The sequence below is a fragment of the Pagrus major genome, chromosome 12 (genome assembly GCF_040436345.1).
Source record: "Pagrus major chromosome 12, Pma_NU_1.0".
Classification (NCBI taxonomy): domain Eukaryota; kingdom Metazoa; phylum Chordata; class Actinopteri; order Spariformes; family Sparidae; genus Pagrus; species Pagrus major.
The window spans coordinates 24,845,856-24,906,560 of record NC_133226.1 but is presented as its reverse complement, the minus strand read 5'-3'; the positions used below and the strand labels follow the sequence as shown (position 1 = coordinate 24,906,560).

The 60,705-nt window shown below is 40.5% G+C and overlaps 4 protein-coding genes across 5 annotated transcripts; 1 reads left to right on the top strand and 3 right to left on the bottom strand.

Moving 5' to 3' along the window:
• Positions 1-9,788: 9,788 nt before the first annotated feature.
• On the bottom strand, positions 9,789-16,767 carry dnajc21 (DnaJ heat shock protein family (Hsp40) member C21). 2 transcript variants are annotated; one of them, XM_073477378.1, is made up of 12 exons: positions 16,343-16,767; positions 15,222-15,315; positions 14,776-14,899; positions 13,959-14,090; positions 13,551-13,855; positions 13,315-13,457; positions 13,012-13,105; positions 12,367-12,540; positions 12,230-12,278; positions 11,954-12,108; positions 10,968-11,055; positions 9,789-10,816 (listed from the first exon to the last, which is right to left on the bottom strand). In XM_073477378.1, exons 1-12 carry the CDS (start codon positions 16,437-16,439, stop codon positions 10,655-10,657), a joined length of 1,617 nt encoding a protein of 538 aa, XP_073333479.1. In that variant the 5' UTR covers positions 16,440-16,767; the 3' UTR covers positions 9,789-10,654. The 2 variants fall into 2 exon arrangements, with proteins under 2 accessions (XP_073333479.1, XP_073333480.1); XM_073477379.1 differs by having other exon boundaries at positions 10,968-11,058; positions 16,343-16,757.
• An 800-nt stretch (positions 16,768-17,567) lies between these two features.
• bxdc2 (brix domain containing 2) lies at positions 17,568-20,677 on the top strand. Its single transcript, XM_073478579.1, has 10 exons — positions 17,568-17,747; positions 17,956-18,067; positions 18,201-18,244; positions 18,328-18,398; positions 18,487-18,536; positions 18,631-18,704; positions 19,112-19,162; positions 19,557-19,658; positions 19,812-19,940; positions 20,053-20,677. The coding sequence occupies exons 1-10, from the start codon at positions 17,598-17,600 to the stop codon at positions 20,293-20,295; spliced, it is 1,026 nt and encodes a 341-aa protein (XP_073334680.1). The 5' UTR covers positions 17,568-17,597; the 3' UTR covers positions 20,296-20,677.
• On the bottom strand, positions 20,598-23,413 carry rad1 (RAD1 homolog (S. pombe)). Its single transcript, XM_073478580.1, has 7 exons — positions 23,365-23,413; positions 22,862-23,063; positions 22,646-22,754; positions 22,362-22,519; positions 22,110-22,210; positions 21,845-21,943; positions 20,598-21,523 (listed from the first exon to the last, which is right to left on the bottom strand). Exons 2-7 carry the CDS (start codon positions 23,054-23,056, stop codon positions 21,346-21,348), a joined length of 840 nt encoding a protein of 279 aa, XP_073334681.1. The 5' UTR covers positions 23,057-23,063; positions 23,365-23,413; the 3' UTR covers positions 20,598-21,345.
• A 4,375-nt stretch (positions 23,414-27,788) lies between these two features.
• On the bottom strand, positions 27,789-42,262 carry aif1l (allograft inflammatory factor 1-like). The gene is made up of 6 exons (XM_073478283.1): positions 42,154-42,262; positions 41,882-41,943; positions 39,551-39,617; positions 34,986-35,027; positions 34,210-34,372; positions 27,789-29,803 (listed from the first exon to the last, which is right to left on the bottom strand). The coding sequence occupies exons 1-6, from the start codon at positions 42,176-42,178 to the stop codon at positions 29,716-29,718; spliced, it is 447 nt and encodes a 148-aa protein (XP_073334384.1). The 5' UTR covers positions 42,179-42,262; the 3' UTR covers positions 27,789-29,715.
• Positions 42,263-60,705: the final 18,443 nt, after the last annotated feature.

Below are 60,705 nucleotides of genomic sequence, written 5' to 3'. Positions count from 1 at the left end.
AATTCAGCTTTTATTTTCAATAACTTCCATGTCATGTGACCCAGTGACTCCAAACTAATGCCGAATTGTATTAATAAATAGGACAAATAAGACACACCTCTTTTTCTATTAAATTTGACTTCTTATTCTATTTTATATGAATATTTTGAATTTTAGTTGTGTTTGTTTCTTCTTCATAGTTCTCCTGACAATAAACAAACATACCCATATCATGCCTCTCAAAACTGTAAAAACATGTCGTTCAGTTCGCTATAACCACTTTTCTATGTTGATATGTTTATATATAATATAAAATAGAAGAAGCAGTAAAATTTCATAGAAAGAGATGTGTCTTATTTGTATAATTTTCATAATAAATATTCATATAAAATAGAAGAAGACCCTCATGCAACTGTTGATACATTTTATGTTTTTTTTAACTTTCATTTTTGGATCATTTTGGCTGAATTAATGTATATTGCAGACATTTTGGCAAAGGCTCATATAACTTCAGCTCATATAATATGCCTATAATACACAGCTAAAACTGCTGTTCATATTATGTATCATTAAAACCCATTAAAACTATGTTTAAATCCTACTGACATTACAGCATAAAACCATGCATCCCATGTTATCAGGCTTTCATTCTGTGGTCCTATACAGTTTAGTCCACTGGTTCCTAACCTAGGGGTCGGGCCCCTCCAAAAGGTCACTTGATAAATTTGAGGGGTCGTCAGATGATTAATGGTAGAAGAAAGAAGAAAAAACAAACCTCAGTCAGACTTAATTTGTGTGTTTCATACAGCAAAAGTAACACTTTTTTGTGTTTCACACAATTATAACAACATATCTGCATATTGAGGACAGAGACAACTGCGACATCTGATGAGAGGAAGCAAGTTAAAGTTCTATAATAATGATCTGGCCTCTCTCCTTGTCCCTCTGTGTTGTTTTGGTTTCCTTGTCAGTGAGGCTAAGGCAACAAACTGTGTGCCACATGTTGATGGGAGGGAAATGAAGGGATTACTGGAAGACTATGATTTGAGTTCTGCAAACAGACAGTCTTTCCAAGAATAATTGCTTTAAGAGGCTGCTCGGGCATTACAGCGCCTTCTATTAGGGGAACACATGTACACACACACTGAGGCCTAAATCAGCTGTTATTCTGCAGGGATTTACAATATGTGTATGTGTGTAGTTCATCGCTGTATGCATGACTGCAGTTCACATCGGAGATTAACCTGTGCAGCTCTCTCAGGTGGCCTCTGAGTGCATGACAGCATGTGTGTAGGACTGTGGGAAAGATGAAGTTTCAGTCAGAGGAAATTCTCAATTGTTTATTTTTTTAGAGGACCACAATTGCCTGGAAAGCTACAACTGACCGTTCACTAATCTGTAACCACACTGTAACTAGCTAAGTGGTGTACATGGAGCTTTAGCAACAGAAATACTCTGTATACAAAAAGTGCAGAGTGTCTGTTTCAGCCTCTCCGATCCAAAAACACGAGAGAAAAACTGTTAGGAATGGCGTGCTTGTCTGACGTAACATTAGCTGCCAACGTTCGCATGTTCAGTTCATTAGCTTACTACCTACAAGAGCAACTAACGGTTACTTAGAGGTGCCTTCAGGTGCTCCTCTGGTTGGTCCCATTTCTCCAAGTTGGGAAGTCGTTCTCCTGACTTTGGTGCGTTCAGGTGCTTTTAAAAAGCACAGCCAATAGTAATAGCCAATCACAGGGGGAGGAGGGCAAGTCATGACTTCTCCACCCTAGGAAAGAAACTTCCATCCAACAGAAATCAGCTTCATCTAGAAGCTTCCTCTGTCCATCTGAAATCCAGGAGCCTTTCTTCCAAAAACGACTGTTGAGTTTTGTTAGTAAATCTGCCATCATTATAATAAACTGTGTATTAAAAAGCCGGCTCTGATGGGGCTTTGTGCTTCTCGAACTTGGCTACATTTCCTCGCCTGAAGTGGTGGAAGCTACTGGGATCACTGGTTTCCTCTAACGCACACTCGAACAGAAAAAGACTCTGTAATGATGCTTGTGCTTATTGTGTTTGCTCATATTCCAAGTTGGCTCCAACATTAATTCCTTCCTGTTTATCTGTTTGTATTTCTCACCATGCATGTTTCAGGCTCTTTTCTATCTTACTGGATGTCCGTCAGGTTCTGTGTCCTACTTGTTTGTAATAACCCTCAGATGGAAGATATAACAGGATCACAAGCAACGTATGTATGTATGTATGCATGTTAAATTAAAGCCACGATGTATAGGATAAGACATTTTTGACTTAGGCGCCCCCCAGTGGTCGTATTGAAAAAAAAGGGTTGCAGTAAAACATATTAATAGCCTTGATTTTCCCACAAACATATGTTGAAATAGCTTTTTTTGAGGGGGTTCTCTTAAACTCAATCAACTGCATACAAAGAATCAAAACATTGCCGTATCTGTATTTAATTAGAGGCACTGATACAGTCAGTACAACGTCCTCCATCATGCCCACAGGCCTTCATAATGCAGCCCCAATCAGTTAACCAAACTAGCTTCCAGACGTCTATGTAAACACATCCAGGCTTGTCTTTGTTATTGTTTTTTATTAATCTGGGTTGCTGGTAATATTACTGTCCTACATATTCAGTCCACTGTGTCTGTATGAGATAAAAATCAATCCTTCTTGTACTTTTGGAGAACGCTGGGCCTCGAAGGACTTTTAATTTGACTTTGTACAATCAACTGTAATATGCAAAATATCTGTAAAACAATCCTCTTTTGTCTGAACTGTAATGTAGCTGGATTTGTGGTCAAACACACTCTGGCAACTTCCTGGAAATGTTCTTTGTATTGGCTGAGTGAACCTCGGTTACTCAAGATCTGATGAGTTTCTCTGTCTGTTGTTTCTTTCTGCCATTAAAACTCTTAAAGTGTTGGCCAACCTGCTCCTGAATACACCAAATGAAGTCGACCCCTAAACAGTCTTTGAAGCATTGCATGCGCATTTATTTCTCACCAGTCAGCATCACAGCAGCTGTTCAGAATAAAGAGTTTATTCACTGAGATGCAGGCTGGTCGATCGTGACAGATCTCTGAGGGTTTGGCGATAGAATAGGTCAACAAACTGGCGCTCTCTCCAGGACCTGGGTCATTTGTTTAGACTGGCACATGAGGGATGTGATTCTGGTCTCTGTTTGGTGAGGAGGGTGTCGATGGGAATGGGCAGAGAAAATCAGATCTGAATAGTTAAGTACAGTGTTTGGAAGGTGGACAAGACTCTGCTTTAAAGGGCGATTCTGTTTTAGTACAACATGGACCTTTTTTTATTGGTTTTGGCCAGAATTTCGATTGGTTCTGATAACATTTAACCTTGCGTGTGATCTCAGCAATTTGCACGGTACTCCGACATTTGTCCATATAGAGTTTGCAAATGTTTCACAAACCTCAGAGGGAAAAAAATGGTGTTTCTTAGCTGTTATGCAGCAACAAGTTGTATGTTAAAAAGGTATTTTCATGATTCACAGATTGTTGTTCTTCTGTCTGTCTGGAATAATAAATTGCTTTCCAGAGACAAAAATCAATGTTTAAACCTGCTGGCAAGAAGAAGAAGACGAAGACGAAGACGAAGAAGAAGAAGAAGAAGAAGAAGAAGAAGAAGAAGCAGAGGACGGAGAGCTGAATGGAGTTGTGCAGCCAAACATGGATTCATTCCAGGCAGAAAGCAGACATTTGCAACGTAATAGGGAATGAGGCTGGATGACATTGTAATCACCAAAGTAATTGCTGAGATCTGGGAAAGTGGCGACAGTGGTTACAACAATGTCAAATGGGCCAAGAAATGCAAGCAATCAGGCGATCACTGGTGGTTTCCAACCTTTAAACGAAGCCGGACTTTCAACCAGGAAACTGAGGTTTGTGTCCTGAGTGGAACTTTTCTTTTCAGTCTTTTCAAGACCAAACCTGAAAAAAACCAAACAAATGAACCAAATGATAGTTGCTTCATCTCTCCTCTGTTTGATGAAATCACTCATCATTAACTGGAACAAACAGTAACTCACTCCACAGTGCTGCATACTGAGAAAGTGGCTGACTACATAGTGGATCCAACCTTTAGTACTTGCTGGAACCCATCAGATAAACAGAAACATATTTCCCAGTGGCTCCCAACATCACCAGAGGGCCCGACCAGACAGCCCAGCCTTATTAGCTCCAATAGACTCCCGACAGATCCACACGGGGCCTTCGGTTTCTGATCTCCTCTCCTCTGTCATTAACTGTAACTCCTCACTTTCATCTTCCTCTGGACTACTCAGGGATCCTTCCTTCCGCCTGTCTTTAGCATCGCCCGCACCTCATAGCCTGGAGCAGACATATGTGCTTGAATGTGTGCATGCGTCAAACACTTTAGGGCTGGATCCTGCAGTAATGACTTCCAGCTCCGTCTTTGGGTAACGAGCATTTCCTGCTAGTAGTGTCTGCCTGAGGAGAACCACTGACCACCTGACTGCAGCTCTCTGCGGTCTCTCTCAGTCCTGTGTTTGTCACACTGTAGAGCTTCTCATCGAACAATCCTGGACTCATCCATCTGTTAAAGGGATGTCCAGGGCCGCAACTAATGATTATTTTCATCTCATTTTCTCGATGAATCAATTTGCTGTTTGGCCTTCAAATGTCAGAAAATGGTGAAAAATGTCGACCAGTGTTTCCCAAAGCCACAATTCTTGTTTTGTCCACAACCTCGAAGATATTCAGTCAGCTCTCATAGAGAGGGCCGGGTTAAAAAAAAATTGATTTTCATATTTAAACCAAACCTTCATTTGCAAGCCGCTTTCTTTCCCAGTGGGTCAAATACAGTAGCCCGGTCACTTCTGTGATTAACGCTGTAACACTTACATCACAGTAAGTTACAAGACTGAACTGAGTTATTGAAACAACTACATAATGTAACATGAAAAAAAACAAACAGGTCTAGCATATAATATACCGCAGAGCCCTTCAAGTCCAAAACTGACCAAGCTACAGAATTTGACAAGATGGGCGCGAGAACGTGTCGTCATAAAATCCCAAGATCGATCTTTAAATCTGATCTTTGTGCCTTTTCCTTGTGGATGCTTGTCGGCGTTATTACCACCCATCAGTATTGGCTACAAGCACTTTAAAGTGAGAACACTTATTCCCAACATGGTTATTTTATAATATCAGAAACCCACACACTTGTACAGAGATCCAGAACAACAGCTAGTCATTAAGACTTTGCCAAAAGCTTCACCACAGCCCGGCTGCAGTCCTACCTCAGAGAGTAAATTCTGGTGACATTAATGAGCCTGTTTGGCTCGTATGTCCAGCCACAGCTCTTGGCTTTGAAGTGATAACCGCTGAAAACGCTTGCCTGTGTGTAAACAGGCTGGGAGGTCCTACTGAACAATTTAGAAGAATTTGCTCAGCTTGCAGATCGACTGGAGGTGGATTTTGTTCTGGTCTTCTGCCACAATTACCCAAAGATTTAGATCCACTAATGGCTGCTAAATGCAAAGAAATCTGTGGTTCACGGCAGTTATTTGAAATAAAGTGAGTGGCTGTGGATTGTGCACAGTACAGTATGTTTGCCAAGAGAGCTCAAATCACTGCAACTTACAGGACGAGGCTGATGATGAAACAAATGAAATGAAAAACCTCTTTTTTTCCACATCATGTTAAACACTGTTTTCATATTCAATTGTTAGAAAATTGCATTATCATTTTCAGTGTGACTTTAATAATGCTCGCACAAATGGAAAATTAGGCTGCATTGTTAATGATGCTTTCTAATTTTCAAATTTGAGTCTACATTTGAATAATGTCCACTTTGGAGCAGGTCAAGTCTTTGAATGTGTCATTTTCACCCTTAAATTGTTAGAAACATTGCATTTAAATGTATAAAATTGAGTGGAAGGGGCTCTCTCTTTGCTTATATAATCTTAATTATGTCCATTATCATTTTAATCCCTAGTCCCCTGTGGGCCTCCATAGATTTTATTAAACATCTGTGGATGTTGGTTCATACCATCTTTGATTCTCAGAAAAAAATATTTGTCATCCTTTTCTATTAAAAAGTCAACTTGATTGAGTGAAACTGAAGGACCTCCACTCTGTTATCAGTCAACAGAGATGAATTAACGGTGCCTTGCAGCAGGTTTGGACGGGGGGCGTTCAGGTCAAGACAGTTAACCTGAGATGTTACTGTGAAGTTTTGCTGTGAAGCAGAACACTCCCTCTCAGTTGTTGCTCTTCCTCTTCCCTCTCCTCCCACCATCAACCCAGTTGAAGCTCAGTCCATAAATGAAGGCAGTGGAGTTCATTAGGGCTGGCCTAGTTTTGTAGGGGGCCTGGATGGGGTCTTCAGGGGTCTCGTAACATGGCGGGGATTATGGATATTTACTGGTGAAGGGGCCTCGATTGAGCCGCTGTCAGTGGGACCAGAAGTGCAAGCAGCTGTCCTGCATGGAGAGCAGCTACAGCATCATAAAGTCCCACTATGGAGATGATATCTGTGTTCAGACCATTTTTACACCAACAGTAGCATGTGTACGCAGTTTTTTCACATGGCTGATATCTTTTCCATCGAGTGAAAACGACAGACCTTGATTTGAACAGTTTAAATTGATATAATTCAGAGTATTTGGTTTGTCCAGAGCAGACGATGGAGGTACATAAGGAGTGCAGACAGCGCGCTTGCTTCTCATCTCTGTTGAGAGTTGCACATGAGCAGTACCACCCAGGCAGCTAGCTAGCAATATTACAGAGGTTATCTTTACATCTTTTACTTCATTTTATATTTTCAAACTCAATACCGCTTGACAGACGACAGATGGAAAACCATTTGCACGCCAATGTCCTTTACCAAAGTTAACGGGATTCATCCTCTGAGCACCATGAATGAATGTGTAAAACGTAAATCCATCTAGTGTGGCTCAAAGGTCATCGGTGACTATTTTTCATCGTAGCTGTCGTCACAGGAGAAGTGAACACTTTGAGGATTAAAGACGTTCAGATGGATCCTCTCTGAAGATGTATGTGCATACAGTAACATCTCGGAGGAGCAGACAGGGACAAAGACTGGATGTTGAGCAATCCAACGACAGAAAGACAATAGTTGGAGTAAAGACCCCCTCTCAGTTCTCTTAAATTGGATCCAGGAGACACCAGTGAATGAACCCTCTGTGCTTTTGTTATGAGGCGCGCGCGCACACACACACACACACACACACACACACACACACACAGCCGTCTCCTGTGTATGAAACTTTCGGGGTAAATTGTGTAATCAGCCTCAGTGAGCTGGCAGCGTGCAGCTGCTGGCTGCAGTTTCACTTCGCCTCCATGAGAACGCATCAGGCTCTGTGGAAACCAGACGCAGGGGGGGTCTTCTGAGGATAACCTCCAGGAGATGGTTCCCTTAACATTTATTTACTTTATATTTCACTTTTACCCAACCAGGGAGATCTGGAGTAAAAACAGCTACTTCACATAAGAAGAAACAAGTCATTATTATATAACACCACACTGTGAAAACACTCCAGTACAGTAGTCATTGTGCAGTGTTTTATATCTGATGTGTTTGGATTGATATTCCTGCTGCATTAATGTGTGTGTGTCATTTTACTGCTGTTTCTATACTGTTGGCTAGTTTAATCTGCGTGCATCGTCTATAACATCACCATTATGTTTGTGACGACCATGTAGCTGTAAAAAGTCAACGTTTTCAGCCTGTTTCCAGCTTTGTGAATTTTAAGGATAATCCAAGAATGTTATTTTTGAAGAGTTTAATACTTAAGTAATAAGTAAATGGTGAAGTCTCCGGAAGCCCTGAGATCCCAAATTGATTTGAAAGGCTTTATTTACACCCTCTTTTAAGCTCAAATCTTAACTGTAGCTCTGAGCTAAAAGCGTTGGTGTGCACCCCGTCTGAAGCACGGATCTAACAATTACAATCTGGATACAGCGTTGGAAAGCTGCTCAGTGGTACACGAAGCCAAAAAAGTTTGACTTCCAGGGTATGAAATTACCCGGATCTTCCGCGGCCGATACAGTGTGCGCGATAGAGATTTCCGCCAACCAAGTCGGCGTACTTCCGGTTTAGCGCCTGGCTAACTTGAATAGAGACAAAATAATTTAATCTTCTAGACTTTCCAAACATTAACTGACCGAATGGCTCACTCAGTTTTGAGTGAACTGTTCCTTTACTTCAAATATACAGAAGTTGTGGGGGATTTTACAGTTTTTTCCAACTTTCCCAGAGTGAGAAGTTAATAAATGCCTTCGGACTACTTGTTGTAATCTGAAATTGTGTCAAACAGCAATATTTGGCTAAGTTGGCTCTATTTTTGAGCTTCTGTGGGATCAAATAACATGATCACGATCCCATCCAGGAACTGTGAAACTGAGGAAGTAAACTAGGGAGGGGTGAGGGGTCGCCTTCTCCAAGCTTTGTCAGCGGGGAGGCCCACAATCTCAGACTTTAAAATCCCCTCATCTTCTCTGTTCACACGACATCTTTCTTCTGTTTGTCTGTCTTAGAAGAGGGGTCCCTCCTCTTTTGCTCTTCCTCAGATTTCTTTGTGACGCTGGGTTACAGACATAAATTTGACCCGACGCTTGGTTATTACAGATTTACTGTGTATCATAACTCTTCTGTTTTATGACTGCGCCAAAGGCTGTAATGGGGTCTTAGAGTGGTCTGATTTGTGATGTGGAAATCCGCATTACAGGGTCAGATAAAACACTGGCAGCGAAGGTATTTTCTCAAGTAACAAGTTCTGTCTGCAGTGGACTGGACACTGGTTAGAGCCAAGAAGTTCAAAAAACCATTTGCATCATCAGTGATGTCAGACCTTTTTTACACGCTCTCCAGGGGAACACACACACACACACACACACACACACACACACACTTTCTCTGCTGGAAAATAAGAAAACTTTATCTTCATTGAAAAAATCTGGAGGGAGCAGCTGAAAGAGCTCCAGTCCAGTCGTCTTGTTGTCCTGCTGAGCTGCGGTGTGTTTCTGGCTGCTGACACGTTATGTTTGAGGGTCGGTTCTTTAATGAAGTTGAGGTGATGACAACCTTATTGATCGGTCACAGAAGACTCCGGCTCAGCTGCTCCCCCCCGCCGTCCAAACTGTAAACAGACCACACATATTATCACATTATTCTCCCAAAGGAAATTCATCTCGCAGCGCTGAAAACATCCTTTAAAGAGAAAAAGATGTGCGCGCTGCATCCGCTGCAATCAGGTCCTAATGCAGAACACGACATGAAAACTATAAGTGTGTCCTTTTGGGGGGGAATGCAGGGAGACCAGAAAAATGGTTGTGAAAAATGAGTATGATTATTGAGATGGCTGAATTAAAATATCAGTAAAAACTGAGAAATTGCAGCAAATTCAATGAAAAATATCATTTAAAGTCAGTGTTACCTTTTTGATGTATGAAAAAATCTGAGGTGTAAAAAGTCCACATATTCTGTATTACAGTAGAAGAAAAAAAAGACTAGTAAAAGCAGTAAAAAGTACTGATTCAACTTCTCTGCTCAAGTAAAAGTAATGAAGTAAAGGCTCTGAAATGTACTCAGAGTATCAAAGTAAAAAGTCTCCCTCTGAAGGACATCGCTACCTGCCATTTCTGTGCAAAGCTAACTGAAGCAAGTCACAGATGGTTTAAAATGTAGGGCTGTCAAGTTTGATATTGGATTAGACTTGATTGAATTAAAGGGGGAAGAGCCTTGTGCTCTAATGAGTGCCATTCTAGCTTGGATTAATGCAAATCATTACAGAGTTGTTGTTTAAATACCGACATGCAGTATCACTTTTATTTTCATGATGCAGTAATACCACGGCTCTTCATGACAAACCAAGAGAGACGATTCCAGAAACAGTGAGGGATCTGACAATTAGGGTCATTCTGATACCGACGGCATCGACATGCCTCTGATACCGCCCGTAATGCCGAAATTAGTATTGGTGAGTGCACCAATAGCACATCATTTACTTACTAGAAATAGAAATGGGATCGTGCTACCTCCCAGCAGTGTCCTGTACACCTGTATGCACCCTTACAGACTTGCACAAGGTAGCTAAGTGCCATAAACGGCAAGCGACTTGTGTAACTTCAAGCACATCCATAACATAACATCCACACGAGGGTAGAATACAGCTGTTCAACAAATAATCATATACATAATTCTTTTTAACACACTGGTATCGGATCGGGAATTGGTATCGGTGAATGCACAAAGTTCAGGTATCAGATCGGTATCAGGAAGGAAAAATGGTATCAGAACATCTTTGATAACGGGGGTAAAGCTGTATCCTTTGCACATCTTGTTTGTCCACTGGTTTATCAGTGCAGTGAGTTTCATAAGTTACTGAAAAAGGTACAGAAAACGTTTCAGTCGTTCCAATCTGGAAGAACAGTAAAAGCAGTCTCTCATACATACACAGCTGTCTCACTCAACATGATTGCGTAATTCAAAAAGAAAAAAACTATCCGCTCTCCGTCAGCCACTCCAGTCCATTAAAGTCCATTTTCAGAAAGGCTTCTTCTGGTTTTCATTCCTCCTGAGAGACTTCTCAGAGTGTTGTTTTCTCGGGTCCCTGCAGAGTCCAACTCTTTCAGGTTCTTCGGCCCGGATGAAAGATGTGTTATCTGTTCTTCTTCTTGTCTTTTTTGCTTTTGCTCATAGAGCTGTGAGCAGCGCCTGAGGAGAGAGGTGAGGCGTGGCCGGTGGTCTTCAGATGGTCAAACAACTTGTTTCTGGTGGGGAACTCGTTGTTACAGGTCACGCAGTGGAGGATTAGTTCCTTCTGGAGGTGGAAATGGGGAAAAAAAGAATTAAAAATACAAGTATGGAACATTTTCTTATAGTAAAACAATGTAACGAGGTTTTTTTGATAACTGAAAGGGATGAAAATGTCAAAACTGATGCTGTTTAACTGAACTGTAAACTGTACAAACCTCAGGAACCTGTTCTCCTCCTGTGTTTGACTTGACGTTCTTCGGCTTATCTTTTCCACCTCCTTTCTTTCCCTTTGGCTTCCCGGAGCTGCTGAGGCAACATTTAGATAACAGAAACATAAACATCAGATTCTACACTGCAAGGTGTTGCATCCTCCATTACTTTCATAGAGTTGAGTCCTGTTAGGCCTTTACAGCTGACCATTAATGATTAGGATTATTTATTCATTCATTCATTAAAATCTTGGTTTATTACATTAAAGACTGAATTAAAACGTCTGAACCGTTTTAAAAATGTGCTGTAGCCAAAATAACTTTAAAATCTTTGTCTGAAAACAGGAACTCAATCATCTTCACAAGTATAATGAGGTGGAACACATGTTAAAAAAGAGAAAATGGGCCTAATTTTAGTCTTAATACAGACCGAGTAATACAATGTAAGTATCAAATACAAATGAGAGCAGTGATGTGATGTGAACATCTCGACGGAGCATTAAAGCATCTCTTGGCTAATTGCTTCTTTTCAACAGGCATCTGTTTCCGGAAAAGAGCTCTAATAAAGCAACTGCCCAACATCTGCCCAGGACCACAAAGCATATGTAGTGAGATTAACACGATGGAGCACCCAGCATCAGTGAAAATTAGACTCAGGCCGCCACAAACACAACTCTTAATAAATACTAACACCTCAGTGTCTGTTGGGTGTGTAAAAAGGCCATTAATTGCCAACAGACTCGCTGTAACAACTTCCCAAGTTGATAACATAACATGCCATAACATTGCAGATGTTCTGTTTTAAGCTTCTTCTGCTGCCCCCAAATGGCCAAAATAATGAAGTCCTACTGTGGCAGTTTTCTTGGTCCCTACTGAGCAGAATGAGGTAAAACCATCACATGCTTCTGAACAGAGAAGCAGACAGTGAATCTGGTATCAAAACACTTCACAGATCAGGAGACGGCACAAAAAAAGAAACACCCTTGACTGACCTCTTGATTTCTGTGGGAGGGGGATCATCCTGCTTCTCCGGCTCTGTAGGCTCGGCTGCCTTCTCGGGGGCATCTTCCTCGGGGGCTTCTTCCTCGCAGGTGGTTGGCGTTGGTTTCTCCTCCTCCTCCACCTCCTGCTCCACCTCCACAGCAGTCTGTTACGGGGAAGGAGCGTTTGAATAGAGAGGGCGTTTAAGAAAGATTTGTTTTTACAGGGGGTTAAAAGTACATGAAACCAAGGACAACCACTGAAAACAAAGACAATATATTACTCACTTGTACAACTTTCTGCTGTTTCTTTTTCCTCTTCTGCTTTTTGGACAGCCTGCGTCGGTGGAAAGAAAAACGTCAGTGAAGACATCTAAGGTGAAAAGTAGGCAAATCTTTTCTATCATCACATCCAGATGTCCTACTTTTGCCTCGGTTTGTCTTCTTCCTCTTCCTCCTCCTCTTCCTGCTCTTTTTCCTCCTCTCCTCCCTCCTTCCCATCCTGGTTCAAACCAAGTAAATCATCTTCTTCCTCCAGCTGTTGCCGCAGCAACACCACCATCTCTCTGTGCTTTTTGGATTTTTCATGGTTTTTCATACTGTAGAGAGAGAAGACAAGAAACAATGAAAAGAGCTGTAAAAGCCAATCAATAAGACTGAAAAGTGTGTGAGGTACGGCTGGACTATCTAACAATATCATATCGTTATCGTGATATGAGACTATCGTCTATATCGTCTGAGATTTTGGATATTATTACATTGTGATTTCCTGGTTTTTGGAATTAAACGCACATGAGTGAATTGAAAATCTTCAAACTGATGAGTCCGAACCAAATCAATTAAAAAAGAAACGACTGACCTTTTAATTCAATTATGATTATTTAGGTTTTCTCTCATGTACAGGTGCATTGTTAGGAATACATATCCTCTCACCACATACAGCAACAAGGTAATAAAAAATAAATAAAAGTCTATAAAATGCTGCTAAAATCATTTATAGTTTTGCAGGGCGAATAAGCATGTAGGTGTAGAAGACAGCAGGGGGGTGGAGCATGTGGGAGGTTACTCACGCTTTATCTGACTTAAAGGATTTGTCACAGGCTGGGCAGTACAGGTCATCATAATAGTCGATTGTCAGTTCATCTCCATCAGGCTGATCTGCATCTGCGAAAGTACATACAGTATATATTAAAAACTACACACATAAAAAGACAAGTACTTTATACTTAACTGATAACCAACTTCTATTTAAACATCACTTGTCAGTTCAAATCTCTGTAGCCCTGATGTGAAGCTACAGCGGCTGACCGATGCAGCTGCTGCAAGTACAGCATACCGTAACCCCTGATGCTCAAACACACAGCCTCACTGACCTCCTGCCTCTTCACTGTTCTCTTCTTCCTCACTCTCTGATGCATCTCCAAACTCTTCTCCGTACTGAGCCTCTATCTGCTGCAGCTCCTTCTCCAGCTCAGACATGGCCGCCCAGCTCTGCTCCTTGTACTCCTCTGCCAGTCTTGGATGGACATACAGTTCAGTATTATAAGTATGAGGAAGAAACAGAGAAAAATAAGCATCCAATTCACTAAACTATCTGTCCACGACTTACTTAGCCTGGTTGAGCTTCTGCTTCCGCCTCAGCTCTTCCACCTTCTTGACTTTCTCAGCGTTCTGCTCCTCCACCAGCTTCCTGTGGGCCTGCACGCGGCGATCGCGCTTGCGGACGAAAGCCACGAGTTGTCGCACGAGCTCGTTGCGCTCCTTTCGGGCTTTTTCTCTGGTCTTCTTGTTCTCCTTCTCCATGGCCCTTTTCTCCCAGCGGTTGGAGGCCTGCCTCGTGTCATACTCCTCCTTCCAGGCAAAGTTTTTACGAGTGCAGAAGCTCTGCCAGTAGCCGTAAAACACGTGCACTACCTGTAATATGGAAAAATAAAGACTGATTAAGTACACCAGCCGACTAAAAAATGGTTCAGTATTAATATTTTAGTTCAGTGTTTTAAGTGAGGGGCCGGCTTACGGTATCATAGTCACTCTGAGCGTCTCCAAAGGGAGGAAACTCCTCGTCCTCATCCTCATCTTCCACCTTGGCGTGCTCCATTTCCTCCTTAACAATGGACTCAAAGAGATTCCTGTAGACTGTGTAAAAGCCCTACAGGGAGAGAGTGAGTGTGGATTAAAAACGAGAGTATAATACAAGAGAAAATAAATATTCCGAGAGCACAAAACATTTTTAACCTAACAGCAAGTGCTGAAAGTGCTTTTCCACCTGGTTTTCATCACATCTTGTGTCGTCTTTGTGGACTGGCCTTGGCTCTCACATACTTTAATGGAGACTGAACGTTTTGGGTCTTACTTTCCAGCGTGCGCACATTCTTGAAGCTGATGTTAATGTTGGCCCTGCTTTTATTTGCCTCCTTATAATCTAATCACTCTTTCATACACTCATCCAACAAGACCTGTTATTTAGCTGTGCGGTGCCACAACTCCTGGGTCACTCTGACAGTCAGGTTATGTGGTGAGTGTTCTGAGTTATGAATCCATTTCTAGGTTATTCATAAGTCATACTCATCTCTGTGTTTATTTATGGGGTTGCCTCCCAAAAATAGTTCATTTTCTTATAAAAAAAAGTAGTGAAGAGCCATGTTATGTCGCCCAAATATCTTAAAGTAAACATAATTGATTTATTCTCCACATACTGTGACTCTAGATGATGTTTGAAAGATGTTTCTTTGGCATTTTCCTTATTTGAAGAAAAGACCTGGCTGAAGGTTTGATGTAACCATCTGTGGGCACTGAGCAACACGATCCTCGCACGCATGACCATGAACACTAACCTTCTCGTCATCTCCGTAGCCAGAGTAGCAGGTGACAGTGAAGTACTGCAGCAGGTCAATGCTGTCATCTTCGTAATCTCCACTCACTCCTCCTTTCAGCAGAGCATCCCTGTGATTGTCATACCTGCAACACAGAAAGAGACAGTGGCATCAGTGACTTATAAACATTATTTATTATATTTGATTGTTTTTTTGTTTTATTCATGTTGCAAAATGTTATTCTATTGTATTTTATCTGTTATTGTACTGTTATTATTAATTTCATTACGGTCTAAACTCGTTCTTGTTCATCTGAGAAGCACTTTGAACTGTACTAACCTGTATGAAAGGTGCTATACAAATAACATTTGACTGATTGAGTTTGATTAAATGATTATAAATAGAACTGCAAAGATATTGTGAGTCTGGAAGAACTTTTTTTCAAGTTTGAATAAACTTGTACATACCACGCTCTCTCCTGTGGATCACTCAGGACATCATAAGCTGCCTGGATCAGCTTGAAATGCTCCGCCGCCTCCTCAGAATTGTCCAAGTTTTTATCTGGAAATTTCAGAAGAGAAACAGCTGTCAACAAGCTTTATTGACAATTATGTACAATTCTAGTTAACAGCACCATATGTTTGTCGAAGAATGAAAAAGTAGAGAGTGAAAAGTTCACAAATGACCTTAATCCAGTACTTAATTCTCTCCTTGATTCTGTTGCACCGGTCTCTACCAAAATAAGACGATCAAACAAATCTACACCCTGGTTTAGAGAGGTTCCCCCGGGAATCTCTCCCTCTCCTGGCTCCCGCTGCCTTACATATTGATGGATCTGGATTGTCATACCCTGGGCTCCCATGGTGGTGTGACTCTAGCACCTCTTGGTGATTCCTCAACCTGCTCAGTCATCCTCCTGGATCACTACTCCTCACATATATTTTACTTGCATCAGATACTCAATGAAATGTTGTAAACTTTGTTGCTCTGTTCTGTACATGCAACATCTATTGCATGTCTGTCCGTCCTGTGAGAGGGGGATCCTTCTTCTGTGGCTTATCTTGAGGTTATCCTGTTCTCCCTGTTAAAAGGTTGTTTTCTTTCTCAATATGGCAAGTTTTTCCTCACTCCGTTTAAGGACAGAGGATGTACAGATTGTAAAGCCCACTGACGCAATGTGATTGTGGGCTATATAGATAAAATCAATGTGTTTTGATGACTAACTCGAGAGTTAGAAAGACACAAGACAAGTAAGGCACTTTAGGTCACCAAGGGAAATAAACAACACGTAATCAATATGTAATGACGTGTAGCTACAATATTAAAAGGGGGGCCTTTCTTTTAGTTAGCTTTACTTGAAAAGCTTAAATGAACTACATCCACTATATTAACTACAATAACACTACACACACAGATGTAGTTGCTCTCATTAGATCAGATTATATCAGGTTCTCATGACAAACCAAAGTCATAAAAAATTGCAGATCATGCCACACCATTCTTTGCCAACACTACCTATCACTTTACACACACTGACAACACCTGTACACTAAAAAGAAAAGCCCATTATCTTTCTATCACAACTTACCTGGATGCCATTTCAATGCCAATTTACGATACGCTTTCTTCAAATCGTCGTCTCCTGCGTCTCTTTTCACGCCCAGGATTTCGTAGTGACACTTCATTGTGAGCTAACTGTCAGGAGAAACTCTACTCGAGAATAAATACACAGAAAAAAAAATGTTGTTCACGTTGTCCCGGCTAGCTTTAGCATTTGGCTAACTGCATGCTAGCGACCGGGCAGCATCTCTATTCTACCTCCTCAAATAATTCAGACTTCAAAAGTGACGGCAACAATATTGTATTGTTTTAGTCTTACATATTCAAACAAGTCCAATATCCGTTATCAATGAATAACAGCCTGTTATACGCCTGTCACGACTACCACGACCGGTTTTTTGGGACCTCAAGCAATGGACATAACTGTGCGCTCAAGTGCCGCTAAATCTCGCGAGATCTGCTCTTCTTTCCTTTATCCTTTCGGCAGATTTGAAGCTTTAATCGCACATTGCTGCCCCCCACAGTTCAAAATAATATATATATATATATATATATATATATATATATATATATATATATATATATATATATATATATATATATATATATATTTAAACACAAGATGATTAACAAATCTAAAACAGAAGTATGAATACATAGTATACATAAAATGGGATTTTTGTATATCATCAGAAATCCCGCCACACACTGTCCACTTCGCTTGCAATTAAGTTTAATGACAAGAAACATCATAACAGGAAAAGTATATATATCAATCAATGCCTTTATGTTCACAATAAAAATAGTATAACAGTATAAATGTAATACAAGAGTAGGCGAATATATATATATATATATATATATATATATATATATATATATATATATATATATATATATAAATATATATATATACATATATATATATACACACACACACACACACACACGCATACATATAGACTAAGGCTTCAGTCTACACCTTTTTGGTCCTGTTTTGCTTATTTGTTTTTGTCTGTTTGTTTGTTTGATTGATTTGTTTTCTAAAGCTCGAAAAATCCTAAAGTTAATTTATTGTCTATCAACCAGTGAATTTGCGTTTCATAAGTTGGAAAATGACCGAAATAAACTTAAAACTAAATTATACTAAACATGATAGTTTCTGTGTGTGGTGCCCTGCAGTACCACCTCCGCGCCACTAGGGGTCAGTCTCGCTCCTCCGTCCACACGTGTGTCGTTCGACTTCTGGCATCGCGAGATCTGTGTCGGCGTGCAAACCAAACATGTCTGCGTTTAAGAGAAAACGTGGAGGACAGGCTCCTCAGGACAAAAAGGCAAAGAAAGTCAAATTTGTGGCCGACGGAGGCGAATCACCAGAGGAGGTCCAACAGGAGAAGACGAATGAATTCACGGTTCCGCCACCGGTCTCGTTGGTGAGTCCTCGAGCTTGTTGTCAGCCTCTGAAGTTGTTAGCTAGTTAGCTAACTTAAGCTCACCAATACAAATGGAGTGCTGTGTTTTTTTCCCCTAACTAAGTTGTTTAATGTTATTAGCTATAAAACAACGAATTGTGTAACGTGCCGCCATCTTAAGCATGTGTTCCTTTGTTTTTGATGTTGTGCTATTAATCCTCTCCAACAGGGCAAATGGACAAACAAGGAAAGGGTTCTCATTTTCTCCTCAAGAGGCATCAACTTCAGAACAAGACATCTGATGCAGGACCTGAGGGCCATAATGCCTCATTCAAAAGCAGGTCAGTCTCAGTCTTACACAGCAGTATTTGACCCACCTGCATGTGCTGACAGTTGTTGCTTATGTTGACTAATACAAAATGTATTAAAGTTAATTTTAATGTCCTAATAACAGCCTTTTCTTTTCTTTGACAGACACAAAAATGGACAGAAAGGACAAGCTGTTTGTTGTCAATGAGGTGGGTTTGCTACTTAAAATATGCACACACTTCATATATAATCACATGCATCACAGCATAGCTAATGATCTGCTTGTTCCCAGGTTTGTGAAATGAAAAACTGCAACAAATGCCTGTTTTTTGAGGCCAAGAAGAAGCAGGACCTCTATATGTGGTGAGTGTCTGATCTAAACGTTAAAGTTGACCTTGTAGAAGTGGCCTTGTGAACTTTAAGCAAAGTGAACAATGTTCTCGTCTTACAGGATTGCAAACAGCCCTCATGGACCTTCTGCAAAGTTCCTGGTTCAGAACGGTAAGTCTCTTCCGGTGTAGTCGTGAAGCGCAGTACACAACACCTGCCATGTGCGATGGGGAAAAACTGATTTATGTTATTGTCTCCTCCACAGTTCACACGCTGGCTGAACTCAAGATGACAGGAAACTGCCTCAAAGGATCCAGGCCGCTGCTCTCGTTCGATCCTGTAAGTTGTCACGTTAGTACTATATATCTGTGATGGGGAGCTGTGTGTCACAAGGGCCTGTATTTCCATCTGAACACGACACTGGATAATTTCAATTGGTACGACTCGGGCTGCAACCTTTACACTATAAATTGTCAGAAAATTGTAAAAAATGCTCATCACAGAAGTCCTAAGCCAAAGTCCTCTGATCGTAGTAAATGTTTGGCTTTTCTGCTTAAAAAATGACCTAAATTATTCATTAATTACAAAAAGGATGGCAATTAATGTTCTGTTGATTGCTTCACCAAATAATAATCAGTTGCAATCAGAACATTAAAAAAAGCTGCTTTGACCAAAGGCCTAGAATATGTATTTTTATATGTTGACAGTTCATTAAGTGAAGTTTTTTTTTTGTTTTTTTTCTACAGAAATTTGACAAGGAGCCCCACTATGCTTTACTGAAGGAGCTCTTCACTCAGGTGTGTACGCAAGATGGATGTCAGAAGATGCATGCATGTATACTAAATACACTTTTGTTAATTCTCTTGCAAAATAGACTTTTTTCTTTCTCAAATTAGCATCACAATATCAACAAAACAGATTTACACAATGTCATCTTCTGTTCAGCTGAAGCCAGAACATGACATTGTGTTAGTGTAATGCAAAGCCGATCACTGTTATCATACTGGAATACTGAACAATTTTAAATTTAGCAAATGACTAAATGTGTATATATATAATTATTTATTTTTTTTGGGATTAAAACACTAAAAATCCACGTTTTCTTGATGTTATATATGATGTTTTGTTTTGTTTGTTTGGGAGCTGAGTAGGTTGTATATCTGAAGTACTCATTGTGTTTTACTGTCGCAGACATTTGCTACTCCACGCTACCACCCTAAGAGCCAGCCTTTTGTGGACCATGTCTTCACATTCACAATTGCAGAAAACAGGATATGGTTTAGAAACTACCAGGTAAAGTCTCACTGTTCTTGGCAAAATCTTCACTGCTAACATTGTTGTTTTTAGTAAGCATAGTTTGCATTACGTGAAACGCAGCCACCTACTGTTTTATTTTCTTTCTGTTTGCATGTGTTTGCTTTGCACTAATTTCTGTGTCTCATTCAGATTATGGAGGAGGACGCCTCTCTAGTGGAGATCGGTCCTCGCTTTGTTCTCAACCTCATCAAGATCTTTCAGGGGAGCTTTGGAGGGCCCACACTGTATGAAAACCCAGGCTTCCAGTCCCCCAACATGGTAAAATCCAGTTCATGCTCGTTTACATTTTAAGCACGTTATTGAATCCCTGAGTGAATGTGCCCGATGCATGGCTATGCTACATCATACTTTTCTTCTCACACACCCTCAGTACCGGAGAGGGATCAGACTGGCGGCAGCAGCCAGAGTGCGCGAGAAGCAGATGGTGAAGGAGCTACAGAAAATGAAGAGGGCTGACGCGAAGGAGGATGTGTCCAGGGATGTCACAGCGGACGTCTTCCTGACACCCGCTGATGAGAAGCCTATTCACATCCAGACGGAGGCACCTGAGCCCAAAGTGGTGAAGAAGAACAAACACAAAGCTTTCAAAAGACAAAGGATGGCACGCAGGTAACTGGATGGACTGATCGGCTTTACTACTGCCATGATTCAGTGCTGTCTCCAGAAAATGTAGCACAACAGTGCAGTCAGGTCTTCAGGCCAATATTATGAGCTTTTGTTGGGTTAAAGACTTGACGTATTATTACATATTTGACAGTACTAGGAAAAAATCTCATATTTACATGTTGTGTTCCAAGTCTGTTGCCATTGTTTGTGGATTCACACGATATATATTTTGCTCCCTCCTTCAGTAGGTTGACATAAAGGTCTTAAAATAAGCTCATCCTTTTGATAAAATGAAATATACCATAAGTATAAAAAGAAAAACTTGTTTATTGCTTTTGAGTGACTACGGTTGTTTTCTATTTCATGGAAATAAAACATTTCAAACATCCCGCTGGTGTCATCTGATCTATAATTCAAACTTCTTGTCAGTGTTGTTGCAGAGAAATGTAACATCCACAGAGGTTAGATGCACTGTACAGTAGGGTTGCAGCGATATAAAGTTTTCACGGTATATCAGGATATGAAAATTGATGATCAGTTATTGATCTAGAAAAATATGTAAGTGCATCAAGTCTTATTTTATGACCCAGTAACCAGCGCACTGCATGAATCAAAGGAAAAGGCAAGAGAAGGTCCAGAAACATGAGACCAAACACTGAACACAGACAGCTCGTGGCTGCAACTGAAATGTGAACTCATTTAGTTACAGGCGAGTCCCAAAATACCCAGGTCTCTCCATATTTACAACAATACAATATACAGTAACTGTACATATGATCATGAAATTAACTCAGTATAAAGTGGTCTGAACTGTACATAAGACCAGCTAGGTGACATTATCTTTCCACAATCCAGTAGCAATGCTCCACTCATACAGGACTGTTGAACCAGTTGATTCTTCAACAATGCCACTGTGTCCTTTGTCCATCAAGTCCAGCATTCTTTCCCATGTACACCCACTGGTTGCACTGCCTCTACTGGTAGATTTGGTCTTCAAATCGACTGGCCACCACTGAAGTTAAGGTGCTCATTTAAAGTGGAAGTCAACGGACTGTAATCACTCCTCGTCCACCTCTTCGTCAGGACAGCAATAATATTCTACAAAGCAGATCTGTCCGTCGTCGTTCCTGACCAGGTACTGCAGAGAGAGGAAGCCCCTGCTGTCCGTCCTCACGGAGACTTTACAAGACAGAGCCAGGGCTTTGGTGGACGGCTTCAGCAGGGACATCTTGTACCTGTCACAGTTCACAGAGGGGACAGAATGTGGAGCTTTAATAAAACTCATCACAGGCAGATATAGAGACATGGTTCAGTGTCTGGTACTACACATGAACATCATAATGTAAGACCAGGGGGTGCATCCCAATTCCCTCACTTGTGTCATCATATGCTCTAAGACTCTATTAAAGAGATAAGTCCATCACCACTTTGACAGAGCAACATACAGCAACTAAAGGAAATGCTATAAGAATTAATTAGAAATAAGTTCCACACATTTTCCTGTCTCCAGTTCTCCGAGTCAAGACGAGCAGTGGAGTGTATTTCTCTTTGCTTACCTGTTAGTTTGTGTCTTGGTGCATCGGAACAGCTCCATCATTTCGGAGTCTTTGGGATAATCATAATGAGCATTTCCAGAGTTCCCAAATGTAGACAACCTGAGGAACAGAACAAATCAAACAACAATGTAAAAAGAGTGATACCTTGCAGATATAAATGGTTCTTTGGGTTTTACAAATATAATCACGAGCCAAATTAAGCCTAAAAATTATACTGCAGAACAGGTAGGGATGCTTTAAAACGCATTTTAGTTTTGACACACACCTAAAGAATGGCTGGCTGGGGGACATGGTGATCTGCAGCACCTCACTGGTCATGTCCAGTTCGGAGAAGGCTTCCTTCAGACTCTCTGACAGCAGGATCACCTTTGAAAAGAGCCAGAGGTGCATGAGTAGTAATCACATATGCAGTGTTTGCATTAAACACAAAGATGCTGCCATACACCTCTCAAGAGTTGCTTTTATCTATGTATGTATATCTCTTCCATGATATGAAATAACGTGAGTGTAAGTTCACCTTGTTTGTGACGTTGTCGCTGCAGAAATCAAAGTCAACAGGCTCTTCTGGCTCTTGCGTGTTGATCTTGCACACGGTCACTACCCCGCCTTCCTCCAGGAACAGGGTCAGAGGGTAACCGTACCCCCTGTAGCACATCCGCAAGGCTGTTGACACTCCTGCAAAATCACGAGGGAGATAATGAAAATGTTGAGCCATACCTGAGACGTAGATCATCTAATTAGGGCTGAGAAAGATGAACAAACATATGCTCGCTCTCCAATTTAAGTTTCCTTTATCTTTACCTTGTACCGTGCTCCCTCCAAAGATATTGAGGCAGTCCAGCAGCACGGTGAGGTTGACCTGAAAGCCCACTAAGTCTTCCCTTATGGTGAACTCTTGGAAGATATCAGCCTGGAGTAAAAAACAGAAGATTGCTGACAGATTAATCTGGATCACTTCCTCAGTGTTTACCCAATAAACAAGTGCAGGGATTATTACATCTTTAAATTAAAACACACCTGGATGAAGGCATTGGCTTGCAGGCATTTGGAGTCCTCCACAGTCACCTTCAGCCCGTTGGGTGTAGCGCTGAAGATGGCATGGTCCTTGAATGTGATCGCTTTCAGTATGTTGGACAGGTTGCGAGCATTATCCAGACTGGCCACTAACACGTACTGTTCGTCGTCGGCTTGCGACTGGGTCGACAGAGGCATTGTGGCTCTGAGAAGTAGTCAGGAGGCGAAAAATATCGATAAAAGGGATGTTTCTTTGATTACAACTTTGATTTTAAACTGTCGAATGAACAGCGGACGTGTAATCTGTATCATTCAGGCAGGAAACTGTCATGTTGTTGTCTGTTGTTGACATGTTTTTAAGCTAGGCTATATGTCAACGAATCGCATGTAAACAGAGTTGAAACAAACAAAAACAGCAGCTAAGTCCAGTGTCATATATTTCTATCCACTTTATAGCATTCCTGGTAAATAAACTTAAAGAAATGTTAGTGGTAAAAGTCACTTACAAAGTAGTTTCCCCCTCTTCGTCTTCTTTAGTGTTTATTGACAGTAGTTTACCGCCATTGCCACTACTTCTTCTTCGTCTATTGTATTTCCGGCAGGGTGTACCAAACACTGTGAGGCGTAATGCTGCCCCCTGCAGGCCAGGACCTGTCGTTGTCCCATATTTTTAGATAATGGACAGTTGTATTTCTAGTTTTTTGCCAAATTTGATAGAAAGTTCAGTTTTTTGCGTCTTCTTACTTTACTTAGAGTATAACTGTGTTTGTTTACTGTCTAATATGGACATATTATTTCTTGTTTTTGTCTAACTTAATACAAAGTAAGGCTTACAACACCTCATAATGGGTCTGGTTAATAAATTGCAACCCCAAAGAGTTAGGCAGCTTCCAAATTTCCTTACTGACATGGATTGTCTTGATGTTTACCTTGATTTTATGTCCCAATCTCAGCCTAGTTAGAACAACAGATGACAGCAGAGACGTGGGTAGGGAGATGCCTTCCCATGTGCTCCTCTTTCCACTCTTTTACCACTGAAGCTCTAGTTTTTCCACGCAAATGCCAAAGCTTAAAGGTGCACGATGTGGGGCAGAAATTTTAATGAGAAGAGAAATGTCTTCATTGACTAATTGTTTATGTTTAAACAAACTGAATAGAGAAACAACACATTTTCATACTGTTTTACTTTGTTTATATGTGGCGGACCCTGCAACCTTTGTAGCTTCAAACTGTGTTCTGGGGACCTTATTTTCCTCTGAGAACAGCTCGTCTATTCACTTATGGACAAGACGGATATTTCTGAGTTTGTATTTTTACCTCAGAGTTTGAATTTCTTCTCCAAAACTACTTAGTGCCCCTTTAATTTTCTCAACAGAACCTTCAGATCCACAGATTCCTAAGATTTGCACCACTTTATAAGACACCACTGTCTTATGTTTTTAATTGCACGACTGGCTGACACATAATTAAACAGTCCAATCTTCTCTGATGGATGTGAACTCCCTGAAGTCCTCCTGTGTTTGCTTCCAGATGTTCCAGATGTAACTTGTTTTCGTTCAGCTCTGGTCCGGGTTGGAATCGCCATCACCTCTCGAAGTAGGAGGCCAAAGGCAGCTGGGAGCTTGCTGTGTGAGAGTCCTCGGCCATGTTTCTTGATTTTTGAACAGAGCCTCTTCTACTGTACCTCACGACGTGGAAGGCTGAGAATCCTCGCAGACGTGTTGTGAATAACAATCAGCTCGTCAGGATGTGAAGCTGCTCGGTGACGGTGGTGGGTGACAAAGCGCTCTCGAAGCATCTCACATCACACCCTGAAGCCCAGCGTACAACATAATGTTGGATATCCTGAATAGTTGTAAAAAAAAAAATCTTTATATTTTCCCAAATCCAAAATACAGGATAAAAGCATACAGGTTTCACTCAGTCAGTGAGTGAAACCTCAGTCTATTATTTAAAGAAAAGAATAGCCTGGTGAACAGTTGCCATGACTCCCCAGAGAGGCCTGCAGGGAATTAACAGTAACAGAAATCCTTGTCAGTGACACGTTTTGTGTGAGTGTGTGTGCTGTGCTCTCTGTATGCGCTCGGAGATTCAAGAACACTGATTTAATTAAAAGCTTTATACATAGTTTCACTATTTTAGGGCACAATAATATATTGTCACATGTGGGTTTTTTGTTTTGTTTATGTGATCACATCACATCACAAATTTGAGGAGTGAGGTCCAGTGAAAATCTCTCCACACATTTGTTCCTGTTTCTTCATATTCATACACGTTAACGGCTACAGATGTGGTCCCCAGAGTCTTCTCAGTGGTGACATCCTGTGGCTGCTGGCTGTGGCTTCATCAGCACCTCTTGTTGGTTGTGAATAAAATGATGATGAACTGCTCAGAGTAAAAAGAGCTGCTGATTGAGAGTGAATCCAAGGTTTGCAAATTTAAAGGGATCCTTTAAAGCATCCTTGTACAGGTTTTTTTTTTTTTTGCATCTTACATGAAGTAGGCCAAAGGTCAAGTGGAGTGTTAGAGTTCATACCAAAACTTGTCTAGAAGTCATTCAAGACACTGTATCGATCAATTAACCAGTCAAACTTTATTTATATTGCACCTTTCAAACAAATCAAAATGCAATTCAAAGTGCTTTACAAGTGAATAGATAGAATAATAAAAGTAGAGTACTAAATCGCTTCAGCGTTTCCATAAAGTTAGGGAACTCATAAGAGATAGTTTAAAAAAGGCTGAGATATCCTGACCTTTACCCAGGAGTATGAGTCAAGCGCCAAAAGCTCCCCAAGCTGGAGCCTACATTTCCCAATATGCAACATAGAGTGTGTTTATAATGCAAGCTTTCTGTTTTTTAATCTTAATGGCAAAATTAGGGATGTTTATTCAGGCAACAAAACTCTTCACAGGATGAATCGAGTCCTGTGAACCGAGTTTCATGTGTAAACGTAGTGGAGTGCCCCTTTAAAAAAACAATCATGCTTAACTAGACTCTGATGTTCTTTTATAGTTTTAAACCGACCATATTCCTAAAAAGGGCATGTTTTATCTGAGCCACACTTTGTGCAAATGGATCTCAATTATCCTTAACATCTGCTAATGCTTGTACTTGACATTATAATTTTATTACACCGTAGTTTTCTGCTGATAATGATCTTAATGAAGTCCCACAGCTCAAGTCGGATTTATTGGCTACCGGTCACACTTTTCTATTAAAATGTAATTATTAAATTTGAGGTGTTTGAGTTACTAATCAGGACAATGTGACTCATTTTTCATGAATTAATTTAATGAAGTGCTTCAGCAGCGGTTTATATCTCACCGGTTAAATATGTCACTCATGTCCTGACTGTGAGCGACCAATAGATGGCAGCATCTACACAAGTGAGCACATACTGACAAGGATGATGTCCTGCCCTGAGGTGAACTGCAGTGTTGTGTTCATTACTCCCATTTTCAACCATGAACCATTCATTACAATCAGTGCAGAATGATACAACTCTTAAATACTGGTCTCGACTCAGCAATCACCAGCAAGATAAATCAAAACAAGTGAGACAGTGACTGGAAAAATGTTGTAAACCTCCTGAACACAGGTGAGATAGACTGACTGATGGACAGAGTACAGATGGAGGGAAATAAAATCAGAGGAAAGAGGAAAGGGATTGAAATGGTAAAAAAAAAAGAAAAAAGCAGAGATTTATATTTTAGATATGAGGAAATAAATACAATGCAACAAAATGTGTAAAACAAATGTGATGTTGCAAACTGTAAGAAACACTGTGGACTAATGTGGACCTGACGTTGGCCCCTGGGGGTCGGTGGCGTCTTCATTAGCTGGATGTGTTATTTTTACTTACATAAGAATCCCTGCAGTGTCCGAACTTGTGTTATTTCTGTGCCTACATAAGCTCCTGGCAGTTTCTTGCATGCAACAGTGATTATCATTTTAATTACAGAGGTGCTTATTATAATCCCACTGGATCCGCCTGTTAGCATGCTCGTTATAGTAGGCCCATTGCTTACACTCAACGATGGGGAGTATTTTGAATTACAGTAAATACATATTTAATTATCATATATTTTGTGTTGTGTTGTGCTTGAAAATATTTGAAAATATACTTGAAATGGTTAGAATACATGATGCAATATGCACCCTTATATTTGAAGTCCTCCCACCTCTGAGATATCCTGATTGAGCAGATACCATCTTTTAAAAGTAGGGGGTTAAAGGATAAGTTCACCCAAAAATGACAATTAAGTCATTATCTACTCAGCCCCGTAAGGATGGAAAGACGGCTGAAGTTTCATAGTCTGCAAAACATTTCTGGAGCTTCACAATGAAACAGTGTTGCAGCATTCTCGGACACAACTGAAGTAGATGGGGACTAATTTTAAAATGTAAAACAAAAAAATATATAAAATGGCTCCATACCAGAAGCCCTGGGATCCCAAATTGATTTAAAAAGACGTTATTTACACACTTTTTTAGCCCCAAATCTTCACCATAGCTGCTGAGCTAAAAGTACACACCCTGTTTAGAAGTGGGTGAGCTCAAGGGTATAAATAACTTCTGTTCAGATCAGTTTGGGATCTCGGGGCTTCCAGAGACTTGAATTATGCATGATGAGCTTTAAGTTATTTATGTTTTATTGTCCCCCCACCCCCAATATAATTCAGTTGTCTAGGAGAATGCTGCAACACTGTTTTGTGGACTATGAAACGTCACCCAACTTTCCATCATAATGGGAATGAGGAGATAATGACTGAATTTTCATTTCTGGGTGAACTTGTCCTTTAAGGTCACAGTACCTGATTTTATTAGATTTTGATACACTGATGCCCATCTTTGCTTTCACTATCACACACAGAAACACCAAATGAAATGGAATGTGTACACAGAAAATCAAGAGTTTAAGCTGCCATGTACTTTTTCATGAAAACATTTTTTATTGCTCAAGAGTGTGTATGCATACATCTGCACGTACAATAAGCAACATGGAAAGTGGGTGAGAAAGAAATATGGAATGAAAGCATTATTACAATGAAACACACAGATTCCCACACAACCAGTTATGTGAATGTACTGGAAGATGAATCGATCTATCAGCACTGTGCTGCAGTGAGAGCCCGAGCTCGATGGCAGCATTACTGCATTCATGACTAAATGTCTCTCTCAGTGTAGCACATCGTAACAGTGGGAAATGAGCTCTAACAAACACTGGTGTTTAGTAGTGACATAAAAAAAGTATTAAAATATTTAACCACGATTTTCATTTTTCACCCAAACTCAAAAATCAGGAGTTTAATGAGACAGAGCTCCATTACTGCAATTAAACAATTCAAAAACTTAACAGGCCAGTGTGTAAAGAATTTTTAATTCCTTTGGTGTCTGCAAACAATGTGCATCTTAACAACATGGAAAGATGGAACAAACCTGTCAGACCGAAAACAAAGTAACATAGTTCATAACATGTTAATCGGGTTAAAAATACTACGTACCAAATTCACAGTAAATAGTGTGAGATAGAGGAAAAATTTAAAAGTGGAGAGACAAATACTGAGGCACAAAATGCAGAATTCACAGGACGATGAACCGTTGTTTAACAGAGAGGGATGGCCGGCTACAAATTATAAACACATATATGAATTGCGAGACAAGTATAATAACCTAGACGGCTTTTTTTAAAAAGGTTAAACGCCTGCTGTGATGTAAAAAATTAAAACAAAGTAACTGCAAGGGAAGGGAAAACAAACATTGAAACTAGTTTTGAAACACCATATCAATATAATTCAACAAACATCATTAAAACTATCTCACCAAATAACAAAGAAACATTATTTCACTGTTTTCCCCGGAATTAGTGAGCTAAGAGGACTGCTTGCATGGAACTCCATCCTTTCTGCGTGTTTTAGCTCTACAGTATCTGCATGTTGAGGCACTTGGAAAGAATATGATTGTACTGTGTGGAGTATACTATGTACATTTGTGATGCTCGTTGTGTGCCTGTAAATCACACTCCTTCCAAAACTAACGTGCTTTAACCTTACAGATCTAAAAACTGAGTTGCTGTTCCTCAAAGCCACGCACTAAAAAACCAAAAGTCCCACGGTCAACATGATCTCTTATTCTTCTCTCAACTAGTGGGAGTGAATATTCATAGCAGTACAGACATCTACATATATATATATAAAAAAAAAATGTTTTCAGATCATGAGGCGGCCATGATAATGTAGTTACTGATTCCAGATCAGTATTCCAGCTCCAAGGGCGGATGATTTTTGTTTGACCCAGGAGGAAATGGGCTGGGCCTGTAATCTCTGGCACCTGATCTAAAGCGAGAAGCTGACCAAGATTAGCCTGGCAGGAATCCATCCAAGACCACTGAGGACAGTGCAAAAATGTGTTGGAAAAAACTGCTTCTTTTTCCTTGTGCTTCTCCAAAAAGCGTCCTACTCTCACATTGAAAATGAACGTGTCCCAAAAACAAAAAAAAGAAAAAGAAAGAAAGAAGGAAAACCACCTCTGGAGAATCTGGAGTCTTCCCTTCAAAAATAACCATGAAACACTTAGTACAAAATGTAATTTATGAAGCAGAGTACACGTATCAACTATCATTGCTACATTATAATTAAGGGAAATAAAAGAATGAATGAATGATAATATTCACAGTCAAACATCATTTAGTGAGTTGTGGGGCTCTTCCAAATAACAGACACCTTGCACACACCGTATATCACAAAATAACACCCTGAATCACTGGTCCCACACTAATACAAAACTCCACGTTAAGAGGATGACTCAGTTTCAAGCGAACCACCGGTGGTCCCTCTGCGCCGCTGACAGTTTACGCTTAAGGCAGGCTAGCGATGTCCCGCTTCGGAGGGGGTCCATCTGGTTTGCAGGTAGCGCCGTTGGCTTTGTCCTCAAAGATCAAGACACTGTGGAGAGAGAGAGAGAGAGAGAGGACTCATGAGATGGCAAGGAATTTATTTAAATCTAGATACAGATCAATAAATAAATACATCACCACTATGTCGAAAGAACTTGTATCTATCCTGTATTCAGTCTGCACTCATCCATCTATCCTGTACCTATGTGTCTTGTATCTATCCTGGATCCATCTATCCACTATCCATCCTGTGGCTATCCTACAACCATCCTGTCCACCATCCATCTATCCTGTATCCTGTATCCATCTATCTATCAATTTATTCTGTACTTATCCACCCTGTCCCTATCCATCTTGTACCTATCCTGTATCAATACTTGATCTATCCACCCTGTATCTATCCTGCATCCATCTGTCCCATATCCGTCCTGTATCGACCTGCCCCTATCCATCTTGTCTCTATCATATATCGTGTATCTATCCTGTCCCTACCCATCTTGTAGCTATCCTGTATCCATCCGATATCGATACTTGATCTATCTTGTAACCATCCTGTATCCATCTTGTAGCTCACCGGTATCTTGGAGAGAACCTATGGGTCTCAAACTCTGTCCATTCTGAATCGATCCTGTATCGATCCTGTACCTATCCATCTTGTAGCCATCCTGTATCCATCCTGTACTGCGCCACTGTGCTGGTTGCATCCATCTATTCCATCTACTACCTATCCTGCATCCATCTATCCAGTATCCATCCTGTATCTATCCTGCATCCATCTGTTCAGTATCCATCCTTTATCCAGCCTGTATCCATCTATGTTTGCTGCCTGTGCAAAACAGGTTTGTTTGGGGTGTTGCTAAATATTCGCTGCAGCATTGCTAGGTGGTTGCTAGGCTGTGCTTGGTGCCTTTCTCTGCGGTGTAGACTTCTGGGTGGTTAATGAGGTGTGTGAGTTGGTTATTATAGTGTGTCTGGTTGAATACCAGGGCAAACTTCAGGGCTGCTTTGGTTTATGTCTGTAGTATAAACACAGGCTGATGCAACCTACGATATGACGCTGTGTGACTACGAGACAGCGAGCACACCAATCAAATATTTAGTTTATAGCTTTGTGCGGTGCTCAGCAGTCAACAAAAGCACAATTGTACAACTTGTATAAATATTTAGATTTGGTTTTGTTATGCCATATTGATGTCTTACTAATGAAATGAAAAAAAAAAAAAAATCATAATTCAGTGACTAAAATATCGCATTTAATATGCATTCATTGCATTGCTGTTCAATGTGTTTGATGCAATTAACAATCAAAAATATGCAATTTTCTCAACTAGTAGACTAATCTTTTGGTCCATAAAATGCAAGGAAATAAAACCAGTCGTTACAATTTCCTGAAGCTCAAGCTCAAGTCTTTAAATAGCTCATTTTGTCTGAACAGCAGCTCCAAACCCCCAAATTATCAATTAATTATCACATGAAAGAAAGAAAAGCAGCAACCCTTCGAAAGTGAGAGACTTGAGACTTAAACTTTCTGTGAATCGGCTAATTGATTAACCTACAAATCACTCTGACTGAATTTAATAGCTACATAGAAACAAGACAACTTTGTTTTTGATGGCCTCAGCACCATGGAGAGAGGCATAAAGAAAACAAAATGTAAACATAAATTAGGAAGACAGAGTGTAGTAAAAGACACGAACAAAAAGGAGGATTAACAATGCAAGCAGGGTGTGTGAGTGAGGAGGGATAATCAGCTCCTGGAGGAGACAAGAAGCCACAGTTACAGTTGGGGTATGAAATAGCTGGGCAGTAAGTGAAAGGAATGAAGGGAAACCACAAAGGGACTGCGGGGAATAGCAGTTTAGGCTGTACACAGTAGAGTGAGTGATCTGACGGGAGCTATTCAGAGCGAATGCCTGTCTTTAATTTCCTTTTTTGGAAAACTCTGCAAAGCTCCACTAAGCCCATAAGGAGCAATGATCCCAGCGATGAAACCGGCACTCGGCAAACTCACGCTCTTGCTGGCACATCTCTCCGGCAACCGCTCTCATTCATTGCCTCCTTTTTTCTTCACACTACCGATACCTCCTCCGTTACAAAAAGTCGGTCGGGTCACCGCTAAGAGTCATCAGTCAGCTACTGATTCATTGACGATCCAATAACAAGTCAAATGTCCTGCATTTGTTAATAAATTACACATTGTAAATATGTGAGCTGCATTGTTATGACTCTGTCTATTAGAAATGATACCGACTATGTATAATTTTAGCCTAATGCTATGTTAGGCTAATCTGATATGTGGACAGATTAGTTTAATAGATGAAGTGACCAGCTGACCTAATCTTGTTATTGTTTACCATCGACTGCAGTCTACAGTACATAACAGATGCACACATACACACACAGTGATATTAAGTCAGTAGGTAGGACCCTTTGATATTCTAATTAATAAATATAATATGTAAGAATTCTGCATCAAAAATGTCTTTAAAAACCCTTTTTATACATATTCTGCACTTTTATTATCCCAAATGTTTCCGACAATGTTCAAACCCAGAGAAATCCACATTTTTCATTTCGACGCCTGTCACTATAACCTCCTGGACAGAGTGAGAGTCAGCGAATGAGACTAAATGTAACATGAATACAACTAAAACATTACCTAATCCGTGAACATTTTTTCCTGGCTCATGTCAGATAGATTTTCATTCAACAGCCTGATCACTGCGCATCAGCCATAAGCTAGCGAACAGTAGCATGCACCAAGGGTATGTGTGCCTGTGTTTTTTGAATTCAAGTCAATCACTGACCAAAGACTTCTCTCTTCCCTTTTTACCCTTTCCTTTCTGTAATGTTACATTTACAGCAAATAAACACCCGACAATGTAAGCCACCTCCACGGATCGCTGCTGCAGTCAGGTTGATAAATGGGAGCGAGGATAAATCCACTTCTTAATCCTAAACATTTAACAGTAATCTCTGCGATCCCCCCCATTGATAAATGGTTCAGGATCAAAGCTGAATTGGAAGCAATGCCGAATGTTTATTCCTCCAGCGGGTCGGGCTCTGCACTCGCCTCTCTCCACCAGAGTTGGCCGACTCTGATAAATTGAGCAGCAACTATGTCGTCTCAAATTGTGGAATTTTGTTTTTTGTAAAGCCTAAAATCAAAAGTTTTGTAGCAGACGACTCCTCACAGCTGTTGCCACTTGTTTAACAACTGTTAACATAAAACAAAAAAGGCTCATCTGTCACTCAAAAATCTTGGTTAAACAAACTAGACTGACTGTGCTGTCCTCGCAAACTTTTCTCAAATAGCAACTTTATTCAAAGAGCTTTTACAAAGGAGGCCCAATTGTGGAGCATGACCTCAATCATTTCCTCCCATTGCAACCAACTCCCCAATGCCCTCCTAATGCTCTGAATAACACTGTTCTCCCTCCCCTCTCCTCTCCTCTCTCTAGAGACAAAAACAGCAGCACACAAGAGAGGCGTTGTAGACCTTTGCAGCTATCAGAGAGCACAAAGCAGTAGACTGAAACAGCAAGATATCTTATATAGGCAGATAAACTACATGCTGTGACCAATGTTTCACTTTTTAATCAGAACAAGGAATATGTCTGTAACACACACGACAATAAGCGGAGGTCGCTAATAGACACTCACTCAAATGAAAACTCCTTTCCTGTTCCCGACTGTGTTAATTCTGCACAGTTGAGCTTGATTTCATAAGAGGGAAAGAAAATCCTTCCAAAGTAGTGAAATTTCAACATCTGATTATATTTACTAGAATGCTACTGAGTGGACAAGTGAGGTCATAAGGGAATGAGACATTTATAAATAGTGGCCGGGGGATTAAGGGAAACACTCTCGAAAAATGGTTGTGGGCAAAGGAGGAAAAGTTATGCATTTTCTCTGCTTGGTGTTATTGGGATTATGAGATTTGTCTACTAAAGGGCCCAGCCGGCTTAGACCAGCAGGACTGACAGGCGGCGACCAATACACTCTCGACCCCACTTGCAAGGCTGCTTTAAAAGGCTTACACCGTTTACACTCACCCGTTTCAAAATATCTGGAAACCTGTCACCTTAAACGACCGGGGTCCATTGACAAAAAGCTGTTGACAGAATCTGATGAGTTTTGTTATTTTTCTTCAGTCCTACATGACTGTTAGTAGTTAATAAGCCTATCGTCAGTTACCTAATCCCGGCTGAAGAGAAGGATGGGTTGACTATGGAGAGGCTACATAGATGGAGATTAACCACTAACGCAGCATGTGGCTAATGACATCATCGCCAGTCATCCCGTGACCCCCTGCTGATGGATGAAACAATTGGCTGACAGCGCACGATTCATATCCTCCCTCTCAGACGAACACAACGAACGAGCAGATGGTTTATAGACACAACCGAGTCTGCACATACTGCACGTAAAACACACGCACAGAGGTTTACTTACAGTTTGAGTACTGCTGAGCGCTTGCCCAGCATCATTTTGACAAAGTCCCTGTAGTTTATAGCGTTGCTGCTGCCGCCCGTCACCTCGACAATCATTTTTTTCAACTCCAAGTGGGTCTTGGGCACCCCCAGCTTCTCCATCATCCGCTTCAGACCCATCAGATCTGAAAGAAGATACAGATGACAATCAAATCCATGCTATGATGAGAGAACATGAATTTTTTTTAATGCATTTATATTAGGCATGATCACAGGCATAATGTTTGTTGTTATATAAATGTTATGCTCACGACTTATTAGCATGTGTGCTAGGATGCTAACATTTGCTATTTTGCACACTATCGTGACAGACTTTGTGATATTGGCAAATATCGTATCGTTGTCCAAAGAATCAATATAATATTGTATCCTGATGAAACTTGTGATTTACATGCCTTGTACGTTAGTAAATAAACACACTTTGTCACATGGGAAATTTAGCAACTTCTTCCAGGATCTGCAGACGGATGCCGTGTCCGCTGTCTGACTGTGACACGACGGTTCGCCTCACATCTGCTCATGAACTGAAGACCTTTCGCACGGCTGTACAGTGAGGTCTCACTTTACACACAGGACACAAACATGACACATGAGCCTGTTCAAACCCTGCGCTCACACTGGTCAGACAACACACACTCGGAGTATTAATTACTGTTCCCTCATGTCGACACTGCACACGAGTCTGCTGACAGTTGTTGTTTGAGGTGCAGTTGGTGTTCCAGCTCTACTGTTACTCACCAATCTCTCCTTGGTCATTCAGGTCAAACTCTGCATATTTATCTGGAAAACAAACACAAGAGATCATGACTAACGGTGGTAATTTATTCTCTGCCCACACACCACATACGCTAGTGCAACATTTTAACACCAACCATCAGCTGGCATTTTGCACATCAGCAACTGTTAGCACACTGTCTGTGATCTCACTGTCTTACACTGCCGACAGCTGACTTGGCAAAAGGAAAGACACAAACAGCTGATAATGACAGGTGTGTTTCTTTGTATGTGTGTGTGTGTGTGTTTTGGATGTCTGTCAGTGGACAGCAGGCGAAGGGCAGCTGAGTGGGGTTGGCAGGTGAGACAGATTAGAGAGTGAGAGGGCAAAGAGTTAGAAGAGACGTTCAAACACAAAAGAAAACAAAGATGCTTGGGCTGAGAGTTGTGAAGCTCGGGTGGTCAGTTCCCCCCCACAGTCACTCACTCAGATTAAACCTGATGCTTCGGGTCTGACTACATGCAGACAAACCACTGATGCTTCACAAACAGATCCCACACTTCAGTCTGAGCTGAACAAATAGCAAGATTTGGAGTTGCTTGTTTCTCTTAAACACCAAATTCAGTATTTAGCAACTCAACAGTTCATTTTTAATTAGCAAAAAGCAAAGAATGAGAGATGCAGATAGTCACGTTTCAGTAATTATGCTTTTTCTCTTTCTTGCTGAGAGTTAGATGAGAAGATCGATACCACTCTCATATTTGTCTGATAAAAGAGACAGTTATCTGAGCTTAGCATAGAGCAGGACGCAACAGCTAGAACTCGCTCAGTCCGAAGTTTAGATGAATAAATAGTTACATAAAATGTAGTCATTATCTACTCACCCATACAGCTCCATACAGCCTGTCCAGTGCAATCTAAATCTTTGTATAATCCAAGATCCCAAATTGATTTGAAAAGATGTTATTTACACCATTTTAAAAGCCAAAATCGAAGCGAAGCACGGACCCTGTTTGAAGTGGGTGCATAAGCTTGACCGCACGTAGAGAGTTTAGATGACATCTTTTTTAAATCAGTGTTGGATCTCAGAGCTTCGTGAGACTTGGATTAAGCTGGAACCATTCAAGGTTTTTTTTTTCCTCCATAAATCCCCATCTACATCAGTTGTTTAGAAGAATGCTGCAACGTTGTTCTGCTGTGAAGCTCCAGAAATGTTTTGTTGTCCATGAAACTTCAGACTTTCCATCCGTATGGGAGCGATCAGACGACTACATTTTCATTTTTGAGTGAAATTATCCTTCAATTAATTACTACAGCTTCATTTTATCGATGCCAGTTAAATAGTGGTCCTTAAAACTAGGTTCGAAATGATCTACTCTTAAATAATCATTTCTATATCAGAGTTTAAAAGTGTGTCTTTTGCAGTATCTCACAATCAATCTCCGGCTCAACAGCTGCAGAGAGCACATTAGCGACAGCAGCTCTAATCCGTGACACTGATGTTTTAATGGCTTTCTGTTCACCATCTGTGATGAAACAATATCAGATTTCTACTCAGCGTTCTGCTCATAGTCCAGCTTTAAAAACTCAGCGCATCATCTATGTCACCTTCAGAGTTGATCACACTACACATCAGTGGAGGTTGTAGCAGCATCTGGTTGCTAAGTGGTTCTGCTGCATTCAGAATCTGGACTGAGCGGGTCAGAGAAGAGCTGCTCTGCCCTCTGCTTCCATCACAGTTTTATAGTATGATAATCTGAGACAGGACCTCTAAAAGTTCACAACCTGCCAAAAAATGATCCCAAAAAAAGTATGTATAGCGTATACATTTGTGTCACCATGCAACTGAAATACTAAAGGCAGACATTTTCCCGCTTCTCCCTACATTTCACCACTATCTTTTGTCCAGAAAGCCACTTTAGTCAGATTTCACTCGCTATTTCTGTCCCACACTGGCAGCTCTGTGTGTGTGTGTGTGTGTGTGTGTGTGTGTGTGTGTGTGAGGAAGAGAAAGAACTGTGTTAACTGTGTGAACCCATGGGGGAGAGGGACAGGACAATGCTAACCCTGTTCGTAAACTATGAGGAGAGGGGCCTCCACACACACACACACACACACACACACACACACACACACACACACACACACACACACACAGAGCCGTTCTTGAGTGGGCCACTTGTCGTAGAGCAGCCTGTTGATCATCTGCAGCCACAGAAAACAGCTCAACTCTGAAGTCTTCGGTGAATCCTCCTGACCTACATTCATTCTACGGCATCACGTCGATATTTGACGTCAATAAGGAGGGTCTGTGATTTAAGTTTGATTTAGGTGGACTAGTTTGATGGGGTGTTTGTCCACCAATCGCTCTGAGAGCTTTAGAGCTTTTCAAATAAGAGGATAATGACTTCCTCTGTCATTTTATCCCACAAATAAACAAAAATGTTCCCATCCTTTTAAAAGACACTGACCCTGAGGGTTAGATAAACGCTTCTGTGCAGGGTACTGTTCTTTCTAAAAACAACTTGATTTCTGTTCTCTTTTCAGCCCAGTCTGCAGAATAAAATGTTAGCCGTTAACGAATCCTCAAACCACTGGTACATAGTTTAGGTACCATATTGACATTTCTACAATATGTGTCGTGTCACGTTCACATTACATGTTTATGATGATGGTCGCTTCGTTACATGAGAAGGATGCCAAGCCAGTGACCAGTTCAAGTCTTTTTCATCATTTGTAAGTGTGAAACCACTGGATATTTTTTGAGGAGACATCAAGACAATTTCCAACCATGTTTGTGGCGACAAAGCAGATGTTTTTAGGGAGACCTCGTGACATCTCCAGCTTTGTGGCGACAGAAAACTTGTATTTTAAGCCAAAACATGATTTTTTTTCTAACCCTAACCAAGTGGTTTTTGTGCCTAATCACAGCATTGTCACGACATAACATTGAAAACTGAACTGAGTTAGAGCTCTGGTGATTTGACACAATCTATATAAACTTGAGAATTGATGTTTTAATAGAAAAACTGGTTGGCAGAAGGGGTAAGCAGCATTTATGGCAGCAAGAGCCAGCTCGAAATGCACTTTAAACTGATGTTTAAATGAGTGCCCAGCTGGTGATCATCGCCAGTGTCTACCTGGTGATCATCAGACAAACTTCAGGCTTAGTTTCTCAAACGTCATCACCTGTTTGTGACAAACTGGGTCATTAACTTGTTTGTCTCTTCTTTTGCCGACTTGTAAAAACACAAAATGAATTGCTGAATTGGCTGCATGCTGCTCTGATTAAATGTGGTCGATGAATCACCTGCTGAACTGAAGTCAACTGCTGGAAACCACCATCACGGACAGTTTAATATATAAAATTAATTCAATGTGAAACATTTATCCAATGTGATTACAAGGTTAGCTTTTCCAGTTATTGCTGCTCTGCTGATATTACCTGAATGCGGCTTTAAGAAGCATATTATAATAGATTTAAGAAAAAAGATGGCGATGGCTTGGACTGCATTTTTAGTCTGAAAACCGCTATATTTTTACTTAAAGAACTTGAAAGCACCATGTTGTTACGTGACTGAACCTGACCTTGAACCCGCACATCGTTTCTAAGTTTAGCCTGAACCCAGTCCGGCCTGTCCGGTCCCTGACTTCCTCTGGGATCGATGCTCTATTGAAGTGGGCAAGCTCCACTATAAATCCTGGATCTCAGTCTAATTGTAATAGTTTTCACAATTTAAATTAGTCCGATGAACGATGAACCAACTTTACTTGCTGCAGCCTGTGTATTAACATTAACGGGAGGTTTGTTTAAAAGGTTTCTGGTCTGGAGCTGCATTAATGTGCTTCGGCTGGTGGTTCAAAGCGCAGCGTTTAGATACCGACCTCTGGGTCACTGGGACAGTATGGAAAAAGAAAGAAAAAGATGGAAGGGAAAAAAAAAACAGCAACCCTCCCAGGACTTGGGTGTCGGGTCCCCTTACTGTTTATATATCACTGCTCTATTTCCTCCAGCGAGCACAGATTGTAAGTAGGACGCTGGAGCATGTTCCTCATTTCAAGACATATGCCCTCTATAAGACTGAACAGCCTTATGTTATCCCGTCTAGAACAATCACAGATAAGAAATTCACATCCACAGAAAAAGAAAGCTAAAATACTCTACGGACACCCACAACGCTAATGTGTAATGTCTGAGCAATGGGGTGGAGTTCTTTGATAAATCATGCAATCATGTTCCAGTAATTACCCTCCTATTTGCAGTGTTTTTGTCTATTCCCAGGAGCTGCGAGTTTACCCGCCAAAGTTCTGAATATTATAACAACAAGCAGAGGAACGCCCCGGCACATTCCTCCAAGGCCGCTGAGGACTTGGCCTTGCAAATCTCTCAGAAATCACAGCAGTCTGTCTCTCCCACACAGAAAAACAAAATGCTGAAGAATTGTGGGTGTGTGTGCAGACTGCCAACAAACAAACAAATACTTAGGTTAAGACAAAAGCCAGGAAAAAGGAGCACGCCCTCAAAAAAAAAGAGGACCACATGCTCGCAGATACCAAAACTACTGAGAGGAGGACTGGATCTGCTTACTTTTGAGACTTTCCAATTTCTCGGCCAGGTCTTCTTCATCCCTGTATTTCTGGTCTTCCAGGTATTCCTGAGGAGGAGGAGGAAGAAGAGGGGCAAACAAAAAGGAAGGTGATCAGAAAAAACTGGTTTTACGACATAAACTTGAATCAGCTTTTGGCTCATTTTCTGTGAAACTTCCACCTTTGTTATACAATCAAAGAGGACAGAAACCCACACACAAATGAGAGCATTAACAACATGAAACCGATTGTGTTGCGTGTCAAAAACTTCCAACTTCAGAATGATGAGTCACAGGCCTCCCCCTTCCTGGATTGTCCTTACTTATCACCGTGTTCATTAAGTGGGACACCTCACAAGGGTGTAGAGGGAAAGAGCCTGAAGGGAGCTATTCTAATGAAACTATAATGACGCATTCTGCCATGTGGGACTCAATCTACACGGAAGGAAGCGAGAGCGAGAGAGACAGAGGCTGATTTTGTTCTCTGTGTTGACCTCTGTGTGTCTGTCAGGCTTGTAATTAAGGGTGAAGAGGGTAAACACCACAACTGGATGTTTATCTCAGACGCCTGACTCAGCGGTGCTGAATCACGGCTGAAACTCCACCAAGCACACAGGAATGTCACGGTGTTATCTCACAAGTATGCGAGTATATTTGAAGAAGTATAACAGGCCATGAAATCTCGGTCAGTATCTCTGCAAAGACTGTTTCATAATACAGAGGTCAAATGCAGCTACTGACTTTAGCTGAAGATTCAGATTTTCTATTTTCATGATCAAATTATCAGCAAACTGTTTCCATTAGCTGTTTGGTTCATCACAATCAATCAGAGCCCAAGATGAAATCTTAAAATATCTTGTTCTGTCTTGTTTGAGAAGCTGGAAACAGAGAAACCAGCAACCAACCAGCGACATCTCTCCCATCAGTTTGTTCGGCTGTGGAAGTACAGGTAATGTTCATTGCCAACATTTATTCTGGCGACTGGCTTGCAATTAATTATTGCAGCTCTAGAGGATTTCTTTCTTTCTCTGGCAGAAAAGGGGGAACTACAATGGCACCCCGCCAACACCAAATACCTTTTGTTATTTCTGAGAAATTAGCGAAAATGTAGAGAAATGCCTTATCTCAGAATGTTAAATAAAGCGAAATCCTTTATCCTGATCCACATCAAAACATAATGGGGGTCCATTCTGGGCCTGGACCCATCTCACATCCAAGTTTGATAGAAATGCGCTCAGTAGTTTTTGTGTAATCCTGCAGACAAACCAACACACGGACACAGGTGAAACTAAACCTCCTTGGAAGAGGTGATAACTAACAAGAAATACAAGATAAACAACACAAACAAAACAAAAACCCATGGCACTATTCTAAACATGGGTATCGGGCCAGAATTTCACAATTGGTGCATCGCTAATCTAATAACTAATGCAAATAAAATAAATAAACATATATAACTAGCAGCATTTATGAGATGATAGGATCTGAAGTTTCATCCCCACAGGATCAACGTGTGGAAATGCACCCATGTTCATATAATGTGGATTTAATCACAGCACATCACAGTTATTTTTAAACCTCGCCGCTTAGGGAATTGTGGGTCATATCTCCTCCCATCTCTCTGATGAGAAAGAAAAAAAAATGAAGGATATTAAAGCCTAGATAAATCTCCATGAAGGAAGGGTGAGTGCTTGCACAGGAATGTGACAGGCGCTCCCGGCTGCCCTCTTGCCGCGACCTGGTTTTTTCCATGTGGGGAGCTGATGACAGGCGTCCAGCCAGAGCAAAGGAGGGGGGGGGGAACAAGAGATTATACAGACATCTAGTTAATCTGTGGGAACTACTACAGAGATATCTGAACCAAGCGAGGCCCTGATGTTAAGACAAAGAGCTCATTCAGACACCTGTTCCCCCGTCGACACGCAGGGGCAGAGAAGCTCACACAGAAAAAATATGGGTCGGCTTTTGCACAACGAGCTTCAAGTGCATTTCTTTTTTTGTTGTTGTGACGAACAGGTCGATATGATCAGGTCAGAGGGAAAATACTCAGACATGTGTGACAGCATGCTGCCATTCAACAAGTGCCACGAGACTGCAGGGGGAAATCAATAAAACGCATCAACAGCATCGCTGCGGTCAAACTCCAATAAATGTGACTGGCATCTAGGGAGAAGTGGGGGTGTGTGGATTCATTATTCATACTGCTGCCAGGGACTGTTAAATCTAACATCAATGTGGCCTCACGTTCACGAACAAGGCCAATGCCAAGTCAAGTGTATCGGTGCTCGTTAGTACATTCAAATCCCCCCCTGAGGTGCCCGTTAGACGCGTACCTGGTTTATTTCTTCCAGTTTTTGCCTCTGCTGCTCCTTCAAGAGTCCAAAGGTTTTCCCCCCTACAAAAAAAAAAAAGGAAAATCATTATTATTATTATTATTATTTTTTAAACAGCAAAGCTAGTTAGTATCGACAGAGGCTTAGCTTGGCCTGCTGATGCTCTATTGTAAAGACTCTAAGCTTTTAGCTAGCTACACACACACACACACACACACAAGCAGATGCCCGGGAAAATACACAAGCTAGTCCGCTATTGTGTTGTTTATTACCTTGGGTGTTTTTGTTTGAAGGCATCCCGGAATTTATCTGTGATGTATTAATCCAGAAAAATGAGAAATATCCGAGCCAGAGGGCTGCCGCAACCGTCCGCCGGGGCGATACTCTACTACTCTCCGTTAGAGATCGGGCTCACTGGGCCACTCGGCGCTCCGGGGGTCAAGACGGACGCATTTAGATGAGGGACATCCGGTCACACCTTTCAAAATAAACTATCGACCCCTCTTTACATAAATAAAATGAGACTTTATTGATCCCCAGAGGGAAATTTGATGCGTTTCGGTAGCACAAGGCTAAGAAACAAGTACAAATAAATACAAATAAATAAATAAATAAAATGACTACTTACTACTATTATACTCAGAATCACAATGTAAGCAGTAAACGCACAGTACGCAGGATAAAGTGATATTGTCAATTGTGCGGTCAGAAACAAAGTCAGCAAAGTATAGTGACTATAAAAGTCTACACCAGAATAGTATATAATATTACAATTATTAATTATACTTAGAGTAGTCTGTATTTGTGAATAAACATGATTAAAAGTAGTACAGTATGTAATATGATAATATATATACTGAAATGTTTGACTTCTCTCTAGTGTAATACTGTGGAACAGCCTGTCTACGAATATGAAGCTGAAAAATGTAAGTAATGCAACTAATAATTATTTGCATTACTGATTAACTTCTCAATTATTTTCTTTTAATAAATCCATTGATCTTTAGGTAAATAAAATATCAGAATTGGAAAAAAAATGTCCAATATAGATTCCCAGAGTCGAAGGTGAGGTCTTCAAATAGCTTGTTTTGTCTGACCAACAGTCCAAAACCTAAATATATTTAATTTACAGTGATAAAAAAGAACAGAAAAGTGGCAAAACCTCCTTTTTGTCACCCATGGATGTTAGGTTTACTTTCCTTTAATTGTGAAGCCATGTCTATAAATTATTTTACTGTCCAATTCAATTATTGTCACTGTATATATGCAAATCAACAATACGTGTAAATCTATAAAACTATTGTTGAAAAAACAAACAAACATTTGTGCCTCCTTTTTAAAATAAATAAATAAATAAACCACGCTCTTATTTTGAAGGCGGAAACCTCCAATTTCCGGTCTCATTGTGCACTGACTCCATCATCATCATCACCATCATCATCATCCAGTGATGCTGTTGGAGTAAATTGGGAGCTTCTTAGTGGCGCTCACCATCACGTGGCGTGTGAGGAAACTGCACATAATGCGTGTGAAAGCAGACAATACCGGCACGAATGGATACAAAAAGAGCCAATAATCCAGGAACAGAAGCTCATTTCACTGAATAAAGGCATTTCAATGTGCGGAAATACATTCCAGATTCATTTATACAGGTCACACTACCCATCTTCATACTTAATGTGACAACCCACCATTAAATTAATCTCTTTGAGCCTCCAGCAGTGACTGTCTTGTAAACACTGTTATATGATGCCACAGAACTGAAATCACAAAGTTATAATTCACACTAAAACCTTCAGTCTGATTATTTCTTTGTCTGCTTCTCATTAGGTCTGAGATCATTATGCCCCTAATCGCCTCAGATGAGGCTTTATGCTCAATGTGATGTATTCATGTCATGTCAGCCTCATGAAGACCCACTTAGCTCACACAACAAAACAGTTTGAAGGTTTGATATATATATATATATATATTTCTGGATTCAAGAGATTTCCAAAATATTCTGGGATGTTTTCATGACTAATGAGTCGATAAAATTCACCTACCTCTTCACAAAGAAAGCATTTACACCTCAAAACACTTTAAAGAGGTCATATGATGCTAATATATAAGGTTCATACTTTTATTTGGGGGTCCTAGTAGAAAGGGATTGCATCAAAAAACATTTTCTCATATGGTGCATTGCTGCAGCATCCCTTTTCTCACTGTGTCTTTTAATTTACCAGATTATTTCAATTGTCTGCTACTTTATGCTTCTCCTCCACCACGTTTTAGAGGGAAACATATTACTTTTTACTCTGCTACTTATCTGACAGCCGGAGTAACTAAGTATGCTACATATTAACACTTTCAGATCAGTTTATAAGATATGATGTCTTACCAACAGTATATGAAGTCATTTAAACATCCTCCACATCCACCAGCTGTATGAATGTTGCTTAGGTTTTAAAGCATCAGTGGTGATAAAACAATAATATGATATAGAGTTATAATATAACTCTCTGCCTCACAAGTTTATATGCATTTATCATATATGTTTATATTTTTATACTTTGGTAGTACTTTAACTTTTGCTTAAGATAAAGATATGAGTGATGAGATCATTCAGGATACTTTGTCTCCCCCTTGTGGTCATTTACTGTAAATGCTTACCTTTTCGTTGCATCCATAAAAAGCACGCTCTTCACCACATCTCTCTTTCTGTGGTGAAATGGGTGCACTGCCCCCCCTGCTCATGTAAATGCTGCAGATCTATAGTATCTGGCTCATGACACAGTTAAAAAGCTACGTTTGTTTTGTGTTTATTGGTGTGTTTGAGCTGTTGAATCTCTCTCTCTCTTGTATTCAGACAAATTAAGCTAATTAGATTAGCCTCAGCAGTCAGCCACAATGATACTCACAGAGATGCAGATCTGTTTATTGCCACTGAGCCACTTGTGTGCTTCATGCAAAGCATTTTCCACACAGGGTTACTCTGTTTCAGGTTTACAGTTTGTCTTAATTCAAACCAACTCCAGCCTCGGGTCTGTATTTGACTGATGGGAGAATATTAGATAAGCACAGAATATTGATTAATACACTTGGTTGTGGTTAAATTAATGTCCAGTGAAAACTAGAAGAACTGGAAATTTCACTTTGTATTGACAGATTTACATGTAGCTTACCATGTCAGCATGCAAAGAGTCGTATGAAGCAAATGTCACCATGAACTGAAAAATCACACATTAGCATTTATAACAGGTCTAAAATTTGAATTGTACGTTTGCAAATAATGATTATCATCATCAAGGGTAAATCAGCTGATTATCTAGTCGATTAATCAACTGATTGTTTGATTTGTAAAAACTCACAATCATCACAATAATCCACAGTGACACCTTCAAAATGCTTGTTTCGTCCAACCAACAGTAAAAAGTATCAACATTTTTATTTGTGATGTAAAGTAATTTAAGGGAAATTGAACTATGAAATGTTACAATCAATCGATTAATTGGCCGAGCATTTCACGGGTACATTTTCATATGTTTCGTGTGCAAAAAATCTCTATTTGAAAAGTAACTGAAGCCGTCAGATAAATGTAGTTGAGTAAAAAGTGTAATATTCCCCCCTCTCTTGAACAATTGTATTTAGTTACATTCCCCCGCTGAAAGATGCTGCCTATCTGTCGCTCTACCGCTGCACACTTGATGAGTCTGGTAGTGGAGCTCTGTGTGAGCCCGTTTATAGATTCACTGGCTTTTTTTCCCTAATAGGGCTCTCAGCTCCAGTTTCTGTGGGGGTGTCATGTTCATTAATTGTTAAATAATGTAGGAACTGTGAAAAGCTTTTAGAGTGTAACTGTGGGCTCTTCCTGCATTGCCAGTTTCCGATAAGCTCGACTCGTCACTGCTAATTTTGAGGCGTACGTGTAATTTTTTAAGGCTCACCTGACGAATTTGGTAATTAGAAACGTTAACAAGTAATTTACTAATTGTGACAATACGAGTTAGATTCACACACACCAGCGTCACAATTAAAATGTAACAGCTTCAAATCCTGAGAAAAGGGTTTTTCTGTAAATGGTTTTTTGCTTGTGTGAAGACACACCCTGAATAATAAGCCAGCTGAGGGGCAAGGCCTTTATCAGGATTCAGCACATTTTTCTGAATGTATTCTTCCAGCCTAAAGAAAGGCTATACAGAGACACAACAGACCTGTCTTTACAAAGCAGGAAGATATTGTACGATCAGAAGTCATGTCTGTGTGTGATTATGAAAACATTTTTTATTCACATGCTATATTTTATAGTCTGTCAGGAGACGGGCACAGAGTCGTATCTTCTGTCACCGCGGCTGCAAAACAAAACACAGGAATTTACATAAATGACAAAACGTGGTTTGAGTGTTTTATGAGTGTATACTTGAGTTCATTCGCTCTACCACAGTGTCTTTACTTTTTATTACAGGAGACAATTTTTTACACCACTCTGATTTACATGAAAAGGTCCACCGGTCTTCCTTTATAACAGCTACAGAGACGACTGCATCATATTAATCTACGAGGCTCAGCTGAGGCCATACCCGGGGAGCTTACATCTACTGTTTTTTTTTTTTTTAACATTCATTAATTCAGTGTTAGATCATAGTGCTGCTTGGTTTTAAATAAATTATGACCCTGGCAAGACCAGAGGCCGGTGCTAAATCGAACAGACTGCAAAGCACTTTCACATTGTAATATGTTGCCCTCCCAGTGATTTTCCAGCTGTCTCAGATTTTTGTTGATGTTGAGAAATGGGTGGTCCACACGTTTTCTCCTGTCGTACTACATGTTGCTGACTCGTGGAAAAAGTCATTTTTTGTATTGTACTTAGACGTATTAATTCTTCTTTACTCGACATGAGAGATGGATCTCAATATGCAGTGGTGAAGAGCAAACTGAGGTAGTTTACTCAAGAACTATAAATACAATATTGAGGTACTTGTACTTACTATTACTAAGCCGTAATATTACAGATTCAAGTAAAACTTTATTGATCTCCAGGGGGACATTTACCAGCTACCCATGCAGGACACAAACTAAATAAAGCAGTTAAACCACTTTTAACAGCTTCATCATTAAAGCAAAACTATGTAGAAATTGACATTTTGTGCGATTTGGCGCCCCCTAGAGTTTCTCAGTGCAACACCAGTTGCACAAAAGTTACATAATGTTGCTTTAAGGTGATTAACACATTAATACATCAGTGATAACAATCCAATAATATACATAATTGGGCGGCTGTAGCTCAGAAGGTCACTGGATCGAATCCCTGGCTCCCCCAGCTGCATGTCGAAGTGTCCTTGAGCAAGATACTGAACCCCAAATCTGATGAGCAGTCGGCAGCCTCTGCCATCAGTGTATGGATGGGTGAATGTGACAAGTGTTGTAAAGCGCTTTGAGCGGGCAGTAGACTTGACAAGCGCTATGGAAATGCAAGTCCATTTACCATTATTCTGCATATTGAGTACTTTAAGTATATTTTGATATTAATACTTTTGATACTCTCTGTATTGCAATCATTATTTAAGCAAAAGGTCTGAGTACTTCTTCCAAATCTGAAAATAAGACCGCTCCATCGCCGAAAGCTCTGCCCGAGGGTGACCGACAAAGTTTAGCCAAGAATAATTTAATTTGATGATGTTTTAATGGTCAGTCTGTGGTTGTGTAAAGGCTGAACTTTCTCTGGTGTCAGAAAAATAATGAAGATTTTTGCTGATTTAGAAATAATAACCTGTGGTTGACACTCTGAACTTGCAAAATTTTAACTTTTTTCATATAGCTCAGATGAAAAACAGATAATAAAAAAAAAGGCTTCAGCTGGACAAAATTCAAAGTTAATACAGAGGAATATTCTGAGTAATGAAAAAAGTTTTGGAGGCAGTACAACTTTGGAAAAGTCAACCACTCAGGTTCAAATCAAAAACATTCCCACTGTGAAGTGACCGTTCTGACCGCTGACTCACCATGTGGGCCGTTAAATACATAATGTATAAAATTAGCAAATATGGAATTAATGTGCATGATTGATGTGTCATTTTCATACCGACGTCATGTCAGAACCGAAGTGACGTCACAACAACGAAGAAATTAACTATAACGCATGTAACGGTGATAATAACGTCTCAGGCCGGGACAAATGCACTCGGGATGTGTGCGTGCCACAGACAAAGTGTGACATTAAATATAGATTCATTGTCTTTTTTTGAACAAAATAACAGACTAATGACAGCCCTCTCCTTTAATCTATCGCTTTAGGACTTATAGATTTCGCCTGCCTCGGTTCACAGAGCGAGACAATCTCCAGCTAATGAGGTTCACACGCTCCTTCTTGTTGTTCTTTGAAAGTTCCCTGAGATCCTCGGGTCAACAACGAACATCTGGTGGTTCAAAGTGTCGAAGGTAACTGAGGGTGAGAACCCAAAGAATGAAACGGAGCAGCATCAGCAGAGACTGGTGTACTGAAAACCAGACGTATCGGGTCTGACAGTGATTTGTGTGAGGTGGTGGTACATTCAAAGACATGCCTGCAGTTTGAAGTCAGTCAGGTTTCGGGCAATCAGACATAATAATCTAACAGAGGGTAGATGAGTGAAGGTTAGGAGGGCAGGCAGCAGGTATGATGGTGGAAATTAGATTTTATGGCATCTGTACAGAGGGAGAAGTTAATTCAGAATCGCTGGGTGAAAAAGGAGGGTGCAATAGAGAATTAGGTCAAGGGTCAAAGGGTAATTGCATCTTTAAAGAGTGTCAAACTTCTTCTCAAACTAGGAGACGGTCCTCGGTGGGAAGAGACGATGGATGAACGGCTGCAGGGAGGTGAGGTTGGACGAGGTTTTATATCAGGATCTGGAAAGTGTGAGGAAGGAATCTGGTGGAGAGAAAGAAGTTTAGTAAATGAAAGCGGAGGGCAGTTTGTGTGACGATGAGTTATAATAAGGCATGAGGAGCAAAGAGGACTCGGGACACGACAGTACACTGCACAAAAAAAAGTAATTTTATGGAATTGTTCATGTATATCTAATGCAAAAAAAACTGTAACTGTGAGTGTAATCATAAAACTCGATACTTGATACTGTAATTACATTTATTAAGTAAGTATAAATGAGATAAAGATGAGTGACAATTAACAGTAAAATAAATACCGGTTCTAGTTACATTTACGAGACTTGTGTAGTTACAGAGATTTGTGTGTGAATTGACAGATGTTTTGTTATAACATTATTCAATCATATTTATAAAAGTAATGTAATTGTTTTTATATGTGTAAATATCCTTAATAAACATTTAAAGGCCAAAAAAGTCAAAATATTTTATTCACTGATTTTGTTTTGGAGCCCCAAGCTGCCAGAATATCAGCTTGTTTCCCCCCTCTTTTTTAAAAATGTTATTCATTTATTCATTTTTTGTTTTTTTTACAGTGTAGAGGCTATACAGTAGTAAAAATAAAGCGAGGACCTTAATGCAAAACACAGAGGGGAGGCAGGATAGAGAACAAAAATCTGAGTTATCCAAAAACTAAATAATCCAAAACCAAGAATTGCAAACACCAAAAAACAAAGCAGCAACACAAAAGCTAAAACAAAGTGAGACCAGAAGCAAAAGTTCAAATCAGGGAAAAACACGAGGCAATGGAGCGAGAAAACACAAAACCAAGAACAGACCACGGGGTGAAACAGGGAGACACTGCAGGGAAGAGGCTCAGGTGAAACACAGGAGAAGACACGGACAAGCTGACAAAGACAGAACGGAGCACACGGGCTTAAACACAAAGAAAACTAACGAGGGGGTGAGGTGCAGGTGGAAATGAACACTGGAAGGAGGGAGAGGTGAAAGAGGGAGATGCAGAGAAGGTGTGGAGGGAAAGCAAGCTGGTGAGAAGAAAACAGGAGGGAAAAAGAAAACACCTACAAACACAGACACAATAAAACAAAAGTGACAGGACCGTGACACTGTATCCTTAAAAAGAGCCAAAAAAACAAGACAGGAAAAGAAAATAGTTCCAACCAGACTGTGTCTTTGTTGCTACTTTCTGGCAATTATACCACCATCAGAGCATATATAAAGAAAAAACCCATCAAGCGTATCAAGTGTCAGGCAGATGGAAACAAATTGAAACAATGTTTTTTATTTTTTATTTTTTTATACTGTGAGCCAAACACACCACATGAGGGCAGCATAGATTCACATTGCTGTTGCCTCTCTCTGGCAGTGTGAGGCCACGTTTATACTGCATGCAGTGCATCATTTCCAAAGCAGAAGGTCAAGGAAATCAGTCATGAAAATTATAAAGCACGTTAAAAATTGCCAACAATGGGAAGTCTCTGAAACAGAAATCATGAAGAACACAGAACACGGACATGAGGAAACAATAATACTGATATAATAACATCATAATCACCCAAAGTTCATCTTCTTGTATATATCACACGTGTCTGAAGGTGGTAATCGAGTTGATTAATGTGCACTTATACTATATATGCTGTGGCATTAAAAAACTAGACTTAATCATAAGGAGTATAAAGGCCGGCTAATGCCGCAGTAGTCAGCTAATAGTCTCCTTAGCATATATACTTGATAGATTAAGAGACTTAGTCCACCGAGTTTAATGCTGAGCTGCCGAGCTTACCAAGATGCACGTCAGAGAAACGATGCTCGATTCTTTCCCTAAATCACAACCGAAAAAATCCACGTCAAGTCTATATGGAAAGACTGAAGAGAGGTAAAAAACTTTCAGATGCTTCCACCGCTGAACCTGTGTTAAACAGATTAGTTTCAACTTTATTTTCAAGGGGCTTTTTATGATAACACAGGCCTGCTTATGTCTCACAGCTCAACTGTTTGAAGTGCATTTAAAAAGTGTTGAAGTGAGATGTGGAAGCTCGACTGTAGATTACACTTTGTTCTCCATTATATGTTGATCTTCTCTGCTCGTCAAACTGTTAACCGAAGTGAAACCGACAGACTTAATTTCTCAGCAGATGTAGGGTAAATAGAAAAACAGATAATTTCTCTCCATTTCACGCCATCGGTGATTAACTTCATACTTTCCATTAAATCGTTCCTTATCAGTAAACAATTAAGAAATTAACAAATAGGCCTCGCTGCTTAATTAGATGGCAATTAACCGCTAAACAATGACTGATCCGCTGCTTAAAAGTGATTATTGCTGTTACCGATATTCATCAACTTTATCTTTGATGGGCTCATGTAATAATTTATACAGCATGGAATAATGATAGACTGAATAATGATGTCGGTAACACTTATGAAACTGAGCTCACAAATGTTCCGTCGCATTTTAAGGCCTGAGGGAAGGCCCGGTCGGTCTGTTGGTTGGTTGGTTGGTACACCACTTTGGTTCAGACTGAAGTGTCTCAACAACTGCTGGAATGATTACCATGAAATTCAATACATTTATTGTTTCAAGACGATGTATCCCTATGACTTCGGCTTTGTTTTGGAAATGTCCCCTCAGGATATATTCTTACAACTTTGGTGATTCCTTTCCCTTCCCATCATCCGGCCAAAATTTAACTTGGTCCTGTACTTTTTTCATGGCCAATCACCACCCAAAAACCTGGCAGGCGATTGTTCTCAGCTGTACTTTGTGTCTAGCGCTAATTAGCAAATGTTACCATGCTATCACACTAAACCGGGATGGTGGTATAAGCTGACTTCGAAAGCAGCTTATAGTTACGTTTCTGGTTGTTGGTGACCTCTAGTGGCCGTAGTAATTATCATGGCAGCAAAGGAGGCAGTCAGGCTAAGTAGTATAAAGAGCGACAAGTCAGCATGAAGAAGAATTTGGGAAAAGTATTGTTTTGGTAGTCATTTTGGTATGAGGATGTGTTGACCATTAAGATATGATATTTACATTTCGCGTTAGGCGGTGACCTCTAGTGGCTGTAGTAATTATTACGGCAGCAAAGGAAGAAGTCAGGTGAAGTAGTATAAAGACCTAGAAGCCTGCACAGGGAGGAGGTCAATGACGGATGGTCGGGTCAAACAGAAGTTTCGACCAGGAGACGACTGTTCAATGTGTAAGTCAGCTGTGAGTTATTTTAACTTACTTAGTAAAGTTACGTCACAAACGTTCCGAAACTTCAGTTACATTCGCCATCAAGGTACATGCTTAACTGAAGTTCATCAACTTATGATATAACATCTAAAATAACTAGTTACTTTAAGCCAAATTATGATGTTTCCCTAAACCTAACCAGGTGGTTTTAGTGCCTAAACCTACCTGAAAAACTGGCATTCCCATCATCCTCCACTGTACTTTGTGTTTAGCGCTGCTTACCAAATGTTAGCATGCTGAGTTGATGCTAAACTAAGATGGTGAACATTGTTAGGATTCAACCCAGTTGCCAGAATACATGTTGACAATGTATATTTGTGCAAACCACAGATATGTATCAACTTTTTTTATGTTGCGACTTTACTTTTTCTAGGTTAAATTTTCAGTTTCATCTTGTGTCAATGCTGTGCTCATGGTCGGGTTAGGTTGAGGCACAAAAAAGAAAAATACTTGGGAAAAGATCACATTTAGTTTAAAATACCTGTTTTGGGTTGCCACAGACACACCTGGAGATGTCCTGACTTCTCTTCAAAGATAATCACTTTGTAACTACAAACACAACAGTGCGTCATGCTTACAAATGTTGAAACACAGGCTCGAGCTGTGGTCACTGGCTTGGCTCAGCCACCATCCCCTCCACCTGGTGATATGACAAAGTTTTGCAGTAAAGTAAACATGCTAAGGACACGTACAAATGTGCAGGTATCGGTGGTTTGCAGAGACGTTAACTGCCAACCTTTTGTTCAGGTGACCTACACCTGCTAAAAATAAGCATGCTAGCACAGTCTCATATTGTTGACATCTGACTTCTCTATTCTGAAATATAAATCAATCCATTCATCTACCCATTTTTCTTAATGCTCATCTTGGTAAAAGCAAACAAGTGCAACACCAGAGCAGCCCTAAAAACCCCATTATGTCATCCATTAAATTATAATTGTTTATTCCGGTTCAACATCATTTGTTATGTCTCTATCTCTGCCTCAGAGAACTCATTTTTCTGCCTCTTTGACAGGATCTCCCATATGGGAAATGTCTTTGTGGGAGTTCTAAACACATGAGTGCGATGGGTACACCACCAAATATTTTCATAAACACAAGGCAATTGCATTACCCTTATCAGAAAACACTCTCACACTCACATTTATGCACACGCTGATAAATAAGGACCAATGTGAAGAAGCTGCTGCTAGCTGGACCATGAGGCCTTCTTGTATGACTGAACCCTTCACCTTATCAAGCAGAGTGAAATCAGCCACCCTCTGGATGAATCCCATTTCAGCTGCTTGTGTACACAATCTTTCGGTGACTTACCAAAAGCTTGTGACTCTGTGTGAGCGTCAGATTTAAGATTGACCTGTAAATTGAGTTCTACTTTATGCCTCGGCTCCCCGTGCACCACCGCAGTCGCACACAAAGTCTGTATTGCTGCAGCAGATGCCCTTAATGCAGGTCAGTTTTGTGATCCTTCTTCCAATCGCTTGTGAATAAACTGCCGTTTTGTTCAGTCGCTCCTTGAATTGCAGCCTTATCATGGCGGAGCGGGTGTTTGTGTCTCAGTGACCCTGGGATCAATGTTTTCAGGAACATGAGCTCCTGTTAGGGACACCTGCGGCAAACTGGTATCAGATGAGGAGTCAGGTAGGAGAATCGTGCCCAGAATAAACACCATTTTTTGAGCCAGGGACAGGGTCCAAGGCTTGTGACCCCTGTACCTCGACACGGCACAGGAGCTAAAGCTACACCCCTAGACCAAAAAAATGCAATAACATTTTCTGTATTACCTTTTCGTTCTTAATTGTGAGTCATGCTCAGATTAAAGTATTCGCATTCGTTGGTGACCTTGATTATACACTCTTTGCTAATGTTCCCATTGTAATGTGCTATCCAGCAGTGGACTGGCATATAACTGACATCAGTACAAGAGCCGAGTCGACCTTGTATGTGCTTGTATAAAATGTATTCAGCAATTCTCTCGAAAAAGTACATCATGAAAAGCACAGAATATAATGACGGCCCAGTGTAAGAAAAAAGTCAATGATGACAGCAAAGCCTTAAGGCTCGTTTTTATTGCAGTTCTTTTGAGGGATGTGTGTGAATGTGTCTGTGTGCATGTGTGTGCTTATTAGGAGTAGTGAGATGTCAATGTACCAAAGTCAACAAACACATACAACATAAAAAAGGTAGAATAAAAGCTTTGGTTAGCATCGCTGTTGCTTTCCTGTTTGAGAATGGTGGAGCGTTTTGGTTTAATTATATATGTACAGACCTTTCAAAGTCTGTCCTTCTACTTTCATACAGATACAGGCTATAAATAACTACATAAAGAGCAAACAATGAAAGCTTCCAAGAAAGAAAGAAAGATAAGCAGGCTAAACACTTGAGGACCATAGACAAGCTCTACATGAGGTAGACGTTGTCAGATATGTCAGTTATTCCTCATACTAAAGCATTTTGTAACACAAAAGTAAGTAAGCGCAGTTTGAGGCTGCGTTTCAACATGACTATCATACAACCTCGGTTAGAGACCTCGGAACAATTTCCAGTCTAGTCGTGACATCTCCGGCTGTGTTTGTGGCGACCAGAACAGGTATTTTCAGCCAAAATATCAACTTTTCCTAACCTTAACCAAGTGTTTTTTGACCCTAAAACCCAACCAAACCATAAGCACAATGTTGTCACAACATATTTACAAATTTAAGTTAAAGCAGTGTAAAGAAACATACAGTGTCAACATTTACTCTGGCAGTTGGGTTGCAAAATCTGCCATCAACAGGTGTCGTTTCAGTGTGCAGAATCTGTAGATCAGCTCCTTTGTTGTACCATGATGACAGCAGGCGACAATGCTACCTGGCTGGGCGGGAGAGCTGGTTTTCATAAAGCACTTGTATCTGCGGAGAAGGACATATGTTGGGTATAAGTGCCGACAGATGCAGGGTCTTGTCTCCTTTTTTTTCTCCCCTGAGTGAATAATCTCCTCCCTTACCAGTCTCTTGATGCTCCTCAGTAGTAAAGTCTGTTTCTGCAAAGCCTGGCTGAGTGGGTAGTATCGGTGTCCAAGTGTCAGCAGTATACTTTCACTGTGTGAAGGTTGAGTGCATGTAGGGATTAGTGGGAAGTGGCGTTTGAAGTGGGTATTACCCTTTTTATGCACCTCATGTGTATCTTTTCTTTATTTGCCTGGCATGCCCAAGCAGCGTGAGATAGGGCACAGCGGAGGGGGAGAGAGGCAGGCCGGGTCAAAGCTATTCATTCTTGAGCTTTATTTCAACTGTACAATAAAATATTCCCATATTGTTATCACATTTCTTGCGTTTTATACGGTTTAAGAGAGGTTGTGAACATTGTTAACGGTGAAATCGCAATATTTTTTGTTTTCCAGTGGCTGTGCAGGTGGTGCTCACACTTACTTGGAGATTAAATGTATTTAATATTTAATTTTTTCCCTTGCATTAAAGCTAGTGTTGGTGAACTATCCTGGAAGCATTTTATGTTACACCTGTAGAACATCCCGACAGCAATTAATAATTCAAAATGAGCATCAGTGACATGGGGATGGGGCAACCTGAAGAGCATGTGAACACAGTGTTTCACACTCTCACCTTTTCAAATGATGTGAATTTATTGCTAAACAGTTGCTAACCTCCAGCTGATGGAGTAACATAAATTAGCACGCCCTGTGTAATTGATTTTACAGTATTTACAAAATACAAGACGACGAGGGAGAAAAAGTCCTCAATCACAACAAAGCGTGGCTGCAGACGTACCTGTCAGCTGTGTAAAACACATAATAAACCAGTCGGGCTTTTGTCTTTTTAATACTCGGGCCTTCACAGTACTGCATGGGCTGCTTTTTTTCTGAGAAGTGGAGTTATTGGGGCTGTACAAGTTCCCCTGACAGCAATAGTCCAGCTAATAAACGCTAGATAACGTGAACTGCACTTACCTGTCTGGGAGATAAAAACAGCTTGGCTTGAGCTTTTATTCCTTCTGTCTGTCTCAGGTTTTCTTCCTCTTTCAACAGAATTTCCAAAGTCTATTGTTGTTTATGACCCCGACTCTATCGCTGCCCATTTGCGAGGCATACGGAAGATGTTTTGGGGGACTCGATACTGAATGCTGTTCCATCGCATTTTTGCATTACACACCTGTCATTGTGTTGGTTTTCTGAGCCATTTTCTAACAGCGTGAATTTTTATGACCCAGAAGAAATAGCATATAATAGAACCATCACACCGTTTCTTCTCCATGGTCAGTTTCTAAATGACCATTCTTTGAGCACTGAAAAAGAGTACTTCCTTTCCTTCCTCCTCCTCCTCAGAACTAAAACTATCTGCATGGCTAGATGTCACTTGGCGCAGCCTGCAGTGTAGCACAGAGTCAGCTCTCCTCAGGGTGTCTAATGATCTGCTGATGTCTGTGGATTCTGGTAATTGAGCCATTTTATTATGTTTGACCTCTCTTGCCACTTTTGACCCGTAGCTGTATGCGCTTGTCTAATGTCTAATACATTGCCGCAAGGTAACCCAGCAACACTGACCTGCGTACAGATAGCATGTATTTACACTTTCAAATCAGGTGCGACCCATATACCAAAGTCCCAATTTTGCATAACGATGATACACCAGTCCTTCTCATTAATGTCTGTTCTCGCTCCCAGCGTGTCAAATATGGCAGCCTGGTCGGTGGCCTTACACAGCTAAGTTTGATGCTGTAGATGCTCCTAAAGCATCACTTCTTGAAGCACGGCAAGAGACGTCTGAGTCAAGGGACACTGTTCATACACTGGACTTTTTGTACATCCAAGGACCGGGTTTTCCATCTTGTTTGTGACCACATATCAAGCGACTTGTTTTACAGTTATGGTACGTAAGTAAGTTACCGTAACGTAAATGACATAACTTATGTGAGTGAACATACTCCTGTCAATTACATTACATGTTTTGAGTTTAGTCACTTTACGTAACTTCTATTAGGTAGTTTACGAGACTGATCGTAGTTGTTTTAACCTAAAGTGTGATGTTTTCCTAAACCTAACCAAGTAGTTTTTGTGCCTAAACCTCAACAAACCGTGGCCGTTTCACAACGTCAATTATGTGTTGTCCATGGAGAGCACATCCATAGTCAAGTGACCTCTGATGTCACGGTAATAACAATAAATACTGAATGGTCACAGTTTGGTTCGGTTTAGACAACAAAGTACTTGTAGGGTTAGGGAGAAGATGCCACATATGTGACGTAAATTAAATACATTATGTCCATTAACTTAATTGTTGCTTTCATACGTGACACAAAAGTGGTGTCCTGTGTTGAATCCAATTTCTTAATTCTTTATGCGCTGACTTGGATGCGTATGTTTTACATATAACTTCAGATTGGTGTATCACCTGCATGCAAACTTGGACTTTGGCATGTGTACTGCACAACATTTGAAAGTGTTAACTTGTGTCATATTTACAAGACAGATATTTTCTTTGTTAGAATTTGTTACTATTCTCTTTCCTTCAAATCCATTTCATGTGCCGTGTACACTCCCCCAACTTACGGCAGAGTACATGTTTCCACATTCATTATCGCTGTTTCACCGACAATACACAGCTGTAGTTGTGAGAAACAGGATGATACTTTCAAGATATTCATGGCACAAAGTTCCCTTGGCTGAGAAAAAAAGAGATCCTACTGTTTTGCAGCCCTGAAGACGCCACTACACTGCTGTGCCTCTGTCCTCAAATGTAGACATCCACAGTTGGCATCATTTTAATATCTGACAAACAATGAACAGTACTGGAAGTTTTCAGATGTATTGCAAAATTAAAATTAAGAAATTCACATGGTTAGACATTGAGACGGATCCAAAACCTTCTCTTCCTGTCTCAACCCTTTCAGAGATCTTTGTACAGAAGTCAGTTAGTTAGCCCTGTCTGTCCTGCAGTCCAATTTAATAACCCCCGAGCTCCTGACTGGCACTAAAAAGAGGGAGTACATCTGATCCTGGCTTCACTTCACTGGCTGCCCAGTGAAATACATACATAATATTAAGTCTTTTTAAAAATTTTGTTTTTAGATAACTTCATGCTTTGGTACCGGCTTACTTGCCTGACCTTATCTGCCCATACTCCACAACCCTTATCTTCACTCCTCTCCAGTCCTGGTTTCTTTGATTTTGAAGACATATTTTACTTCATGTTATATGCCGTCAAAATATCAAATATAGAATATGATGCAAAAGCACATCAGAATTCAAGGAGAGACTCCTCAAATTAAGGGTGACAGGTGTCATTAGGCATTAAAAAAACTTTAATGTGAGCGAAACATAACAACTGTAGGCAGTACTCCAATAAAAAAGTGGGTTTTATTTAAGAAAAACAAAACCCAAACAACTTTGGAGTGAAATAAGAATAAATGGCGCTCCCTCAAGCATGCCTCTTCCTCTTAAATCACAGACAAGTGACTGGAATTTCACCTCAGCAGTCTCACGCGAATCATATTGCATCATCTGCTCAGGTAAACATGGGGTGAACCACAAAATCATAACTCAAGGTGTTAAGTTACTGATGACATCTGAATTTAGTTATCTATATGTATCCAAGGGCACAAATTAAAATAGAAAATCGTCTAAGGCGGAACAGTTTTTCGTAATTTGATGGCGCTCAGTTGCTCACTTGAGGAGGAAATAGAAAACTTTTCAACAGCTCCTCCCGTCGGAGTGTTTCCCTGTGGTATATTACAGTTAGCAACATGGCTAACCCTAGTAGCCTGGCTACTCTCTGAGGCAAAAAACAGCCATAGGAAAACACCAACCTCAGTGTTATCATAGGGCAAGCAAACCATCTGGTCGTATGAATTAGTAGGAAGGTTTTGTTATTTACTTCTAGTAGAATGGATGGTGGTTTTGTAAGGGGAAACATCAGCGGGATACCAGACGCTCTCCATCCGTCCGTTCCCTTGTGTTTTCCATCACTCTCCCTTTTTCATCTTCTTTGCCTCCTCCATCAGCAGGGTTCAAGTTTTTCCAGTTATTCCACCGTCACCTGGGGACAGCGACCAGGTAAAACAATGCCTCTTTCCTGTTTTGGTTGCGCAACAGCGGACATGCTTCCTTTGTGCCGTAACGCAACCTTTATTTTTGCGGGATAATCCTGGCATTTGGCAGGTCAAAGGTGAGGTTTGCACAACCAATCTGTACGTGGACAGTCATTACACTGTGCACTCGGTCATTACTTCAAATTGGTTGTTTTGACATAAAGATATCCGCCTGTTTGCAACCATCATTCCCCACCACAGCGACTGTGATCCCAGAATCCTGTGCAACACAAATATATTTACTTCTACGAACCAGCGACTGAATACAAACATTTCTAATTTGTTTTTGGACTTATTAGGCAGCTTTTAACCTATAAGTGTCTTTATTTATATAAAGAATGAACATATCCATAAACATTACATATCGTGAATGTTGTTTTTAGCCTCCAGCTATGAGTCATCTTCTCCCAGCAGGTGTTTCCAAGAACTCTTTTAATTTATTCAACTCCAACAGAAGTGGATGACCCACGACTAAAAGAGAGCTCCGCCACCTCTGAGATTTCAAGTCACCACCAACCGACTGAATCTCTTCCAAGTACAATTATATTTGCATGACTGCTTCTATTAAAGAGGAAAAAAAAACTTTTTCTTTTTGCAGCATCCATGATATCCCTTTACATTTGAAGTAACCCCACAGGGGAAAGAAGAAAAGAAAAGTGATAAGAGACAAAGAGATGTGATGAATCTGTAATACAGACGTAAACAGTGAGGTAGGTGTCTATACCTTTTCTTTTATCATTTGCCTGCCTGTGTGATGAGGTAATTATTACACATCAGTCAGCCCAAGTCTTTTTCGTGAAAGCTTAATTTAAAAAGAATATCTATTTTCCAAGAATAACACAAAAGCACGGCAGAATGAGACTCACGACAACTTGACAGCTCTCTAACTGAATTCTGGGACCTTTAACGATCTGAGGCCAGAAAATTTTCATTTAATTGCCTTTAAAGTGCATCATTCATTCATTTAGTCTGTGTCCCTCACCCCGATTCACTCTCTGTGTTTCATATTCTAATTTGTGATGAATACTGAAAACAATACTTTATTCCCCCAAAATACCTTCCATTACCTGTCAGTGCTCGTACCATTAGTGCCTGTGATAAATATTTTCTAATTCAAATGTGTCCTTCGTAGTGACAATCCACAGACTCTACAGTTCGCCCAGCTTTAGCATTTTATCATCTTTCAGCTCATTGTTTAGGCTTTTCCATTCAGCAGCTACTCACCGCTCTCATGAGCCACGTTTTCCAGATGCTCCCAGCAGAAGAGCTCGGATTAACCAGTGGTCATGGAGAGGTCTCGATCTGAAGTCTCAGAGGTCAATCGTTAATCAGTTAAAATATAAATTCTGGGTAACTCCAAACTCCTCTGTCCAACTCTGGCTCACATTCCCACGGTCGTCTCCCTGCAACAAGTCACCTCTCGCGAGATTTCAGAGCGAGACTTCTCCTTGTGCGAGACTTGTGACTCTGGTTTACCAAAACATATTAAAGGAATTGCGTCCGTAATGTTTTCAGACACAACCTCAGCCTGTCGGTGGCAAAAACGAGCTCTTTACTTGAGGTAACTTCGACGGTTGTAGCTGAGGCGATCTACTGCACCGATTCCAAAACTTTTTGTCAGTTATGAATCATTTACACACCAAAA

Coding starts and splice junctions, on each gene's coding strand:
- dnajc21 (XM_073477379.1), bottom strand. CDS start 16,439: ATGAAGTGTCACTACGAAATCCTGGGCGTGAAAAGAGACGCAGGAGAC. Junction 12,541..13,011: donor TCCTTTAAGTCAGATAAAGC/GTGAGTAACCTC, acceptor CTCTCTCTACAG/TATGAAAAACCATGAAAAAT. Junction 11,059..11,953: donor CCTCCCACAGAAATCAAGAG/GTCAGTCAAGGG, acceptor ATGTTGCCTCAG/CAGCTCCGGGAAGCCAAAGG.
- bxdc2 (XM_073478579.1), top strand. CDS start 17,598: ATGTCTGCGTTTAAGAGAAAACGTGGAGGACAGGCTCCTCAGGACAAA. Junction 19,163..19,556: donor TGAAGGAGCTCTTCACTCAG/GTGTGTACGCAA, acceptor TTACTGTCGCAG/ACATTTGCTACTCCACGCTA. Junction 19,659..19,811: donor TATGGTTTAGAAACTACCAG/GTAAAGTCTCAC, acceptor TGTCTCATTCAG/ATTATGGAGGAGGACGCCTC.
- rad1 (XM_073478580.1), bottom strand. CDS start 23,056: ATGCCTCTGTCGACCCAGTCGCAAGCCGACGACGAACAGTACGTGTTA. Junction 22,520..22,645: donor TGGAGGGAGCACGGTACAAG/GTAAAGATAAAG, acceptor GTGATTTTGCAG/GAGTGTCAACAGCCTTGCGG. Junction 21,944..22,109: donor CCCAGCCAGCCATTCTTTAG/GTGTGTGTCAAA, acceptor TCTGTTCCTCAG/GTTGTCTACATTTGGGAACT.
- aif1l (XM_073478283.1), bottom strand. CDS start 42,178: ATGCCTTCAAACAAAAACACCCAAG. Junction 41,944..42,153: donor TTCAAACAAAAACACCCAAG/GTAATAAACAAC, acceptor TTTTTTTTGTAG/GGGGGAAAACCTTTGGACTC. Junction 35,028..39,550: donor GAAATTGGAAAGTCTCAAAA/GTAAGCAGATCC, acceptor TTTGTTTTCCAG/ATAAATATGCAGAGTTTGAC.